Raw genomic sequence first — 60,948 nt, forward strand, 5'->3', positions numbered from 1 at the left:
CTGCTTCGCCGTCGGCTCTTTTCCTCGGCTGCGTTGGCGTAAGACCGATCGGCGGCTTCTCTGCCGCTTCGCTCTCTTTCATGTTGTCTCTTTTCGTCTGGGTATAGCCGTTCTCTTCCTTGCGTTGGCTGCGTTGGCGTAAGAGCGTATCTCTTTCGTGTTGGTTCTCTTCGCCTTCGTATAGCCGTGGTGTGCGTCTCTCTTCGCTGCGTGGCCGTAGTGTGCGTCTCTCTTACGTGTTGGTTCTCTTAGTTCTAATAAGTAAACGAGGGGGAACGTTGTGAGTTGCTGCGGAAACCGCAACTCTACAGTTATACCCGATACTAAGTCAGTATGGCTCTCCTTCGGCAGACGCCGCTAATATTGAACCACACGACAAAGAGAGTGCGTGCGAGAGAGACAGAAAATCAGTCTGAGCGTGACGTCGGGCGCTGCGTAGCCACTGCAAATTGATTTCTTGCTTTTGGCTACAAAAATGATCCGATCTGATCCAGATTCAGCAATCTGATAGATATGGTCGTTATCTATGATTCTGCGTTTTTAGTTTTCTCGAATCTGCAATATTGTGGATGCAACAGATTTTCGTCTTTTGTGTGGGCGGAAGGGGTGGGGCGAAATTCTGAGATGTACGTTTTATAGTGAGATCTAACAGAAGTGCGGATACCAAATTTGGTTACTCTAGCCTTAATAGTCTCTGAGATTTGTGGATGCCCCAGATTTTCGTCCTTTGCGGGGGCGAAAGGGGGTGTGGCGAAATTTGGACACGAAACGGTCAAGGCCCTATATCACAGGAGTGTGGATACCAAATTTGGTTGCTCTGGCTCTTATAGGTTCTGAGATCCTTGAACTCATATTTTGCAATTGGCAAAACCGACCATGAAACCTGTGTGTTAGAGAGAGACAGAGCGAGAAAGTATGAAATTGTTTTCTTGATTCTGGCTATAATAATTATACGATCTGGTTGAGAACATATAGTCATCCTCTACGATTCTGCGTTTTTGGTTTTATCGTATCTTTAAAAATGTGGATGCAACAGATTTTCGTCCTTTGTGGGGGCGGAAGTGGGCGGGGCGAAGTTTTGAAATATTTTTGTAGCAGTGACATATCACAGAAGTCTGGATCCAAAACATCGTTGCTCTAGCTCTTATAGTCTTTGAGCACTAGGCGCTGAAGGGGACGGACGGACGGACGGACGGACGGACGGACGGACAGACGGACAGACAGACAGGGCTCAATCGACTCGGCTATTGATGCTGATCAAGAATCTATATACTTTATGGGGTCGGAAATGATTCCTTCTGGACGTTACACACATCCACTTTTACCACAAATCTAATATACCCCAATACTCATTTTGAGTATCGGGTATAAAAAGGCCTACTGTTTTCGGGTTTCTTAGCCTATTTCTTACTTTAATGGGTGAAAATAAGGATTCATTGTTGCTTGTCTTGGTAATACTAATAATAATAAAAGTAATAAAATCGGATAATAGTGATAATGAACTGAGATAATAATGAAAATAGATAACAAGCCGGTGGGGCGGTCCCTTCAGGGGATGGTGTCGTGGTCAGTGTTGTGGAGGCTTATGCCTTCACACTCCTTTCCTACTTCGGGGTGGGGCGCGGTGAAATGCGCACCAAATTTCCGCTGATGCATACGCGGAAGCGTTGGCCGTGGTGGTGTTCTAGGCTGCGGATCCGGCTGCGCCCGTGACGCGCCGCGTTTGCCTGAGCGCTGGCGCCTTCCAGCCGGCTTTGCGGGATGCGGCGGTCAATCGTGCTTACCCGCCAGGCGTGCTTACCCGCCAGGCGACTGGGGCGATTGGCCATTCCTGCTCCTCCTGCAGCGCGTTTAGCTCGGGCATCCCCTCGAACGCTGTGAGCAGTCCGCCCGCCTCTGCCTCTTCCAAGCCCAATGACAGGTCGCTGTCCTCGTTTGGTTGGCTCGGGTTTCCTGGTTCGGCCTCTCGGGCCGTGCAGCTCGTCGGTTCCGGGTTCGGGGCGTTGTGGTCGGTGGGAACTGGCGATAGCCACTTCATTGGTGCGTGGTTCAGCGGCTTCCAATCGGGATTCTCCCCTCTTTCCGGGGCTGCCGCCTCCTCCTGCGCGTCCCACTCCTGCAGTCTGGCGTGCCACCCGTCGTCCCAGCTGGTGTCCGGGATCGGGCCGTTTGGGTTCTCCTGTTGATGGTCCATGCTGCGTGATGTTTCCCGGTTCTGCTTGCGGGGTCGGGGAGTGGTGCCTTGCTTGTGTCCTTGGGTTGTCCATGTCGGATCTGGTAGGGGGAAGAAACCTTGTTTGGTTAGAACCTGACCTGTGCCACTGATGTGCCCTGTGCCCTGGGTTTCCCTGATCGGTTCATTTTCTAGTTTCTGGCTATTTCTTACTCTAATCCCCTAAGGGGAGTTAAGCTATCTTACTGCGTGTGTACGCGGTTGCCCCTTGTGGGGCGAGGACATTACGGCAGCGCACTACCATAAGTGGCCCTCATGAACTCGCCGTTTTCCTGGTGCTGGGGTCGTCCTCATCGTTGTCTTCGTTGTCTTCTTCGTTTTCGCTGGTGAGGGTGTGCTCGACGTCGTCGCTGGTGAGGGTGTGCTCGTGGTCGTGGTAGGCCTTGGGGTCGGCTAGTCCGTCCTTTCGTCGTTGTCTTCGCGGATGCTTCTGGAGTCGTGCTGTGGTGGGGGAAATAAATTTTACTACTTTGTAAGGCCCCTCATATTTGAGAGCCAGTTTGGCAGCGAAGTTGTCCGCCGCTTTGGACAGGTGATGTTGGCGTAGCATCACGAGCGTCCCGTATGCCTGCTGGGTATTTTCCTGTACGATGGCGAAGATTTCCTTGAGTCGCTTGGCCTTGTCGGTTGGGATCTCTGTCACTTCGCCTAGTCCTGGGGTCGCCTCTTCGTACAAGGCTCCAGGCAACCGAGGTTCCCGGCCGAGTACGATGAATGCTGGGCTGAAGCCTGTGGTGTCCGATGTGCTGCTGTTGATGGCTAGGCTGAATTCGGGCAGCAGCTCGTCCCATGTCCGCTGGTCTCCATCGATGTACTGGGCGATCATGGTTTTGTTGTGGGGTATAGGGCTTGCTGCCACGGCGATAGGTCCTCCAGTTCCAGGGCGGTAATGGTGGCCAAGATCGCGTTCTCGTAGTCATCCGAGTCGGCTGGGCGAAACGGGTTGCGTTCCCGAGCTATCTCGGCGTCGGCTAATGGCTCCAGTTGGTAGTCCGTCGTCCGTGTTGGGTGACTACGTGGTGACTCCCGGTTTGATGAGCTGGCCCTGGATTGATCCCGCGGGGCCGCAGCTATCTTTGCTGGAGTATCCCTGTGATTCCTGGGTCCTGTTGCTGACTCCCGGTTCGACGAGCTGGCCCTAGATTGATCCAGTGGAGCCGTAGCTGTCTCTGCCAAAGTCCCTTGCTTCCTGCTGTGTCCTGTTGGTGACTCCTGGTTCGACAAGCTGGCCCTGGACTGATCCAGTGGAGCCGTAGCTGTCTCTGCCCAATTCCTTTGTTTCCTGCTGTCTCCTGTTGGTGACTCCTGGTTCGACGAGCTGGCCCTGGATTGATCCAGTGGAGCCGTAGCTGTCTCTGCCAAAGTCCCTTGCTTCCTGCTGTGTCCTGTTAGTGACTCCTGGTTCGACGAGCTGGCCCTGGATTGATCCAGTGGAGCCGTAGCTGTCTCTGCCAAAGTCTTCGTTTTGTTGCGTTGTCCTGTTGGTGTCGGGGTTCGTGCTGGGGAACTGGCCATGGTTGGTTCCATCGGTGTCGCAGTTCTTTCCGTCGTAGCTTTCTTAGCGTCCTGTTGTGGTGGCGTAGTCCTGGGGTTGTTGCTTGATCTTGTCTGGTAGGGCATTGTTGTCATTGCGGTTGGATGGTTCGTGGTTGGCTGTGGGTAGTTGGTCTGCGGCTGGTCTCGGATGGCAGTGGAGTCCGCAAACGTGACAGACCGTGGGCGTGGCTGGGCGGTGCATGATGGTATCGTGCCGGCGGGTTTCTGCTGCAACTTCAGCTCTAGATATGCCCGTCCGCAGTGGATCCTTGCGCGGATGCCACAGAGGAAGTCGAGCCCCAAGATGAAGTCGTCTAATACCGTGGGGAGTATAAGAAGAGATACCTGTGTTTCTTGCTGATCCAGGCGCACTGTGACTGCTATCGCTTGGTTGATCTCCTTCCTGGTTCCATCTGCCAGGCGGATCCTGGTCCTCACCTCTCGCCTGTTCTCGGTCGTCCCTATCTCCTTCGCCAGCCGCTCACTGATGAAGGATCGTGTGGGTCCAGTGTCGAGGGTGGCCGCAAATGCTCTCCCATTGATGTCCACCAGGGCAGCGATCCTTCCTCCGGTCATGCTTAATGGGTGGGTTTCTCCAGTTCCGGGGTGCGCGCCTCCGTCCATGTCACAGTTGGGCGGAGACCCGATCCGTTTCCCGAGGCTGGCTTCCGGCAGCAGTTGATGGTCCGGACCCCTCGGTGGCCACATTCCCAACAGAACAGCTTCTGTCGGTTTGTGCACGCACCACTGAAATGGCCGTTTTCCCCGCAGTTCCGGCAGGCTCGTTGTACATCGATCGCTTGCTCTTCCTCCTGGCCGATTCCTCGGTTGGCGATCTCGGTTTTCCCGGGCGTCTCGTGTGTGTTGCCCCGTTGGGGGTTGGTTCCATTGCCGGTAAAGGCGGCACGGGGTCGATGGTTCTGCGTGGTCCCGATGCTGCGGAGTGCGTCTCGGTCCCGCGCGGTTTCGTAGGCCGAGACGAGCTGGGTCAATTCTGTGAGTGATCGGAAATCTTGTCTGCGCGTATACATTTGATACTCCGGACGGAGATTTTCGTAGATCCGCTCGAGTTCCTGTTCCCGAGTATACTGGGCTCGTTGCATCATCAGACGCAACTCGATAAGGTAATCCCGGAAGGATTCCTTTGGCTTCTGTTCCCGACTTCGTATGGTGTCTTCCAGCCGCTGGAAGTATCTGGGGGGCAGGAAGAATTCTAGGAATTCTTTCCGAAAGTCTGTCCAATTCTGTCCCTGCATCTGAAAAGTTCGGAACCATCCTTCGGCCTTACCTGTAAGGAGACCGGAGATGGCTCGCGGCAACTGCTCTGGGCTCCCGCCGTATGATTCCACTCGCTCCTCGAGCCTTTCGATGAACGCTAGTGGGTCCGCGTGGCCGTCGAAATTAAATCCCCATTTCCGGAGTTTGTCCGCCAGTAACGAGTACGAGATCTCACCCCCTTTCGGGGCGTGAGACCCGATGTCCCTGAGGAAGACGTGGATGTTCTCCTTCCGTGGTTGTCTGGTGGCTAGGCGTGGCCAGGGGTCCAGCGGTAGTGGGTACTGGCGCGTGGTTCTTGCTGGACGCCTCTGGTCTGGTTCCTTGGAGTGGTCCTTGGGCAGCTCGTTGTGGTTGCTCGTCCTGGGCGGCCGGTGTCTCGGTTGCTGACTCGCGGTATCCGTGGGTGGATCCTTGGCTCGGGCTGGGCAGCTCGGGTACAATTAATCGCAGTTTTGGTCCCTCCTTTCTGTCTTCCATCTTCGTCCGGCTCTCTGGCCCGGGTGACGTGGCTGGACTCCGGTGGTCCCTGGGGCTCGGTATGTTCCCAAAGTGCGTAGCCAATTCGTCCAGCCTTGCCTGCACGCCTTCGGGGTGCCCAGGGCGTGCGATGAATGCGGTGATCCGGCTCCGTAGGTCCTCTACAGTCCCAGTTTCTCCTAGTCCAAACTCCTCAGCTAGGCTCTGCAGCTCGTCCTTCCTGCGGGACGTTATCCAGCGGATGTTCATCCTGATCCTGGTACACTAATCGGGGCACCGGTACGAGTCCTTATCAGCACGGTACTGGGTCTGGGGCTTCTGTACTAGGCACTGGGTGGAGAGTCCTGTTCGAAGGACACGCGGCACGGTACTGGATCGGTGATCCTATACTAGGATACACGGCACTGGGGTGGGGGATCCTGTTCGAAGGGCACGCGGCACGGTACTAGATCGGTGATCCTGTACTAGGATACACAGCACTGGGTTGGATGATCCTGTCGAAGGATACGTGGCGCGGTACAGGGAAAGGTTCTGTCTGACTGCTCGGTGGTAACTGTGTGACTGCTCGGTAACAACTACCTGACTGCCCGGTAATGACTGTCTGACTGCTCGGTAACAACTGCCTGACTGCTCGGTAATGACTGTCTGACCTGACTGCTCGGTAACAACTGTCCGACTGCTCGGTAATGACTGTCTGACTGCTCGGTAACAACTGTCCGACTGCCCGGTAATGACTGTCTGACTGCTCGGTAACAACTGTCCGACTGGTGTTCCTGCTCCGCCTTATATTGGCCGTGGCGTGGCCATGGCTTTGTGGCCGAGGGCTCCTCTGCCATGTAGCTGCTCCTCTGCGATCGCCCTCTGTCCCCGCTGCTCCGTTGTTCTACCGCTGCTTCGCTGCTTGGCTGCTCTGTCACTGTCTCGCTGCTCTGTCACTGCCTCGCTGCTCGGTCATTGCCTCGCTGCTCGGTCACTGTCTCGCTGCTCTGTCACTGCCTCGCTGCTCGGTCACTGCCTCGCTGCTCTGTCGCTGCGCCTTCTCCGCTTTGCCGCTGCCACGTTGCTCTGTCGCTGATGCTTCTCCGCTCTGCCGCTGCCACGTTGCTCTGTCGCTGCTGCTTCTCCGCTCTGCCGCTGCCACGTTGCTCTGTCGCTGCTGCTTCTCCGCTCTGCCGCTGCGACGCTGCTGCTGCTTTGCTACTCTGTCGTTGGTGCCGCTTTGTCGCCGTGGCGTGCCAAAGTTTTAGGCGCCGTCCGCGGCCATTTTCTCCCGGCGCTGTGTCTTCGGCGTCTCTCCCCGTCTCTTTCTGTCGCGTAGGTGTCTGTCTGCGTGGTTTTTCGCGTCTCTCCCCGTCTCTTTCTGGCGCGTAGCTGGCTGGCTGCGTGGTTTTCGCCGGCGCGTCTGGGACACGTGCCGGCGGCTGTTGCTTGGGGGGTATTAGCGAAACCAGCCTCAGCTGTACATAAGTCGAGGGATCAACGATTGGTGCTGGCTATTTGCCGGGACTCTGATTTTTGGCTGCTGATCACTGATTTTAAGTTTTCCTTTCTTTTCTCCTGCTGCTTTTCCTGATCCGTGGCTCCTAAACATCGTTTGCCGTTTTGCTTTTGTGGGTCTTGCCTTTTAATTGTTGGCTGCTGCTTGGTTCCCTTTTCACATCTAACTGCTTTTCACTCATTCCCTATGCTCACCGACTCTCCCATCGTGTCCCTGCTCGGGCGCCATCTGTAAGGAAGTTCTCAGGCCGAGGTACAGCTTCTGTCCAGGGCCCGGTCCTTCCCCACAGCAAAATTTGTTGTGTGAGGACCTAAGGGGAGAGCCGTTCGCAGCGAAAGCGCACCCGTGGGGTGGATCGAGGCGCGGGTGAACCCGTGCTTGGGGAGCTGCCGAGACGTGTGTTGGGGGTCATGCGAGGCGGGAGGAGGGGGTTTGGGTCAGGGGTCGGAAGGGTAGGGGAGAGGGGAGCCCAGCTTAGCAGATGCCGCATGATCCACGACTCACATCTGCGTCGCCGGGTCCCCAGGGCGAGGGTGTAGGAGAGGGAACCCAGCTTTGCGGATGCCGCGTGAATCCACGACTCACATCCAGCATCGCCGGGTCCCCAGGGGAGACAGGTATGGGGAAGGGAAGCCCAGCTTGGGGGATGCCGCATGATCCACGACTCACATCCCCTTCGCCGGGCCCCCAGAGAAGAGGGAAGAGAGGGGGTGGAGCTGAGGGACTCCTACGGGCGAAAGTTCCGAAACCGGTGGGTTGAGGTGGGTGTCTTTATTGTGGGGGGAATAAATGACAAAAATTTACAACATTTTCGGGAAAACTTCTGGTTCTGTGCGTACACCCTGCCTACTGCACCGATCTATCCCCCCCAGAGCTCACATACGTGAGGTGGCTCACCCTTGCTTTCCCTTCCTTGGGTCCGGCGGCCGGTCCTCGTCACGTCGGTGGCTTCCTTTGCACACCGCGGTCACAGCTGGTTTTTATTCACCGCGTCCGGCTTATTGCGTACACGGCTAGTTTTTAAATCTATTTTCGCTTCCGCCGCACAACCGGTCTGGCTCAGCCCTCCGAGATCACTCCCGAGCTTGGCTCGCGCTGGACCGTGCCAGGCCTCGGCTTTTCTTTTTCGCAGCTTCTCTGCCGCTTCGCTGCTGCGCCGCCTTCGGCTGCCGGCCTCGGCAGCGTGGGTGTATGGCTGCGTGGGTGTATTGCCTGCTTCGCCGTCGGCTCTTTTCCTCGGCTGCGTGGGCGTAAGACCGATCGGCGGCTTCTCTGCCGCTTCGCTCTCTTTCATGTTGTCTCTGCGTGGGCGTAAGAGCGTATCTCTTTCGTGTTGGTTCTCTTCGCCTTCGTATAGCCGTGGTGTGCGTCTCTCTCTTTGCTTCGTGGCCGTAGTGTGCGTCTCTCTTACGTGTTGGTTCTCTTAGTTATAATAAGTAAATAATAAAAAAGGCCTACTGTTTTCGGGTTTCTTAGCCTATTTCTTACTTTAATGGGTGAAAATAAGGATTCATTGTTGCTTGTCTTGGTAATACTAATAATAATAGAAGTAATAAAATCGGATAATAGTGATAATGAACTGAGATAATAATGAAATTAGATAACAAGCCGTCGGGGCGGTCCCTTCAGGGGATGGTGTCGTGGCCAGTGTTGTGGAGGCTTATGCCTTCACAACGGACAGACAGACATGGCTCAATCGACTCGGCTATTGATGCTGATCAAGAATATATATACTTTATGGGGTCGGAAACGATTCCTTCTGGACGTTACACACATCCACTTTTACCACAAATCAAATATACCCCAATACTCATTTTGAGTATCGGGTATAAAAAAACGACAGTTGTTGCCGCCGGCTTCACATCTGGGCACTCCTCGGCACTTCGTATGGGGAAACGAAAATAGGTCGAGACCCAGATCTATATTTCGGGTAGAAATTGGCTGACCGTTTACATAGCCTTAATAATTTCCGCAGAATTGGACGGCCTCCAATATATCGCGGGTCCGTGACACATAAGTGGCTCGCGCCCGCAAAGCGACTGATGAGCCGATCTTTTACGCCTCCCGCTTTGTGCTGCTCGGCCTAGCGCTGGGAATTTTTGGTACGGAGCTGTAGTTGGGCGAGGAGCATAAGTCCCTTGCCGCGGGCGGAGGCCCTTATATCGGGGAAATTGTTGTTGCGAGCTTTCGTATTGGGGTTCAGACAGGTACCCAAACGATTGCCCGAAGTTTAAGCCGGTACTAACCGCCAATCTGAAAAATTAATTTCCTACAATAAAAAAAAGCACTACCCTACGCCACGAGTGTATGTGGTGTATATTAGCGACGCTGAAATACATACCAATTGAGATTGGCACTTAACACACTTTTACTTTATAAACGCACAATATTTCTTTCTTTTTGCTGTATTCAGCTGTTAAGATCTTTTCCCGGTTTTTATTCCTCTTTTTTTTTCTTTATACTTGGACTGGACAAAAATAGCACGTCTGTCTTCGCCAGCAGTTTTTCTTCCAAGAGACCGAGGCTAGATCTGCACAGTCTGAGACCCCCCAGTACAGCGTTAAACTTGAGAATCCTCCATTTTCGAATTGACGCCGTAATTATTTTACAAATTTCAACTCAAAAAACAGAAAAAAAAACCGCTCTCCTTCGTTTACCCTTTAACTTGAATTGAGGCGGCAAAGTTGAGTAACATAGGGAGACCAATATCCCTTCTTGGTACTTTTCCAAATGTTCCCTTTTGTGGATCCCAGTATTTATACCATTTTTTTTTATACGTTACTCTTTCAAACCACTTCAAATCCCCCTACCAAAATCACACTTTGGGGAAGAAGGACCAAAAGGGTGATTACCACTTAGAGCGACTTTTAACCATGGTGCTACTGTTTGATATATTTGGCATGGAATTTGCCGATCAGACGTCCTTGCAGATCCTCTAGCTCGTAATAGGCTTGACCCAACTGTCGCCTTACCCGGGACTTCACAAAAACGGAAGCCAACTTGGCATTAAATCCTTTCACGAAATTACTTTGCTGGAAATTTCGACGGTAAACCTCCTGTCCCACTCTGAATGATACCTCCTTACTTCGAAGGTTATACGTGTTTTCATTTCGTTCGTGCTGAGCCCTCATTGCCTCCTTTGCCGTGCCACGCATCAGGTCAAATGAGTCGTCCCTAGAAAAATGCACCCAACGATCTTCTAACATCTCTAGCTGCCTCAACAACTGATACGTGGTACCATTCGTGATCATCTGTTGCCCAAACGCCAACTGGTATGGACTCGCCTTTACGGCACTGTGCACAGCCGATCTTAACGCACAGGCTACCCTGCTGAGCTGCTCATCCCAGTTACCTTGGTCAGTATTTATGTAGGCTTTGATTGCTGCCAAGATAGATCTGTTAACTCGCTCGGACGCGTTAGCCTGCGGAGCGTAAACGGCGGTGTAAGCGTGCTCTATGCCATACTTCTGAAGCAAGGAGTTGAATGCATGGGACTTAAATTGGACGCCGTTGTCCGAGACTAGCTTTTCCGGCACTCCAAAGCAGTGAAATAATTGTTCCTCAATGTATGGTACGATGGCGTCGGCGGTAAATTTTCTTACGGGTTTAATAAACGGAAATTTGGAAAAATGATCTAACACCACAAATATCCCGACATTCCCACTACGACTTCTAGGATACGGTCCCAGAAAATCTACGTAGAGCTTCTGGAAGAACCGTTCTGTTTCCCCCGTTTTTGCTAGTGGCGGTCTTAAAGGTCTATTTGGATGCTTAGTACACTTACAAATTTCACAACGGTTTATGAACTCTTTGACATCTTTTAACAACGTCGGCCAATAATAGTAGCGCCGAACCTTTTCGAGCGTTTTATTTATGCCTCCGTATGCAGATAGGGCGTGCTCGTGGGCCATTTTCAGGACCGAATCTATGAGCCCCTTGGGAATCCAAATTTTCCAACAGAGTTCATCCGGTACCCTTTCGCCTGTTGCGTGCTCGGTGCGACGATATATATGCCTGCCTACCACCTTTACATCTGGCATCTGAGCCTGACTACTCGCTACTTTAGCCCTAAGGGAAACGTAATCCGTCGAACTAAACTGCTCCGACTCCAAATCGATCCTTTCTTCTGGTTCGATCTCTGACAAATCTGGGGAAAAGACCCGAGACAAGGCGTCTGGAACGATGTTTCGAGACCCTTTTCGGTGGCTAATATTAAAGGAATACCCCTGAAGCTTCAAAGCCCATCTGGCCAGTCTGCTACTCAGATCTGATTGGGACATCAGCCACTTCAAGGAGGCATGGTCGGTTATCACCGTAAATTGATGTCCCTCTACATAAGCGCGAAATTTCTTGATGCTCAGAATGGCAGCTTAGCATTCCTTTTCCGTCACCGAGTAAGCACGTTGGCACTTATTCAATTTTCGTGACATAAACGCAATTGGTACTTCATCGCCCTCTTCGTTTATCCGCATCAGTACCCCTCCTACTCCTGAGTGACTAGCGTCGCAGTGGATAAAGAAAGGCTTTTCAAAATTCGGTGTGTGTAAAACGGGAGCTTCACACATTGAGTTCTTCAGAGCTGTGAATGCAGCTTCTGCTTCTTCGGACCAAATGAACTGGCGTTTCTGCTTCAGGGCGTCCGTCAGAGGCGCCGCAATAGCCGCAAAATTCTTTATAAATTTGAGGTACCATCCCGTCATACCCAAGAATCGACGCAACTGTTTCACCGACTTCGGAACAGGATATTCCTTAATGGCCTCTATTTTGTCCAAGTCCATGCCTATAATACCGTGACCCACTACATGCCCCAGATAGCGGACCTCAGGCACACAGAACTTGCTCTTCTGTATATTAATTGTAAGCCCCGCTGCAGACAGCTTCTCTGCTAATACTTTTAACACACTCAGATGCCTTTCAAAGGTGTCTGACACTATAAGCAGGTCATCCAAGTATATAAACACTTCGTTTCGAAGATTGGCTGGAATAATGCGGTCCATAAGTTTGGACATAGTAGACGGCGCATTGGTAAGCCCAAACGGCATAACTTTAAACTGGTAAAGCGGCCGTCCAGGCACTGTGAATGCTGTTTTATCCCTAGAACCTTCTTCTAGCGGTATTTGCCAGTAGGCACCTTTCAGGTCGAGGCTAGTTATGTATTCTGCCTTTGGTAACCGGCTTAAGATCCCATCTATGAGCTGCATGGGATACGCGTCCTTCCGAGTCACCTCGTTCACCTTGCGGCTGTCTATACAAAGACGAACCTTCTCCGGCTTCCGGACGAGTACTACCGGACAAGACCACGCACTGTTGGATTCTTCGATGACCCCTAGCGCTAACATGCGATCCAACTCCTCATACATTAATTTCTCGATAGCTGGGGACACTGCATAGTGTCGTTGTTTTGTGGGCTTTGCCTCCCCTACATCTATTACATGGGACAACAACGTGGGTTTTCCTAAACCATTATCCGCGAAAGACGGAAGACACTGAATGGTTCTATTCAGTTGTTCTCGTTGCACCTCCGATAAAGGACGTTGGTTTTCTGGCTTCCACACCTCATCGCAATGGTTCACCGTGTCATTAGCACTTCCTTGTGGATACAAATCGGCTGGCAATAAGCCAAATTCGGTCCAAAAGTTAATGCCCAGATACAGAGGCTGCGTTAGGGTTGGAACGATGTATAGGGTAACTGACCTGGTAGCACCTTTATAGCCCACTTCCGCTTTAAGCTTCCCCACCACTCTCTGAGACTGCCCACCCGCTGTCTGAACTGTGGATGTCATGGGCTTAAATTGAAATTGGCTTTCAAGCATTAATCCAACAAGCTTTCTGTCTAATAATTTGACCTCTGCATATGGCCTGAGATCTTCTGATATTATTAACGATACCAGAGCTTTTTTCTATAACCTTAGATTTCTGACAAATTCTTCCCGACGTACTTTAGCTCGTGCCTTCCGTTTAGACTCCCTATCCTCTTTTTCTTCCTGTGTTATTTTCTTATTAACTATGGTAAAATTATTGTTTACTATTGGGATTGGGAATTGCGTAGCAGCTTCTATCGCTACTCGGTGTTCGTCGCTTTGGACGCTGATGGTCTGCGTGCACTTTTCAAGGGTGCACGCACTTAGGTGTTTTTTGTTGCTTGGCATTTTTGGCACGACGGCTTGTAAGTGTCAGGCTGGCCACACCCATAGCAAAAAACTACTCGCTCTGCTACGCAATCCTGGTAGCGATGACCATTACCACGGCAGTTCCAACAGACTAAGTTGAACGCTGCTATCTCCCCATCACTTTCGTCTGACTCCTCTTGCCCTGGGCTTTCTACCGCGAGAACCAACCGTCTTGGTGCTGGTCGTGGTCTAGCCACCGGATCTTTACCAACAGTTTGCATGAACAGTTCCCGAGTCTTCACCAAGTGTCTTAACTGTGCAATGCTAAAGATCTTTTCATTTAGCAGTTCATGCTGTGTCTCCGGCAATAAATTGGATCGGAGTGACTCCATCAGGGAACCTTCTGACAAGGGCGTTGTCAGGGTATCTGCCAGTCGGACAATCGCTTCGTAGGACTCATCAAATGATTCGTTCTCCTTCTGCTTCCTTCGGTCTATTGCAGCTCGAATGTTGACGTCTGTCCTCGCATCCTTGAATCGTACTAACAATGAAGATTTAAGGTCGGCCCAAACGACCGTCCTAACACTCTTATGGTAGCGCCAATACCAGTCACTGGCACTTCCCTCAAAGAGATTGCTCACGTATCTCGAAAGCAACTCGAAATTCCCGTCCAATGTTTGGATCGTGAGCGCTTCTACCCGAGAAATGAAATCGTCGACGGAAATTCCAGTCCGCCCAGAGAACCTAAGCTTCCAATTGACTAAAATTTGACTAACACGCTCTGGTCGAATATCCACACTCATGGGGGAATTCCTGCTGGCTGTTTCGAAACCCTGAAACCCTGGCAAAGGTGTCGGCCGTCGTGCCGATCCTTCTCCAGCTTGGTTATCCCTCGAAGGAACATCCGCTGTATTTGCCAATTGGCCCATGAGAGAGCTGAGAATACCTTGAAAACCATTAGCGATCGCATTGCTTAGCATCTCGGTTTGTGTCAACGAGGCTTCAGCCATGGCTTCGGCTATCATTCGCTGAAGCTCGTTACTAGGCGAAGGGGCTACCACCACTTCCGGACCAGCTTCCCTAGTTTGCGGCTGATTGGCCGAAGCAGACGTCGGAGCTCCATGTGGAGCCCCCACATGGTCTTTACTCCATCGTATCCTCCCATCGCCCGCAGTGTCATCAGGTGCCGGGTGCTGCGTTCGCCCAAGGTGTTGCGCACCTTCAGGCAGCTCTTCTGCGACAGGGTTCTTTTTTTTCGCCCGTACCCAGGGCAAGGACGCGGCGCTGGCACTCGCCGAATGCCACGGCATGGCTGCTGGTGGGCCCGTCGTCCTCATTGCCGGGCCGTTCAAAAATCGTCTCGAGACCGGTGGGCCTCGACTTTGCGATGGTCTGCGATGGCGCCTGAGAACCGGTGGTCGGCGTCAGGCTGGGCTTCTTGGCCAGGCGGCTGGGACTAAGACTGGGATTGGCGGTGCTCTGGCTCTTGCTCTTGCAGGCGCGCGGCGGCATTTGGCGCCGAACCATAGTCGCGGTTGCCACAGATCCTGTATCCCCCGGTATACTCCCGGCTGAAATGAGACGAAATGAGAAATGAGTTACGACTGTCCGATGGCCGCAGACCCGAGTACTTCCTTTACCTTTAGCTTTGCCTTCAAGTTTTTTCTTTGCAGGCATTTCTCGTATCTTTTTCCGGCTTTTCCGTCTCCTGGGTAAACCTTTCGACTTCTCAAACGAGCAACGAGCAACGAGCCTCTTTGGGTTGAGGGCTCTCAGTGCTCCACAGGGGAGGGGCTGAGAGGCTGGGGTGTGAGCCGCCAGCAACCAAGCGCGTTGCTTTATTAATATTTGTGGGCAGTATATGTCTTAATTTAATTTATGTACATTTTTGTGTTTGTTTTACAATTCAACTTTAAACGACACTCAAACACACACTAGTACATTTGATGGCACATTAATTTACAAACATATAATCTGCAGTAACGAAACACTTGTAACCTCGACTAGGCCCGCAGCCAGCAGGGGGGGGGGGAAAGGGAAAAAGAAAAAGAGAGCGACAAAATATTCGGCACTTTGACGGAGGGACTAAACCTCAGACACGTCTCGACTCCACAACGTTCACGACACGACTTTCCATTTGCAAGTGTGTATGTGTGTGTGTGGTGTGAGTCAAGAAAGTGAAGTGGGGCCACGCTCAAAAGTATGCTGTCTCTTCTTTGTAATTCTCCCTAACTTAAAATTTGATTTGCAATCCCCTGTGAGTTCGTCAACTTGATGTTTTGTTGGCTGTAATGCGGTATGTGGTCTTCAGTCCCCTCTACTACCCTTGCCGCCTGCTGAGGGCAGACGACTAGGAATGTAGCATGTACATGTGGGCGTGCAGTTTATAGGGGGCGTAGTTGTTTTATGCGAAGACTAGCATTTTTGGCTCAATTTAGGCCGTAGTGGTGGTGTGGCGGCAACTGATGCTGATTTGAAAGTCGATTTGAAACCGATAATCAATTGTCAGCACCGTTGCCGCCGAAGATTTATCACAGATTGTAATAATTTTGTAGTGGGGTGTCGGAGAACCGCACTAATTACGAAAATAACAATGGGGGGGGGGGAAGAAGGGGTTAAAGAAATGAGATCGAAAATTCAGAAAGTGCAGTGTTGCAACACGTAGTCAATTGAGGAATAGATAAAGAGAAAAGGTAAGCAATGCAGGTGTTCTGCGTGGAAAATAAGAGGAAATATACTAAATAAAAAGAGACAAGCACTTGCAGAAATAACAATACAGATAAGTAGTAGACTGGAGTGAAGACGACGGAAAAACAGGTAATAAAAGAGATACTACACTGGAACAAAGACGAGACAAAACAGGTACAATTGATTTACGTTTACAATATAACAATAAACATAACAATTTAAAATAATTTCTATATCTTTTTCTATAATTACAGGGAAGACAAGAAACAGCAGAGCATCGGCCGGCATAGCAAAACACAATGCTTGTAAAGACATTGCGTTGCATACCGGCCGACCCCGTCGTCCCCCCTGGTCGTCGAAATTGGCGTGGTCCGAAGTCGTCAGAAGTAGGTGCAATTAGCACCTCGTCGTCGTTGTGGCTGTGGCTGCCCTCTTGGAGAACCAGTGGCACTGGTCCGGCCACCAGCTGGGAGCCAGGAGTAGACGGCACACATATTACTGTGGCGACACGGGTCCGGCCGCCAAAGTGAAATGGATGTGAGTGTGTGTGTGCGTCGGCAATTGTGGCCCTAATGTAGAGCGAGTGGCACTAATCCGGCCACCAACTAAGGACGATGGCGGACACGACACACATAACTCGAACGGCACAGGTCCGGCCGCCCAAGTGTAATGGGTGTTTGTGTGTGTGTGTCTGTTTTTGGCTATTCTAGCAATCACCAACGCACTGCATTCGATTTGAATTTGTCAGGCCGTATGATTTTGCAAGTGTGTATGGCAGCATTTTTATTCGTTTATGTTTTATTTAATGGCTTTGATGGCGGCAGCGTCCGTTGTTCATTTTTGTTGTGGCATGCGAGTGATATGTATACCTGCCCCGTATGATAAAGATTTTCGCCGTAATGTTTAGCCCGATAGTGTCCCGTGAGTGCTATCCGGCGATTGCCTAAGCGCTCTCGGCGATACGCGTCGGTACCCCCGACCCCCGTAGTAATTCTTAGTTCGACAGCGTCCCGTAAGTGCTATCCGGCGATTGCCTAGGCATTCTCGGCGATGCCTGTCGATATCCCCGACCCCCGTAGTAATTCTTAGTTCGGCGGCGTCCCGTAAGTGCTATCCGGCGATTGCCTAGGCATTCTCGGCGATACTTGTCGGTATTTCCGCATAGCAAAGTTCCCCTTTCCGCGTCGTAGTAAATCTTAGGCCGACAGGGTCCCGTAAGTACCGGCCGGCGGTAGCCTAGGAACTCTCGGCGATACTTGTCGGTATTCCCGCATAGCATAGTCCCCCTTTCCGCTTCGTAGTAACTCTCAGGCCGGCGGGGTCCCGTAAGTACTGTCCGGCGATAGCCTAGGTACTCTCGGCGACACCTGTCGGTATTATCGCATAGTAAAGACCTCCGTATTGATTCTGAGTTCGGTGGGGCCCTGAAGGCGCTATTCGGCGATAACCGGAGTGTTCTCGGTGAAACCAGCTGCCCTGTCCCACGCTACGATCGCCCCCGTCCGCGGGACTGCGGCCCCGTCCCCCATCGTCGGTCCGAAATACGGAGTCCCGGCAAATTATAAATATTGCTGTAATTTCGACCCTGGAGTAGACTGAGATATGTACCCCAGCCCAGGATCGCTTCCTTACAAAAGTTAAGGTAACACTAGACTTAACATTAACATGTGTTTTCTTTTACAATGGATTGCGTCTTTTCAGACCGTTCCCGTCCTCGGAGCGGGCTTCATATAAGTGGCGGCGCAAGGCTGATCCTCATATCAGCATCAGCATAGGCCCTGTAGTTGGCTGGGTGCGTACCGCCGCAACTTTGGCATTTAGCTGGGTGCGGTGGACGAAACCACCGCACTTTACACAGACGAAGCCGCGTTGACAGAAGTTGTTAAACCGCCGCAACTTTGGCATTTAGCTGGGTGCGGTGGACGAAACCACCGCACTTTACACAGACGAAGCCGCGTTGACAGAAGTTGTTAAACCGCCGCAATTTTCGCATTTAGCTGGGTGCGGTGGACGAAACCACCGCACTTTACACAGGCGAAGCCGCGTTGACAGTAGTTGTGTGTGGTTTAAGAAATCTTTGTGTTTTATGATTCTCTTTGTGGTTTGTGATTTGAATATATGTTTAGTGGCGCACAGAATTTTAATTTACATTGGCGAGAAAGAGGAAATAAAGCTTGTCGGTAGTGGTTGGGAAGGGGAATGTGAATGTGTGTGGGGCGAGTTGGGAAAATGGCTGCTTGGCTTGGCGTCGGCATTTTAATGTATTCCTTATTGGCGTTAATTAAGAATTTTTAACAGTTTAGTTGGGCGGCAAACAAGTTAAGGGGCTCGTTAGTCGCCCGACGTGTCACACCGCTTCATCTGCCTGGTCGATCATCGGTAACTGTATCTGTATCTGTACAAAGGAGCCTAGAATTTCTTAGATCTGTGTTCTTCTACCATCCTCTACATGGATTGGTTTCACATTAATCCTAAAGATGCACAAATTTTATAGCTTGAAAAAAAAAAAAAACACATACAATAATCGCATATCACATATTATGTTTTTTGTGGAGAGGGGGAGGGTTCCAAAGTATTTACACGGTCCAATGTTTGCACGGGTAATATAATGGAGATTCTCTTGGTAAAGATTTTATTCGTAATTTATTCGCCCAACTATCGAGAAAGACTCGCGTGTGCCGTACGATACGATCCATTACGATACGATATCGTCTGTGGGCTATATATGTATGTATATTGATGTGTGCATATGTATGTACAATCCGAAGAGAGGATTACTCTTGTTTTGTTCTCTTTCCTAGATGATAATATCGTATCAGTGGTTCTGGAAGGGGGTGCTTAAACCTACGACGAAAGCTATAATCCAGTGGATGGGTCGGAATAGGTGTCCTGTTCCTCCGCTCAGACATAGACCTCTCCTGTCTTGGCCTCGGGACTGTGTTTGGCGAGGGTTGAGGTAGCACTCGTGGCCGTTGCCGTTGCCGTGGCGCCGCTCTGGGGCAGGGCGATCGTGCCACCGGATGAAGAGTTGTCCACTGTATCCACTGTGGGGGCTCCTGCCGAACGCACCGAGGAGCGCACTGTGGGGTCCTGCAGGTTGAAGCTCAGACTGAAGCTGTTGTTCCGCGAAATGTTGCCGTTGCCGCTGCCGTTCAGGGGCTTCACGGACAGGAGGGCCGTGGTGGTGATGCCGCCGCCCGCACCCGGCCCCACGGTCATGCCGTTGCTGGAGCCACTGTTGCTGTAGCCGTCCTGCTCCTGGGCCAGGTCCACTATGGACAGGGACGAGGGGAAGCGCTGAATGGAGAGCGAGACGGGGATCGTGGTGGTGATGTCATTGTGCTCGATGCCACTGGCCGTTGTCGTGATGGTCGGCAGCTGGGCGTTCGCCGCGATGGGAAGGATGCTCAGGGTCCCCGTGGGAATGGTGTACCCGCCGCCGCTGCTGTTGGCCATCGTGAAGGGAAACGACAGCGTGGTGATATTCGTGGCAGCGGAGAGGGCTACGGAATCGAGAATCGAAGGGAGAGAGATTGTGGTTGGAGTATCTGAATCTGCATCTGCGGGAGTATCTGTGCCCGGTACTCACTGCTGTGAACTCGCTGTAAATGATGACCACTGCGGGCAGGGTCAACGCCTTGACGCAGCACATGAGGAACCCAAAGAAGAGCCACGCGATCTCCCCGCAGGTGGAGAAGCGTAAGAGCTGCAGGAAGCCGATCGGCTGTGTGGGCTCCAGTCCTGCGGCCACCGGCGCCTCATCCAGGGACTTGCCATCGGTTGTCGCCGTGCCAGAAGCCTCGTCCATCTATCGGTACGACGAAGGACGGAGGAATAGTGTTACTCGAGCCAAGACCCGCGATTTATTCACAGACACGGACAGAGACAGACGGCACGCAAAGGTTATTTCAATTACTGCCACACTCTCAGAGGCATGTATCTGTATCTGTGGCTGTGGCAAGGGTACAGCAGCTACTTTGTATCTTTTGTCATAGTTCTCTCTCATTGCCCCGCGGGGTTAACGAGTAATAGAATCTACCGTTTATTATTGGACATTCCAACGCCAATTTGGAGCGATTCGATTCGATTCCCTTTCAGAGGCCCGTACAGAAATCTGTGTGGCGCCATTCGCCCCCTGCCCCCTCTCCTTGTCGTGGGATGGATGATCACCTTTTAATTGATTTTCAACACTTTTTGATCCTATAGATACTGTATCTATGCACTGATTTCTGCAGAAGATCCGTTACTGCTCATTCGGACCGCCCAAGCGCGACTGCTGGAACACCGTCCGCGGAGCCACCCATTTATGTTGATTCCCCGATGTGGATGCTGGACAGAGTACTCGGGCTTGGGCATGAGTACTCGTGAGTGTATCGTATCAATCGCTCGCTTTGGGGTTCACAATTCTAATTCATCTCCGCTTTCCGCTCTTGGGGTAGGTTCCGCCGAAAGAGGCGCTTCAATTTACAATGAGAGCAAAAGAGACATTCTGTAGAGGGTTTTTCTTTTCTTTGCTTTTCTTTTCTTTATTCTTTTTCTATCATTTGGAGGGTGGAAGGTGCAACAATCTAAAACGGAGGCAGACTCTTGAGCCTCCTGCTGGTGCGCAGCATGAATGGTGCCGGCTGATTTGTACCGGCATTTCCTCCAGCGGGAACGACTTCGGGAGCAGCTACGGGAGCGACTGCGGGAGCGACTCCGACCGACTCGCCTTCATCGTCCGAGCCCCCGAGCATTACGCTGTCCAAAGTAGTGCGGGACGCCCGCAGTGTCATCATGTGCCGGGTGCTGCGTTCGCCCAAGTTGTTGCGCACCTTCAGGCAGCTCTTCTGCGACAGGGTTCTTTTTTTTCGCCCGTACCCAGGGCGAGGACGCGGCGCTGGCACTCGCCGAATGCCACGGCATGGCTGCTGGTGGGCCCGTCGTCCTCATTGCCGGGCCGTTCAAAAATCGTCTCGAGACCGGTGGGCCTCGACTTTGCGATGGTCTGCGATGGCGCCTGAGAACCGGTGGTCGGCGTCAGGCTGGGCTTCTTGGCCAGGCGGCTGGGACTAAGACTGGGATTGGCGGCGCTCTAGCTCTTGCTCTTGCAGGCTCGCGGCGGCATTCGGCGCCGAACCATTGTCGCGGTTGCCACAGATCCTGTATCCCCCGGTATACTCCCGGCTGAAAAAAGAAGGCTGAAGGGAAAAAGAAAAAGAGAGGGACAAAATATTCGGCACTTTGACGGAGGGACTAAACCTCAGACACGTCTCGACTCCACAACGTTCACGACACGACTCTCCATTTGCAAGTGTGTGTGTGTGCGTGGTGTGAGTCAAGAAAGTGAAGTGGGGCCACGCTCAAAAGTATGCTGTCTCTTCTTTGTAATTCTCCCTAACTTAAAATTTGATTTGCAATCCCCTGTGAGTTCGTCAACTTGATGTTTTGTTGGCTGTAATGCGGTATGTGGTCTTCAGTCCCCTCTACTACCCTTGCCGCCAGCTGAGGGCAGACGACTAGGAATGTAGCATGTACATGTGGGCGGGCAGTTTATAGGGGGCGTAGTTGTTTTATGCGAAGACTAGCATTTTTGGCTCAATTTAGGCCGTAGTGGTGGTGTGGCGGCAACTGATGCTGATTTGAAAGTCGATTTGAAACCGATAATCAATTGTCAGCACCGTTGCCGCCGAAGATTTATCACAGATTGTAATAATTTTGTAGTGGGGTGTCGGAGAACCGCACTAATTACGAAAATAACAATGGGGGGGGGGGGGGGGGAAGAAGGGGTTAAAGAAATGAGATCGAAAATTCAGAAAGTGCAGTGTTGCAACACGTAGTCAATTGAGGAATAGATAAAGAGAAAAGGTAAACAATGCAGGTGTTCTGCGTGGAAAATAAGAGGAAATATACTAAATAAAAAGAGACAAGCACTTGCAGAAATAACAATACAGATAAGTAGTAGACTGGAGTGAAGACGACGGAAAAACAGGTAATAAAAGAGATACTACACTGGAACAAAGACGAGACAAAACAGGTACAATTGATTTACGTTTACAATATAACAATAAACATAACAATTTAAAATAATTTCTATATCTTTTTCTATAATTACAGGGAAGACAAGAAACAGCAGAGCATCGGCCGGCATAGCAAAACACAATGCTTGTAAAGACATTGCGTTGCATACCGGCCGACCCCGTCGTCCCCCCTGGTCGACGAAATTGGCGTGGTCCGAAGTCGTCAGAAGTAGGTGCAATTAGCACCTCGTCGTCGTTGTGGCTGTATCTGTACAAAGGAGCCTAGAATTTCTTAGATCTGTGTTCTTCTACCATCCTCTACATGGATTGGTTCCACATTAATCCTAAAGATGCACAAATTTTATAGCTTGATCAAAAAAAAAAACACATACAATAATCGCATATCACATATTATGTTTTTTGTGGAGAGGGGGAGGGGGAGGGTTCCAAAGTATTTACACGGTCCAATGTTTGCACGGGTAATATAATGGAGATTCTCTTGGTAAAGATTTTATTCGTAATTTATTCGCCCAACTATCGAGAAAGACTCGCGTGTGCCGTACGATACGATCCATTACGATACGATATCGTCTGTGGGCTATATATGTATGTATATTGATGTGTGCATATGTATGTACAATCCGAAGAGAGGATTACTCTTGTTTTGTTCTCTTTCCTAGATGATAATATCGTATCAGTGGTTCTGGAAGGGGGTGCTTAAACCTACGACGAAAGCTATAATCCAGTGGATGGGTCGGAATAGGTGTCCTGTTCCTCCGCTCAGACATAGACCTCTCCTGTCTTGGCCTCGGGACTGTGTTTGGCGAGGGTTGAGGTAGCACTCGTGGCCGTTGCCGTTGCCGTGGCGCCGCTCTGGGGCAGGGCGATCGTGCCACCGGATGAAGAGTTGTCCACTGTATCCACTGTGGGGGCTCCTGCCGAACGCACCGAGGAGCGCACTGTGGGGTCCTGCAGGTTGAAGCTCAGACTGAAGCTGCTGTTCCGCGAAATGTTGCCGTTGCCGCTGCCGTTCAGGGGCTTCACGGACAGGAGGGTGATGCCGCCGCCGCCGCCCGCCCCCGGCCCCACGGTCATGCCGTTGCTGGAGCCACTGTTGCTGTAGCCGTCCTGCTCCTGGGCCAGGTCCACTATGGACAGGGACGAGGGGAAGCGCTGAATGGAGAGCGAGACGGGGATCGTGGTGATGATGTCATTGGGCTCGTAGCCACTGGCCGTTGTCGTGATGGTCGGCAGCTGGGCGTTCGCCGCGATGGGAAGGATGCTCAGGGTCCCCGTGGGAATGGTGTACCCGCCGCCGCTGCTGTTGGCCATCGTGAAGGGAAACGACAGCGTGGTGATGTTCGTGGCAGCGGAGAGGGCTACGGAATCGAGAATCGAAGGGAGAGAGATTGTGGTTGAAGTATCTGAATCTGCATCTGCGGGAGTATCTGTGCCCGGTACTCACTGCTGTGAACTCGCTGTAAATGATGACCACTGCGGGCAGGGTCAACGCCTTGACGCAGCACATGAGGAACCCAAAGAAGAGCCACGCGATCTCCCCGCAGGTGGAGAAGCGTAAGAGCTGCAGGAAGCCGATCGGCTGTGTGGGCTCCAGTCCTGCGGCCACCGGCGCCTCATCCAGGGACTTGCCATCGGTTGTCGTCGTGACAGAAGCCTCGTCCATCTATCGGTACGACGAAGGACGGAGGAATAGTGTTACTCGAGCCAAGACCCGCGATTTATTCACAGACACGGACAGAGACAGACGGCACGCAAAGGTTAATTCAATTACTGCCACACTCTCAGAGGCATGTATCTGTATCTGTGGCTGTGGCAAGGGTACAGCAGCTACTTTGTATCTTTTGCCATAGTTCTCTCTCATTGACCCGCGGGGTTAACGAGTAATAGAATCTACCGTTTATTATTGGACATTCCAACGCCAATTTGGAGCGATTCGATTCCCTTTCAGAGGCCCGTACAGAAATCTGTGTGGCGCCATTCGCCCCCTGCCCCCTCTCCTTGTCGTGGGATGGATGATCACCTTTTAATTGATTTTCAACACTTTTTGATCCTATAGATACTGTATCTATGCACTGATTTCTGCAGAAGATCCGTTACTGCTCACTCGGACCGCCCAAGCGCGACTGCTGGAACACCGTCCGCGGAGCCACCCATTTATGTTGATTCCCCGATGTGGATGCTGGACAGAGTACTCGGGCTTGGGCATGAGTACTCGGGAGTGTATCGTATCAATCGCTCGCTTGGGGGTTCACAATTCTAATTGATCTCCGCTTTCCGCTCTTGGGGTAGGTTCCGCCGAAAGAGGCGCTTCAATTTACAATGAGAGCAAAAGAGACATTCTGTAGAGGGTTTTTCTTTTCTTTGCTTTTCTTTTCTTTATTCTTTTTCTATCATTTGGAGGGTGGAAGGTGCAACAATCTAAAACGGAGGCAGACTCTTGAGCCTCCTGCTGGTGCGCAGCACGAATGGTGCCGGCTGATTTGTACCGGCATTTCCTCCAGCGGGAACGACTTCGGGAGCAGCTACGGGAGCGACTGCGGGAGCGACTCCGACCGACTCGCCTTCATCGTCCGAGCCCCCGAGCATTACGCTGTCCAAAGTAGTGCGGGACGCCCGCAGTGTCATCATGTGCCGGGTGCTGCGTTCGCCCAAGGTGTTGCGCACCTTCAGGCAGCTCTCCTGCGACAGGGTTCTTTTTTTTCGCCCGTACCCAGGGCGAGGACGCGGCGCTGGCACTCGCCGAATGCCACGGCATGGCTGCTGGTGGGCCCGTCGTCCTCATTGCCGGGCCGTTCAAAAATCGTCTCGAGACCGGTGGGCCTCGACTTTGCGATGGTCTGCGATGGCGCCTGAGAACCGGTGGTCGGCGTCAGGCTGGGCTTCTTGGCCAGGCGGCTGGGACTAAGACTGGGATTGGCGGCGCTCTAGCTCTTGCTCTTGCAGGCTCGCGGCGGCATTCGGCGCCGAACCATTGTCGCGGTTGCCACAGATCCTGTATCCCCCGGTATACTCCCGGCTGAAAAAAGAAGGCTGAAGGGAAAAAGAAAAAGAGAGGGACAAAATATTCGGCACTTTGACGGAGGGACTAAACCTCAGACACGTCTCGACTCCACAACGTTCACGACACGACTTTCCATTTGCAAGTGTGTGTGTGTGCGTGGTGTGAGTCAAGAAAGTGAAGTGGGGCCACGCTCAAAAGTATGCTGTCTCTTCTTTGTAATTCTCCCTAACTAAAAATTTGATTTGCAATCCCCTGTGAGTTCGTCAACTTGATGTTTTGTTGGCTGTAATGCGGTATGTGGTCTTCAGTCCCCTCTACTACCCTTGCCGCCTGCTGAGGGCAGACGACTAGGAATGTAGCATGTACATGTGGGCGGGCAGTTTATAGGGGGCGTAGTTGTTTTATGCGAAGACTAGCATTTTTGGCTCAATTTAGGCCGTAGTGGTGGTGTGGCGGCAACTGATGCTGATTTGAAAGTCGATTTGAAACCGATAATCAATTGTCAGCAGAGCATCGGCCGGCATAGCAAAACACAATGCTTGTAAAGACATTGCGTTGCATACCGGCCGACCCCGTCGTCCCCCCTGGTCGTCGAAATTGGCGTGGTCCGAAGTCGTCAGAAGTAGGTGCAATTAGCACCTCGTCGTCGTTGTGGCTGTGGCTGCCCTCTTGGAGAACCAGTGGCACTGGTCCGGCCACCAGCTGGGATCCAGGAGTAGACGGCACACATATTACTGTGGCGACACGGGTCCGGCCGCCAAAGTGAAATGGATGTGAGTGTGTGTGTGCGTCGGCAATTCTGGCCCTAATGTAGAGCGAGTGGCACTGGTCCGGCCACCAACTAAGGACGATGGCGGACACGACACACATAACTCGAACGGCACAGGTCCAGCCGCCCAAGTGTAATGGGTGTTTGTGTGTGTGTGTCTGTTTTTGGCTATTCTAGCAATCACCAACGCACTGCATTCGATTTGAATTTGTCAGGCCGTATGATTTTGCAAGTGTGTATGGCAGCATTTTTATTCGTTTATGTTTTATTTAATGGCTTTGATGGCGGCAGCGTCCGTTGTTCATTTTTGTTGTGGCATGCGAGTGATATGTATACCTGCCCCGTATGATAAAGATTTTCGCCGTAATGTTTAGCCCGATAGTGTCCCGTGAGTGCTATCCGGCGATTGCCTAAGCGCTCTCGGCGATACGCGTCGGTACCCCCGACCCCGTAGTAATTCTTAGTTCGACAGCGTCCCGTAAGTGCTATCCGGCGATTGCCTAGGCATTCTCGGCGATGCCTGTCGATATCCCGACCCCCGTAGTAATTCTTAGTTCGGCGGCGTCCCGTAAGTGCTATCCGGCGATTGCCTAGGCATTCTCGGCGATACTTGTCGGTATTTCCGCATAGCAAAGTTCCCCTTTCCGCGTCGTAGTAAATCTTAGGCCGACAGGGTCCCGTAAGTACCGTCCGGCGATAGCCTAGGTACTCTCGGCGATACTTGTCGGTATTCCCGCATAGCATAGTCCCCCTTTCCGCTTCGTAGTAACTCTCAGGCCGGCGGGGTCCCGTAAGTACTGTCCGGCGATAGCCTAGGTACTCTCGGCGACACCTGTCGGTATTATCGCATAGTAAAGACCTCCGTATTGATTCTGAGTTCGGTGGGGCCCTGAAGGCGCTATTCGGCGATAACCGGAGTGTTCTCGGTGAAACCAGCTGCCCCGTCCCACGCTACGATCGCCCCCGTCCGCGGGACTGCGGCCCCGTCCCCATCGTCGGTCCGAAATACGGAGTCCCGGCAAATTATAAATATTGCTGTAATTTCGACCCTGGAGTAGACTGAGATATGTACCCCAGCCCAGGATCGCTTCCTTACAAAAGTTAAGGTAACACTAGACTTAACATTAACATGTGCCCCGAGCATTACGCTGTCCAAAGTAGTGCGGGACGCCCGCAGTGTCATCATGTGCCGGGTGCTGCGTTCGCCCAAGGTGTTGCGCACCTTCAGGCAGCTCTCCTGCGACAGGGTTCTTTTTTTTCGCCCGTACCCAGGGCGAGGACGCGGCGCTGGCACTCGCCGAATGCCACGGCATGGCTGCTGGTGGGCCCGTCGTCCTCATTGCCGGGCCGTTCAAAAATCGTCTCGAGACCGGTGGGCCTCGACTTTGCGATGGTCTGCGATGGCGCCTGAGAACCGGTGGTCGGCGTCAGGCTGGGCTTCTTGGCCAGGCGGCTGGGACTAAGACTGGGATTGGCGGCGCTCTAGCTCTTGCTCTTGCAGGCTCGCGGCGGCATTCGGCGCCGAACCATTGTCGCGGTTGCCACAGATCCTGTATCCCCCGGTATACTCCCGGCTGAAAAAAGAAGGCTGAAGGGAAAAAGAAAAAGAGAGGGACAAAATATTCGGCACTTTGACGGAGGGACTAAACCTCAGACACGTCTCGACTCCACAACGTTCACGACACGACTTTCCATTTGCAAGTGTGTGTGTGTGCGTGGTGTGAGTCAAGAAAGTGAAGTGGGGCCACGCTCAAAAGTATGCTGTCTCTTCTTTGTAATTCTCCCTAACTAAAAATTTGATTTGCAATCCCCTGTGAGTTCGTCAACTTGATGTTTTGTTGGCTGTAATGCGGTATGTGGTCTTCAGTCCCCTCTACTACCCTTGCCGCCTGCTGAGGGCAGACGACTAGGAATGTAGCATGTACATGTGGGCGGGCAGTTTATAGGGGCGTAGTTGTTTTATGCGAAGACTAGCATTTTTGGCTCAATTTAGGCCGTAGTGGTGGTGTGGCGGCAACTGATGCTGATTTGAAAGTCGATTTGAAACCGATAATCAATTGTCAGCAGAGCATCGGCCGGCATAGCAAAACACAATGCTTGTAAAGACATTGCGTTGCATACCGGCCGACCCCGTCGTCCCCCCTGGTCGTCGAAATTGGCGTGGTCCGAAGTCGTCAGAAGTAGGTGCAATTAGCACCTCGTCGTCGTTGTGGCTGTGGCTGCCCTCTTGGAGAACCAGTGGCACTGGTCCGGCCACCAGCTGGGATCCAGGAGGAGACGGCACACATATTACTGTGGCGACACGGGTCCGGCCGCCAAAGTGAAATGGATGTGAGTGTGTGTGTGCGTCGGCAATTGTGGCCCTAATGTAGAGCGAGTGGCACTGGTCCGGCCACCAACTAAGGACGATGGCGGACACGACACACATAACTCGAACGGCACAGGTCCAGCCGCCCAAGTGTAATGGGTGTTTGTGTGTGTGTGTCTGTTTTTGGCTATTCTAGCAATCACCAACGCACTGCATTCGATTTGAATTTGTCAGGCCGTATGATTTTGCAAGTGTGTATGGCAGCATTTTTATTCGTTTATGTTTTATTTAATGGCTTTGATGGCGGCAGCGTCCGTTGTTCATTTTTGTTGTGGCATGCGAGTGATATGTATACCTGCCCCGGATGATAAAGATTTTCGCCGTAATGTTTAGCCCGATAGTGTCCCGTGAGTGCTATCCGGCGATTGCCTAAGCGCTCTCGGCGATACGCGTCGGTACCCCCGACCCCCGTAGTAATTCTTAGTTCGACAGCGTCCCGTAAGTGCTATCCGGCGATTGCCTAGGCATTCTCGGCGATGCCTGTCGATATCCCCGACCCCCGTAGTAATTCTTAGTTCGGCGGCGTCCCGTAAGTGCTATCCGGCGATTGCCTAGGCATTCTCGGCGATACTTGTCGGTATTTCCGCATAGCAAAGTTCCCCTTTCCGCGTCGTAGTAAATCTTAGGCCGACAGGGTCCCGTAAGTACCGTCCGGCGATAGCCTAGGTACTCTCGGCGATACTTGTCGGTATTCCCGCATAGCATAGTCCCCCTTTCCGCTTCGTAGTAACTCTCAGGCCGGCGGGGTCCCGTAAGTACTGTCCGGCGATAGCCTAGGTACTCTCGGCGACACCTGTCGGTATTATCGCATAGTAAAGACCTCCGTATTGATTCTGAGTTCGGTGGGGCCCTGAAGGCGCTATTCGGCGATAACCGGAGTGTTCTCGGTGAAACCAGCTGCCCCGTCCCACGCTACGATCGCCCCCGTCCGCGGGACTGCGGCCCCGTCCCCCATCGTCGGTCCGAAATACGGAGTCCCGGCAAATTATAAATATTGCTGTAATTTCGACCCTGGAGTAGACTGAGATATGTACCCCAGCCCAGGATCGCTTCCTTACAAAAGTTAAGGTAACACTAGACTTAACATTAACATGTGTTTTCTTTTACAATGGATTGCGTCTTTTCAGTCCGTTCCCGTCCTCGGAGCGGGCTTCATATAAGTGGCGGCGCAAGGCTGATCCTCATATCAGCATCAGCATAGGCCCTGAAGTTGGATGGGTCCGTACCGCCGCAACTTTGGCATTTAGCTGGGTGCGGTGGACAAAACCACCGCACTTTACACAGACGAAGCCGCGTTGACAGAAGTTGTTAAACCGCCGCAACTTTGGCATTTAGCTGGGTGCGGTGAGCGAAACCACCGCACTTTACACAGACGAAGCCGCGTTGACGGAAGTTGTTAAACCGCCGCAATTTTCGCATTTAGCTGGGTGCGGTGGACGAAACCACCGCACTTTACACAGGCGAAGCCGCGTTTACAGTAGTTGTGTGTGGTTTAAGAAATCTTTGTGTTTTATGATTCTCTTTGTGGTTTGTGATTTGAATATATGTTTAGTGGCGCACAGAATTTTAATTTACATTGGCGAGAAAGAGGAAATAAAGCTTGTCGGTAGTGGTTGGGAAGGGGAATTTGAATGTGTGTGGGGCGAGTTGGGAAAATGGCTGCTTGGCTTGGCGTCGGCATTTTAATGTATTCCTTATTGGCGTTAATTAAGAATTTTTAACAGTTTAGTTGGGCGGCAAACAAGTTAAGGGGCTCGTTAGTCGCCCGACGTGTCACACCGCTTCATCTGCCTCGTCGATCATCTGTAACTGTATCTGTATCTGTACAAAGGAGCCTAGAATTTCTTAGATCTGTGTTCTTCTACCATCCTCTTCATGGATTGGTTCCACATAAATCCTAAAGATGCACAAATTTTATAGCTTGAACAAAAAAAAAAAAAAAACACATACAATAATAAAGCTATAATCCAGTGGATGGGTCGGAATAGGTGTCCTGTTCCTCCGCTCAGACATAGACCTCTCCTGTCTTGGCCTCGGGACTGTGTTTGGCGAGGGTTGAGGTAGCACTCGTGGCCGTTGCCGTTGCCGTGGCGCTGCTCTGGGGCAGGGCGATCGTGCCACCGGATGAAGAGTTGTCCACTGTATCCACTGTGGGGGCTCCTGCCGAACGCACCGAGGAGCGCACTGTGGGGTCCTGCAGGTTGAAGCTCAGACTGAAGCTGTTGTTCCGCGAAATGTTGCCGTTGCCGCTTCCGTTCAGGGGCTTCACGGACAGGAGGGCCGTGGTGGTGATGCCGCCGCCGCCGCCCGCACCCGGCCCCACGGTCATGCCGTTGCTGGAGCCACTGTTGCTGTAGCCGTCCTGCTCCTGGGCCAGGTCCACTATGGACAGGGACGAGGGGAAGCGCTGAATGGAGAGCGAGACGGGGATCGTGGTGATGATGTCATTGGGCTCGTAGCCACTGGCCGTTGTCGTGATGGTCGGCAGCGATGGGAAGGATGCTCAGGGTCCCCGTGGGAATGGTGTACCCGCCGCCGCTGCTGTTGGCCATCGTGAAGGGAAACGACAGCGTGGTGATGTTCGTGGCAGCGGAGAGGGCTACGGAATCGAGAATCGAAGGGAGAGAGATTGTGGTTGGAGTATCTGAATCTGCATCTGCGGGAGTATCTGTGCCCGGTACTCACTGCTGTGAACTCGCTGTAAATGATGACCACTGCGGGCAGGGTCAACGCCTTGACGCAGCACATGAGGAACCCAAAGAAGAGCCACGCGATCTCCCCGCAGGTGGAGAAGCGTAAGAGCTGCAGGAAGCCGATCGGCTGTGTGGGCTCCAGTCCTGCGGCCAACGGCGCATCATCCAGGGACTTGCCATCGGTTGTCGTCGTGCCAGAAGCCTCGTCCATCTATCGGTACGACGAAGGACGGAGGAATAGTGTTACTCGAGCCAAGACCCGCGATTTATTCACAGACACGGACAGAGACAGACGGCACGCAAAGGTTAATTCAATTACTGCCACACTCTCAGAGGCATGTATCTGTATCTGTGGCTGTGGCAAGGGTACAGCAGCTACTTTGTATCTTTTGCCATAGTTCTCTCTCATTGCCCCGCGGGGTTAACGAGTAATAGAATCTACCGTTTATTATTGGACATTCCAACGCCAATTTGGAGCGATTCGATTCGATTCCCTTTCAGAGGCCCGTACGGAAATCTGTGTGGCGCCATTCGCCCCCTGCCCCCTCTCCTTGTCGTGGGATGGATGATCACCTTTTAATTGATTTTCAACACTTTTTGATCCTATAGATACTGTATCTATGCACTGATTTCTGCAGAAGATCCGTTACTGCTCACTCGGACCGCCCAAGCGCGACTGCTGGAACACCGTCCGCGGAGCCACCCATTTATGTTGATTCCCCGATGTGGATGCTGGACAGAGTACTCGGGCTTGGGCATGAGTACTCGTGAGTGTATCGTATCAATCGCTCGCTTTGGGGTTCACAATTCTAATTGATCTCCGCTTTCCGCTCTTGGGGTAGGTTCCGCCGAAAGAGGCGCTTCAATTTACAATGAGAGCAAAAGAGACATTCTGTAGAGGGTTTTTCTTTTCTTTGCTTTTCTTTTCTTTATTCTTTTTCTATCATTTGGAGGGTGGAAGGTGCAACAATCTAAAACGGAGGCAGACTCTTGAGCCTCCTGCTGGTGCGCAGCACGAATGGTGCCGGCTGATTTGTACCGGCATTTCCTCCAGCGGGAACGACTTCGGGAGCAGCTACGGGAGCGACTGCGGGAGCGACTCCGACCGACTCGCCTTCATCGTCCGAGCCCCCGAGCATTACGCTGTCCAAAGTAGTGCGGGACGCCCGCAGTGTCATCATGTGCCGGGAGCTGCGTTCGCCCAAGGTGTTGCGCACCTTCAGGCAGCTCTTCTGCGACAGGGTTCTTTTTTTTCGCCCGTACCCAGGGCGAGGACGCGGCGCTGGCACTCGCCGAATGCCACGGCATGGCTGCTGGTGGGCCCGTCGTCCTCATTGCCGGGCCGTTCAAAAATCGTCTCGAGACCGGTGGGCCTCGACTTTGCGATGGTCTGCGATGGCGCCTGAGAACCGGTGGTCGGCGTCAGGCTGGGCTTCTTGGCCAGGCGGCTGGGACTAAGACTGGGATTGGCGGCGCTCTGGCTCTTGCTCTTGCAGGCGCGCGGCGGCATTTGGCGCCGAACCATAGTCGCGGTTGCCACAGATCCTGTATCCCCCGGTATACTCCCGGCTGAAATGAGACGAAATGAGAAATGAGTTACGACTGTCCGATGGCCGCAGAACCGAGTACTTCCTTTACCTTTAGCTTTGCCTTCAAGTTTTTTCTTTGCAGGCATTTCTCGTATCTTTTTCCGGCTTTTCCGTCTCCTGGGTAAACCTTTCGACTTCTCAAACGAGCAACGAGCAACGAGCCTCTTTGGGTTGAGGGCTCTCAGTGCTCCACAGGGGAGGGGCTGAGAGGCTGGGGTGTGAGCCGCCAGCAACCAAGCGCGTTGCTTTATTAATATTTGTGGGCAGTATATGTTTTAATTTAATTTATGTACATTTTTGTGTTTGTTTTACAATTCAACTTTAAACGACACTCAAACACACACTAGTACATTTGATGGCACATTAATTTACAAACATATAATCTGCAGCAACGAAACACTTGTAACCTCGACTAGGCCCGCAGCCAGCAGGGGGGGGAAGGAAAAAAGAAAAAGAGAGGGAAAAAATATTCGGCACTTTGACGGAGGGACTAAACCTCAGACACGTCTCGACTCCACAACGTTCACGACACGACTTTCCATTTGCAAGTGTGTGTGTGTGCGTGGTGTGAGTCAAGAAAGTGAAGTGGGGCCACGCTCAAAAGTATGCTGTCTCTTCTTTGTAATTCTCCCTAACTTAAAATTTGATTTGCAATCCCCTGTGAGTTCGTCAACTTGATGTTTTGTTGGCTGTAATGCGGTATGTGGTCTTCAGTCCCCTCTACTACCCTTGCCGCCTGCTGAGGGCAGACGACTAGGAATGTAGCATGTACATGTGGGCGGGCAGTTTATAGGGGGCGTAGTTGTTTTATGCGAAGACTAGCATTTTTGGCTCAATTTAGGCCGTAGTGGTGGTGTGGCGGCAACTGATGCTGATTTGAAAGTCGATTTGAAACCGATAATCAATTGTCAGCACCGTTGCCGCCGAAGATTTATCACAGATTGTAATAATTTTGTAGTGGGGTGTCGGAGAACCGCACTAATTACGAAAATAACAATGGGGGGGGGAGGGGGGAAGAAGGGGTTAAAGAAATGAGATCGAAAATTCAGAAAGTGCAGTGTTGCAACACGTAGTCAATTGAGGAATAGATAAAGAGAAAAGGTAAACAATGCAGGTGTTCTGCGTGAAAAATAAGAGGAAATATACTAAATAAAAAGAGACAAGCACTTGCAGAAATAACAATACAGATAAGTAGTAGACTGGAGTGAAGACGACGGAAAAACAGGTAATAAAAGAGATACTACACTGGAACAAAGACGAGACAAAACAGGTACAATTGATTTACGTTTACAATATAACAATAAACATAACAATTTAAAATAATTTCTATATCTTTTTCTATAATTACAGGGAAGACAAGAAACAGCAGAGCATCGGCCGGCATAGCAAAACACAATGCTTGTAAAGACATTGCGTTGCATACCGGCCGACCCCGTCGTCCCCCCTGGTCGTCGAAATTGGCGTGGTCCGAAGTCGTCAGAAGTAGGTGCAATTAGCACCTCGTCGTCGTTGTGGCTGTGGCTGCCCTCTTGGAGAACCAGTGGCACTGGTCCGGCCACCAGCTGGGAGCCAGGAGTAGACGGCACACATATTACTGTGGCGACACGGGTCCGGCCGCCAAAGTGAAATGGATGTGAGTGTGTGTGTGCGTCGGCAATTCTGGCCCTAATGTAGAGCGAGTGGCACTGGTCCGGCCACCAACTAAGGACGATGGCGGACACGACACACATAACTCGAACGGCACAGGTCCGGCCGCCCAAGTGTAATGGGTGTTGTGTGTGTGTGTCTGTTTTTGGCTATTCTAGCAATCACCAACGCACTGCATTCGATTTGAATTTGTCAGGCCGTATGATTTTGCAAGTGTGTATGGCAGCATTTTTATTCGTTTATGTTTTATTTAATGGCTTTGATGGCGGCAGCGTCCGTTGTTCATTTTTGTTGTGGCATGCGAGTGATATGTATACCTGCCCCGTATGATAAAGATTTTCGCCGTAATGTTTAGCCCGATAGTGTCCCGTGAGTGCTATCCGGCGATTGCCTAAGCGCTCTCGGCGATACGCGTCGGTACCCCCGACCCCCGTAGTAATTCTTAGTTCGACAGCGTCCCGTAAGTGCTATCCGGCGATTGCCTAGGCATTCTCGGCGATGCCTGTCGATATCCCCGACCCCCGTAGTAATTCTTAGTTCGGCGGCGTCCCGTAAGTGCTATCCGGCGATTGCCTAGGCATTCTCGGCGATACTTGTCGGTATTTCCGCATAGCAAAGTTCCCCTTTCCGCGTCGTAGTAATTCTTAGGCCGCCAGGGTCCCGTAAGTACCGTCCGGCGATAGCCTAGGTACTCTCGGCGATACTTGTCGGTATTCCCGCATAGCATAGTCCCCCTTTCCGCTTCGTAGTAACTCTCAGGCCGGCGGGGTCCCGTAAGTACTGTCCGGCGATAGCCTAGGTACTCTCGGCGACACCTGTCGGTATTATCGCATAGTAAAGACCTCCGTATTGATTCTGAGTTCGGTGGGGCCCTGAAGGCGCTATTCGGCGATAGCCGGAGTGTTCTCGGTGAAACCAGCTGCCCCGTCCTACGCTACGATCGCCCCCGTCCGCGGGACTGCGGCCCCGTCCCCCATCGTCGGTCCGAAATACGGAGTCCCGGCAAATTATAAATATTGCTGTAATTTCGACCCTGGAGTAGACTGAGATATGTACCCCAGCCCAGGATCGCTTCCTTACAAAAGTTAAGGTAACACTAGACTTAACATTAACATGTGTTTTCTTTTACAATGGATTGCGTCTTTTCAGTCCGTTCCCGTCCTCGGAGCGGGCTTCATATAAGTGGCGGCGCAAGGCTGATCCTCATATCAGCATCAGCATAGGCCCTGTAGTTGGCTGGGTGCGTACCGCCGCAACTTTGGCATTTAGCTGGGTGCGGTGGACGAAACCACCGCACTTTACACAGACGAAGCCGCGTTGACAGAAGTTGTTAAACCGCCGCAACTTTGGCATTTAGCTGGGTGCGGTGGACGAAACCACCGCACTTTACACAGACGAAGCCGCGTTGACAGAAGTTGTTAAGCCGCCGCAACTTTGGCATTTAGCTGGGTGCGGTGAGCGAAACCACCGCACTTTACACAGACGAAGCCGCGTTGACAGAAGTTGTTAAACCGCCGCAACTTTGGCATTTAGCTGGGTGCGGTGGACGAAACCACCGCACTTTACACAGGCGAAGCCGCGTTGACAGTAGTTGTGTGTGGTTTAAGAAATCTTTGTGTTTTATGATTCTCTTTGTGGTTTGTGATTTGAATATATGTTTAGTGGCGCACAGAATTTTAATTTACATTGGCGAGAAAGAGGAAATAAAGCTTGTCGGTAGTGGTTGGGAAGGGGAATGTGAATGTGTGTGGGGCGAGTTGGGAAAATGGCTGCTTGGCTTGGCGTCGGCATTTTAATGTATTCCTTATTGGCGTTAATTAAGAATTTTTAACAGTTTAGTTGGGCGGCAAACAAGTTAAGGGGCTCGTTAGTCGCCCGACGTGTCACACCGCTTCATCTGCCTGGTCGATCATCTGTAACTGTATCTGTATCTGTACAAAGGAGCCTAGAATTTCTTAGATCTGTGTTCTTCTACCATCCTCTACATGGATTGGTTTCACATTAATCCTAAAGATGCACAAATTTTATAGCTTGAAAAAAAAAAAAAAAAAACACATACAATAATCGCATATCACATATTATGTTTTTTGTGGAGAGGGGGAGGGGGAGGGCTCCAAAGTATTTACACGGTCCAATGTTTGCACGGGTAATATAATGGAGATTCTCTTGGTAAAGATTTTATTCGTAATTTATTCGCCCAACTATCGAGAAAGCCTCGCGTGTGCCGTACGATACGATCCATTACGATACGATATCGTCTGTGGGCTATATATGTATGTATATTGATGTGTGCATATGTATGTACAATCCGAAGAGAGGATTACTCTTGTTTTGTTCTCTTTCCTAGATGATAATATCGTATCAGTGGTTCTGGAAGGGGGTGCTTAAACCTACGACGAAAGCTATAATCCAGTGGATGGGTCGGAATAGGTGTCCTGTTCCTCCGCTCAGACATAGACCTCTCCTGTCTTGGCCTCGGGACTGTGTTTGGCGAGGGTTGAGGTAGCACTCGTGGCCGTTGCCGTTGCCGTGGCGCCGCTCTGGGGCAGGGCGATCGTGCCACCGGATGAAGAGTTGTCCACTGTATCCACTGTGGGGGCTCCTGCCGAACGCACCGAGGAGCGCACTGTGGGATCCTGCAGGTTGAAGCTCAGACTGAAGCTGTTGTGCCGCGAAATGTTGCCGTTGCCGCTGCCGTTCAGGGGCTTCACGGACAGGAGGGCCGTGGTGGTGATGCCGCCGCCCGCACCCGGCCCCACGGTCATGCCGTTGCTGGAGCCACTGTTGCTGTAGCCGTCCTGCTCCTGGGCCAGGTCCACTATGGACAGGGACGAGGGGAAGCGCTGAATGGAGAGCGAGACGGGGATCGTGGTGATGACGTCATTGGGCTCGTAGCCACTGGCCGTTGTCGTGATGGTCGGCAGCTGGGCGTTCGCCGCGATGAGAAGGATGCTCAGGGTCCCCGTGGGAATGGTGTACCCGCCGCCGCTGCTGTTGGCCATCGTGAAGGGAAACGACAGCGTGGTGATGTTCGTGGCAGCGGAGAGGGCTACGGAATCGAGAATCGAAGGGAGAGAGATTGTGGTTGGAGTAGCTGAATCTGCATCTGCGGGAGTATCTGTGCCCGGTACTCACTGCTGTGAACTCGCTGTAAATGATGACCACTGCGGGCAGGGTCAACGCCTTGACGCAGCACATGAGGAACCCAAAGAAGAGCCACGCGATCTCCCCGCAGGTGGAGAAGCGGAAGAGCTGCAGGAAGCCGATCGGCTGTGTGGGCTCCAGTCCTGCGGCCACCGGCGCCTCATCCAGGGACTTGCCATCGGTTGTCGTCGTGCCAGAAGCCTCGTCCATCTATCGGTACGACGAAGGACGGAGGAATAGTGTTACTCGAGCCAAGTCCCGCGATTTATTCACAGACACGGACAGAGACAGACGGCACGCAAAGGTTAATTCAATTACTGCCACACTCTCAGAGGCATGTATCTGTATCTGTGGCTGTGGCAAGGGTACAGCAGCTACTTTGTATCTTTTGCCATAGTTCTCTCTCATTGACCCGCGGGGTTAACGAGTAATAGAATCTACCGTTTATTATTGGACATTCCAACGCCAATTTGGAGCGATTCGATTCCCTTTCAGAGGCCCGTACAGAAATCTGTGTGGCGCCATTCGCCCCCTGCCCCCTCTCCTTGTCGTGGGATGGATGATCACCTTTTAATTGATTTTCAACACTTTGATCCTTCAGATACTGTATCTATGCACTTTTTTATTTGCAAAAAAAAGCAAAATTTGTCTGGAACTGTCTGAAAAATAAGAGAACTTTCGTAACCTGTCGCGAGGGACTGTCACTATCATTAAGCGATGAAGTCTGTACGCTTGATGCACGCCCTGTGCAGGCGTGTCCAGCACACATTCCTGGCCAGACGCAGAGATGTGGAACAGCGACGGCACTACGCCGAGAAATGCGACTCGGTGATCAAAGGCGTTGTGGTGGGCGTGTACGCCAAGGAGGGCGACCGCCAGCCCAAGATGACACCATCCGGCGAGAAGTTTGACGATCGCGTCCAGGGTAAGATCACTGATCTCATACGCGAGACGGGCCTGAGTGGCCAACTGGGAAAAGGCCGTGTCTTCATGAACGTGGATGCGGAGTTCCGTGCGGTGGCCGTGGTCGGCGTGGGACAGGAGGGGGCCGGCTTCAACGACCTGGAGATGATCGACGAGGGAATGGAGAACGCTCGCGTCGCTGCCGGCGTGGGGGCTCGTTCCCTTCAACTGCAGGGCTGCACAGATGTCTTCGTGGAGTCGATGGAGTATGCGGAGCAGGCGGCCGAAGGGAGCGCCTTGGCCGTCTGGCGCTACAACACCAACAAGCGCCGTCGGGACCGCACACTCATTCCCAAACTGGAGCTGTACGACTCTCCCGACTCGGATGCCTGGATGCGGGGCCTGTTCAAGGCCGAATCGCAGAACCTGGCCCGTCGCCTGGCCGATACGCCGGCCAATCAGCTGACGCCCACAATCTTCGCCCAGTCAACGGTGGATGCCCTGTGCCCCTGCGGGGTATCCGTGGAGGTACGCAGCATGGACTGGATCGAGTCCAAGAGCTTGAACAGCTTCTTGATGGTGGCCAAGGGCAGCTGCGAGCCGCCGATCATCTTGGAAATCGCCTACTGCGGCACCGCACCCGAGGACAAGCCCATCCTCCTGCTGGGCAAGGGCATCACATTCAACAGCGGGGGCCTCTGCCTCCGTCCCAAGGACTGCTTGTCCATGTACCGCGGCTGCATGTCCGGTGCAGCCGCCTGCGTGGGCGTCATCCGAGCCGCCGCCGCCCTATCGCTGCCCCTAAACATAACGGCACTGCTGCCGCTGTGCGAGAACATGCCCTCCGGAATGGCTGCCAAGCTTGGCGACGTGGTGTCCCTCCTCAATGGCAAAACTCTCGGCTTCGTGGACGTCAGCAAGGCTGGTGTGATGGCCATGGCCGATCCCTTGCTCTACGCCCAGACGATCTACAAGCCGCGCATGGTCGTGGACATTGCTACAGTGGGCTACGCCGTCTGCCCAGCGCTGGGCGGAGCAGCAGCCGGGATTTTCAGCAATTCGAACTTCGTCTACAAGCAGTTCGAGAAGGCCGGTGCCCTTACGGGGGATCGCGTTTGGCGTCTGCCCCTGTGGCGCTACTTCAAGGAGCTGATCATGCCGAACGACACCTTTGACATCAGCAACCGCGGACGTGGCCCCGCCTCCAGCTGCATCGCTGCCGCCGTTCTGCACGAGCTGGTGCCGTGCGTCGACTGGGCCCACCTGGACATCCGCAACGTGGGCATGCTGACGCGCTACAATCCGCTCCCATATTTGCTGAAGGACCGCATGACTGGCCGTCCCACTCGCACCATCGTTCAGTTTCTGTTTCAGATGGCTTGCCCCGACGGCAAGTAATCTGATTATGTTCGTTACACAATTCCTTTGTTAATGTTCCGCGTTCCACCCATAAGCTTCCATGCTGATTGAAGGATGAAAAGAACCACATAAAATATGCAAAAAGGTCGCCATTTTATTGTTGAGATTCATTATAAATCGAGAATATACATGACATATAGGGCAAATCTGGCCTAGGTGAGGTCTTTACAAATCGGGCTCGTTAAAAACCTCGAAAAACATTTTTGCAATACAAATGGTGGAGAAATTTCCCGCTTATTTTACTTTTCCTCTCTTCTGTTCATCATTTCACTTCAACGCTCAAGCATCTATAATTATGCTCATTATTGCGTTGCTATTGCTTACAGAGGCTTTACATAGAGCTCTCCCATGCACAGCCAAAAACCGCAACTGCACACACATGCGCACGCATACAGCGATGCGTTCGGTTTTCGCATTGGGAGCGACGCATCGCGTGATCTTCTAATTCTCTTTCGCTCGCTTTCTTTTCGTTGAGTGGAGTTGCTTGGAAATTCCAGTTGCTGTACCGTTGCCTCTTAGCCGCGCCTTCCACTAACTTAAACCACTAATTTAAATTTAATTAAATTTAATTTAAAGAATTACATATATTTACATTAATATGTCAACGTGTCCCGTTTTTTTTTGGTGATCTGTTGTTATTCGACCAAAAATTGCTGCCTTCTCGTTTCATTTGTTGTACCGCTGTAGCTGAGCGTCTTTGGTGCTAAGTGCGTCTTGCGGGAAAAATTAGTGGATTATTCGCGCACAAAAAGAACCGAAAATGTTTGTTTTTCTTTGCTGAACGATTATAGGCGATGAACTAAAAAGATATAAAACAAAATACTAAAATACTAAAAATACTAAAGGCAAACAGGACTATAAAAATAACGAAAAATACCGAAAAAGTCAACTTCGGCTTATCTTAAAAGGTTTTCAGTTCAAAGCTAATGAAAATATATGCCTGTTGTTTTCTTTCAATTTAGAGAATAATATCGGGAGAAACGTTTATAAAAATGGGTTTAATTATTTATTCTCGTATATTGTTTTTTGACAGTGTATGCCTCGCCCTGACTCCCTTTATAATTGTGATTTTTATACCCGATACTCAAAATGAGTATTGGTACTCAAAATGAGTATATTAGATTTGTGGTAAAAGTGGATGTGTGTAACGTCCAGAAGGAATCGTTTCCGACCCCATAAAGTATAGATATTCTTGATCAGCATCAATAGCCGAGTCGATTGAGCCATGTCTGTCTGTCCGTCTGTCCGTCCGTCCGTCTGTCCGTCTGTCCGTCCGTCCGTCTGTCCGTCCCCGTCCCCGCCTAGTGCTCAAAGACTATAAGAGCGAGAGCAACGATGTTTTGGATCCAGACTTCTGTGATAAGTCACTGCTACAAGAAAATTTCAAAACTTTGCGAAAATCTGTGGCATCCACAATCCACATCCACAGCCATGCGGCTGCTCGGGGAGAAGCCCCCCCAGGCGGCGGCCGAGGCCAAGCAGAAGCCCGCCGAGAAGGCTGCCTCCAATATCATGTTTGTGCGCGGCGAGACCCAGGGCGGGGCCAAGGGCAAGGAAAATACAGTCGTCAATCCGGATGAGATTGGTATTGGCGACAGCGAGGACGACGACGACGATGAGGAGGAGGACCCGCAGCAGCCGAGTGGAGACCAGGCCGAGGCAGGCCAGGCCACAACCAAAACCGATGACGAGGCCCTCATGAAGAAACTGCGCTTCGAACAAAAGGCCATACCGGCCAAGGTCTTTGGCAGCCTCAAGCCGACAAATCAATCCGATTCCGATGACGGATAAATCTTTTGTTTCTTTTGATTACGCGAAATATAAATGTATGTCTGTGGAATACTTCCCTCGATTTGAGACCTATTCTTCGGAGACCTATTCTTCGTTTTGTTCGGAAATTCATAAATTCCTCGAATCTCAGCAGGCGTTGGCAATGTTTCCCTGCCAGAGTTTGAGCCTTGGGATATCTCATTCCTTTCGAATCAGCTGTTGGAAGCACATCTATTCTCTCTATTTTTTAGATTTACATTTTTTTTGTTCGCAAAAAAAAGCAAAATTTGTCTGGAACTGTCTGAAAAATAAGAGAACTTTCGTAACCTGTCGCGAGGGACTGTCACTATCATTAAGCGATGAAGTCTGTACGCTTGATGCACGCCCTGTGCAGGCGTGTCCAGCACACATTCCTGGCCAGACGCAGAGATGTGGAACAGCGACGGCACTACGCCGAGAAATGTGACTAGGTGATCAAAGGCGTTGTGGTGGGCGTGTACGCCAAGGAGGGCGACCGCCAGCCCAAGATGACACCATCCGGCGAGAAGTTTGACGATCGCGTCCAGGGTAAGATCACTGATCTCATACGCGAGACGGGCCTGAGTGGCCAGCTGGGAAAAGGCCGTGTCTTCATGAACGTGGATGCGGAGTTCCGTGCGGTGGCCGTGGTCGGCGTGGGACAGGAGGGGGCCGGCTTCAACGACCTGGAGATGATCGACGAGGGAATGGAGAACGCTCGCGTCGCTGCCGGCGTGGGGGCTCGTTCCCTTCAACTGCAGGGCTGCACAGATGTCTTCGTGGAGTCGATGGAGTATGTGGAGCAGGCGGCCGAGGGGAGCGCCTTGGCCGTCTGGCGCCGTAACACCAACAAGCGCCGTCGGGACCGCACACTCATTCCCAAACTGGAGCTGTACGACTCTCCCGACTCGGATGCCTGGATGCGGGGCCTGTTCAAGGCCGAATCGCAGAACCTGGCCCGTCGCCTGGCCGATACGCCGGCCAATCAGATGACGCCCACAATCTTCGCCCAGTCAACGGTGGATGCCCTGTGCCCCTGCGGGGTATCCGTGGAGGTACGCAGCATGGACTGGATCGAGTCCAAGAGCTTGAACAGCTTCTTGATGGTGGCCAAGGGCAGCTGCGAGCCGCCGATCATCTTGGAAATCGCCTACTGCGGCACCGCACCCGAGGACAAGCCCATCCTCCTGCTGGGCAAGGGCATCACATTCAACAGCGGGGGCCTCTGCCTCCGTCCCAAGGACTGCTTGTCCATGTACCGCGGCTGCATGTCCGGTGCAGCCGCCTGCGTGGGCGTCATCCGAGCCGCCGCCGCCCTATCGCTGCCCCTAAACATAACGGCACTGCTGCCGCTGTGCGAGAACATGCCCTCCGGAATGGCTGCCAAGCCTGGCGACGTGGTGTCTCTCCTCAATGGCAAAACTCTCGGCTTCGTGGACGTCGGCAAGGATGGTGTGATGGCCATGGCCGATCCCTTGCTCTACGCCCAGACGATCTACAAGCCGCGCATGGTCGTGGACATTGCTACAGTGGGCTACGCCGTCTGCCCAGCGCTGGGCGGAGCAGCAGCCGGGATTTTCAGCAATTCGAACTTCGTCTACAAGCAGTTCGAGAAGGCCGGTGCCCTTACGGGGGATCGCGTTTGGCGTCTGCCCCTGTGGCGCTACTTCAAGGAGCTGATCATGCCGAACGACACCTTTGACATCAGCAACCGCGGACGTGGCCCCGCCTCCAGCTGCATCGCTGCCGCCGTTCTGCACGAGCTGGTGCCGTGCGTCGACTGGGCCCACCTGGACATCCGCAACGTGGGCATGCTGACGCGCTACAATCCGCTCCCATATTTGCTGAAGGACCGCATGACTGGCCGTCCCACTCGCACCATCGTTCAGTTTCTGTTTCAGATGGCTTGCCCCGACGGCAAGTAATCTGATTATGTTCGTTACACAATTCCTTTGTTAATGTTCCGCGTTCCACCCATGAGCTTCCATGCTGATTGAAGGATGAAAAGAACCACATAAAATATGCAAAAAGGTCGCCATTGTATTGTTGAGATTCATTATAAATCGAGAATATTCATGACATATAGGGCAAATCTGGCCTAGGTGAGGTCTTTACAAATCGGGCTCGTTAAAAACCTCGAAAAACATTTTTGCAATACAAATGGTGGAGAAATTTCCCGCTTATTTTACTTTTCCTCTCTTCTGTTCATCATTTCACTTCAACGCTCAAGCATCTATAATTATGCTCATTATTGCGTTGCTATTGCTTACAGAGGCTTTACATAGAGCTCTCCCATGCACAGCCAAAAACCGCAACTGCACACACATGCGCACGCATACAGCGATGCGTTCGGTTTTCGCATTGGGAGCGACGCATCGCGTGATCTTCTAATTCTCTTTCGCTCGCTTTCTTTTCGTTGAGTGGAGTTGCTTGGAAATTCCAGTTGCTGTACCGTTGCCTCTTAGCCGCGCCTTCCACTAACTTAAACCACTAATTTAAATTTAATTAAATTTAATTTAAAGAATTACATATATTTACATTAATATGTCAACGTGTCCCGTTTTTTTTTGGTGATCTGTTGTTATTCGACCAAAAATTGCTGCCTTCTCGTTTCATTTGTTGTACCGCTGTAGCTGAGCGTCTTTGGTGCTAAGTGCGTCTTGCGGGAAAAATTAGTGGATTATTCGCGCACAAAAAGAACCGAAAATGTTTGTTTTTCTTTGCTGAACGATTATAGGCGATGAACTAAAAAGATATAAAACAAAATACTAAAATACTAAAAATACTAAAGGCAAACAGGACTATAAAAATAACGAAAAATACCGAAAAAGTCAACTTCGGCTTATCTTAAAAGGTTTTCAGTTCAAAGCTAATGAAAATATATGCCTGTTGTTTTCTTTCAATTTAGAGAATAATATCGGGAGAAACGTATATAAAAATGGGTTTAATTATTTATTCTCGTATATTGTTTTTTGACAGTGTATGCCTCGCCCTGACTACCTTTATAATTGTGATTTTTATACCCGATACTCAAAAGGAGTATTGGGGTATATTAGATTTGTGGTAAAAGTGGATTTGTGTAACGTCCAGAAGGAATCGTTTCCGACCCCATAAAGTATATATATTCTTGATCAGCATCAATAGCCAAGTCGATTGAGCCATGTCTGTCTGTCCGTCCGTCCGTCTGTCCGTCCCCTTCAGCGCCTAGTGCTCAAAGACTATAAGAGCTAGAGCAACGATGTTTTGGATCCGGACTTCTGTGATAAGTCACTGCTACAAGAAAATTTCAAAACTTTGCCCCGCCCACTTCCGCCCCCACAAAGGGCGAAAATCTGTGGCATCCACAATTTCGACGATACGAGAAAACCAAAAACGCAGAATCGTAGAAGATGACTATATCTTCTAGAGTGCAAAATCTGAACCAGATCGTATAATTATTATAGTCAGAATCACGTATATACGTGATCTCAAAATTTCGCCCCACCTCCTTCCGCTCACACAAAGGTCGAAAATCTGTTGCATCCACAATATTGCAGATTCGAGAAAAATAAAAACGCAGAATCATAGATAATGACCATATCTATCAGATTGCTGAATCTGGATCAGATCAGATCATTTTTATAGCCAATAGGAACAAATCAATTTGCAGTGGCTACGCAGCGCCCGACGTCACGCTCAGATTGATTTTCTGTCTCTCTCGCACGCACTCTTTGTCGTGTCGTTCAATATTAGCGGCGTCTGCCGGAGGAGAGCCATACTGACTTAGTATCGGGTATAACTGTAGAGTTGCGGTGTCCGCAGCAACTTGCTGTTGTTTCTGGTCAAGTGCTGTGAAGAGGTGGGGAATGAATGTTTATGTTTCCGACTAAAGTGCTTCTTTTGTAAATCACTTTCGAGCTCCAGAGCCATGCAAAGGCTGAGGTTGAAGGTTGAATTAAAATTCCTGCACTTATAATTATCTCCTGCTGTTGTCCTTTACGGACCCACATGTACATACATGTGTACATATGTACTTCCTTTCACCGCATGTATTTTCAAATGTCAATTAGTTGAGTTAATTGAGCGAAAGTGCAAAATGTGAACCGCAATATCGTTTATATAAATTTACGGAATTCACTCGCCTCTGTCAATCTTTTGGCTTCTATTGTCCCCTTGCCTCCCCTGGTCCACAGTCTTTTGGCCTTTGTTGGGGCAGCAGAGCCCTTTTGCGAGGCCAGCTTTGCGCAGTTCGAGGAGCTGTCGTTGAACAAGCGCATGAACAGGTGAACAGGTGGCCAAGAACGAGGAGGCCACCGAGGAGGACGACATCGATGTGGAGCTGCGCCTGTCGCGCTTCGAATAAGTGGCCGAATGTGTACGACATCTGGACCTCGTATCTAAGCAAGTTCCTCGCGCGCTACGGGGGCACAAAGCTGGAGCGGGCCCGCGACCTCTTCGAACAGTGCCTGGATCAGTGACCCGCTGAGCAATCCAAGTACTTTTACCAGCTCTACGCGAAGCTGGAGGAGGAGCACGGCCTGGCCCGGCATGCCATGTCCGTCTACGATCGCGCCACGTCCGCCGTCAAGGAAGAGAAGATGTTCGACATGTACAACATATTCGTGAAGAAGGCCGCCGAGATCTACGGCCTGCCACGCACCAGGGAGATCTACGAGAAGGCCATCGAGGCTCTGCACGAGCAGCATATGCGCCACATGTGCGTCAAATTCGCCGAGCTGGAGACGAAGCTGGGCTAGGTGGATCGAGCCAGGGCCATCTACGCTCACAGGTGAGTCGACATTTAACCGTTGGATCGTCAATATTCTAAGCTCTCTTCTGCTTTGTCCCAACAGGTGTGCGATCCCCGCATCACGGCGGACTTCTGACAGACCTGGAAGGAGTTCGAGGTGCGTCATGGCAACGAGGATACGATGCGTGAAATGCTGCGGATCAAGCGTTCCATTCAGGCCACCTACAACACTCAGGTCAACATGATGGCTGCCCAGTTTGTCAACACGAACACGAATGGTGTGGCTGCCGATGCTGGTGCTGGCTCCGGACCGGATGCCATGCGGCTGCTCGAGGAGAAGGCCCGCCAGGCGGCGGCCGAGGCCAAGCAGAAGCCCGCCGAGAAGGCTGTTTGTGCGCGGCGAGACCCAGGACGGGGCCAAGGGCAAGGAAAACACAGTCGTCAATCCGGATGAGATTGATATTGGCGACAGCGAGGACGACGACGACGATGAGGAGGAGGACCCGCAGCAGCCGAGTGGAGACCAGGCCGAGGCAGGCCAGGCCACAGCCAAAACCGATGACGAGGGCCTCATGAAGAAACTGCGCTTCGAACAAAAGGCCATACCGGCCAAGGTCTTTGGCAGCCTCAAGCCGACAAATCAATCCGATTCCGATGAGGGATAAATCTTTTGTTTCTTTTGATTACGCGAAATATAAATGTATGTCTGTGGAATACTTCCCTCGATTTGAGACCTATTCTTCGGAGACCTATTCTTCGTTTTGTTCGGAAATTCATAAATTCCTCGAATCTCAGCAGGCGTTGGCAATGTTTCCCTGCCAGAGTTTGAGCCTTGGGATATCTCATTCCTTTCGAATCAGCTGTTGGAAGCACATCTATTCTCTCTATTTTTTAGATTTACATTTTTTTTATTCGCAAAAAAAAGCAAAATTTGTCTGGAACTGTCTGAAAAATAAGAGAACTTTCGTAACCTGTCGCGAGGGACTGTCACTATCATTAAGCGATGAAGTCTGTACGCTTGATGCACGCCCTGTGCAGGCGTGTCCAGCACACATTCCTGGCCAGACGCAGAGATGTGGAACAGCGACGGCACTACGCCGAGAAATGTGACTCGGTGATCAAAGGCGTTGTGGTGGGCGTGTACGCCAAGGAGGGCGACCGCCAGCCCAAGATGACACCATCCGGCGAGAAGTTTGACGATCGCGTCCAGGGTAAGATCACTGATCTCATACGCGAGACGGGCCTGAGTGGCCAACTGGGAAAAGGCCGTGTCTTCATGAACGTGGATGCGGAGTTCCGTGCGGTGGCCGTGGTCGGCGTGGGACAGGAGGGGGCCGGCTTCAACGACCTGGAGATGATCGACGAGGGAATGGAGAACGCTCGAGTCGCTGCCGGCGTGGGGGCTCGTTCCCTTCAACTGCAGGGCTGCACAGATGTCTTCGTGGAGTCGATGGAGTATGCGGAGCAGGCGGCCGAGGGGAGCGCCTTGGCCGTCTGGCGCTACAACACCAACAAGCGCCGTCGGGACCGCACACTCATTCCCAAACTGGAGCTGTACGACTCTCCCGACTCGGATGCCTGGATGCGGGGCCTGTTCAAGGCCGAATCGCAGAACCTGGCCCGTCGCCTGGCCGATACGCCGGCCAATCAGATGACGCCCACAATCTTCGCCCAGTCAACGGTGGATGCCCTGTGCCCCTGCGGGGTATCCGTGGAGGTACGCAGCATGGACTGGATCGAGTCCAAGAGCTTGAACAGCTTCTTGATGGTGGCCAAGGGCAGCTGCGAGCCGCCGATCATCTTGGAAATCGCCTACTGTGGCACCGCACCCGAGGACAAGCCCATCCTCCTGCTGGGCAAGGGCATCACATTCAACAGCGGGGGCCTCTGCCTCCGTCCCAAGGACTGCTTGTCCATGTACCGCGGCTGCATGTCCGGTGCAGCCGCCTGCGTGGGCGTCATCCGAGCCGCCGCCGCCCTATCGCTGCCCCTAAATATAACGGCACTGCTGCCGCTGTGCGAGAACATGCCCTCCGGAATGGCTGCCAAGCCTGGCGACGTGGTGTCCCTCCTCAATGGCAAAACTCTCGGCTTCGTGGACGTCAGCAAGGCTGGTGTGATGGCCATGGCCGATCCCTTGCTCTACGCCCAGACGATCTACAAGCCGCGCATGGTCGTGGACATTGCTACAGTGGGCTACGCCGTCTGCCCAGCGCTGGGCGGAGCAGCAGCCGGGATTTTCAGCAATTCGAACTTCGTCTACAAGCAGTTCGAGAAGGCCGGTGCCCTTACGGGGGATCGCGTTTGGCGTCTGCCCCTGTGGCGCTACTTCAAGGAGCTGATCATGCCGAACGACACCTTTGACATCAGCAACCGCGGACGTGGCCCCGCCTCCAGCTGCATCGCTGCCGCCGTTCTGCACGAGCTGGTGCCGTGCGTCGAATGGGCCCACCTGGACATCCGCAACGTGGACATGCTGACGCGCTACAATCCGCTCCCATATTTGCTGAAGGACCGCATGACTGGCCGTCCCACTCGCACCATCGTTCAGTTTCTGTTTCAGATGGCTTGCCCCGACGGCAAGTAATCTGATTATGTTCGTTACACAATTCCTTTGTTAATGTTCCGCGTTCCAAATTTGTTGTTAATTGAAGTACCCCCACACCCCACCCATGAGCTTCCATGCTGATTGAAGGATGAAAAGAACCACATAAAATATGCAAAAAGGTCGCCATTTTATTGTTGAGATTCATTATAAATCGGGAATATACATGACATATAGGGCAAATCTGGCCTAGGTGAGGTCTTTACAAATCGGGCTCGTTAAAAACCTCGAAAAACATTTTTGCAATACAAATGGTGGAGAAATTTCCCGCTTATTTTACTTTTCCTCTCTTCTGTTCATCATTTCACTTCAACGCTCAAGCATCTATACTTATGCTCATTATTGCGTTTCTATTGCTTACAGAGGCTTTACATAGAGCTCTCCCATGCACAGCCAAAAACCGCAACTGCACACACATGCACACGCATACAGCGATGCGTTCGGTTTTCGCATTGGGAGCGACGCATCGCGTGATCTTCTAATTCTCTTTCGCTCGCTTTCTTTTCGTTGAGTGGAGTTGCTTGGAAATTCCAGTTGCTGTACCGTTGCCTCTTAGCCGCGCCTTCCACTAACTTAAACCACTAATTTAAATTTAATTAAATTTAATTTAAAGAATTACATATATTTACATTAATATGTCAACGTGTCCCGTTTTTTTTTGGGGATCTGTTGTTATTCGACCAAAAATTGCTGCCTTCTCGTTTCATTTGTTGTACCGCTGTAGCTGTGCGTCTTTGGTGCTAAGTGCGTCTTGCGGGAAAAATTAGTGGATTATTCGCGCACAAAAAGAGCCGAAAATGTTTATGTTTTTCTTTGCTGTACGATTATAGGCGATGAACTAAAAAGATATAAAACAAAATAATAAAATACTAAAAATACTAAAGGCAAACAGGACTATAAAAATAACGAAAAATACCGAAAAAGTCAACTTCGGCTTATCTTAAAAGGTTTTCAGTTCAAAGCTAATGAAAATATATGCCTGTTGTTTTCTTTCAATTTAGAGAATAATATCGGGAGAAACGTATATAAAAATGGGTTTAATTATTTATTCTCGTATATTGTTTTTTGACAGTGTATGCCTCGCCCTGACTACCTTTATAATTGTGATTTTTATACCCGATACTCAAAATGAGTATTGGGGGATACTAGATTTGTGGTAAAAGTGGATTTGTGTAACGTCCAGAAGGAATCGTTTCCGACCCCATAAAGTATATATATTCTTGATCAGCATCAATAGCCAAGTCGATTGAGCCATGTCTGTCTGTCCGTCCGTCCGTCTGTCCGTCCGTCCGTCCGTCTGTCCGTCCGTCCGTCTGTCCGTCCCCTTCAGCGCCTAGTGCTCAAAGACTATAAGAGCGAGAGCAACGATGTTTTGGATCCGGACTTCTGTGATAAGTCACTGCTACAAGAAAATTTCAAAACTTTGCCCCGCCCACTTCCGCCCCCACAAAGGGCGAAAATCTGTGGCATCCACAATTTCGACGATACGAGAAAACCAAAAACGCAGAATCGTAGAAGATGACTATATCTTCTAGAGTGCAAAATCTGAACCAGATCGTATAATTATTATAGTCAGAATCAAGAAAACAATTTCATTCTTTCTCGCTCTGTCTCTCTCTAACACAGGTTTCATGGTCGGTTTTGCCAATTGCAAAATATGAGTTCAAGGATCTCAGAACCTATAAGAGCCAGAGCAACCAAATTTGGTATCCACACTCCTGTGATATCGGACCTTGACCGTTTTGTGTCAAAATTTGGCCACACCCCCTTCCGCCCCCGCAAAGGACGAAAATATGGGGCATCCCCAAATCTCAGAGACTATTAACGCTAGAGTAACCAAATTTAGTATCCGCACTCCTGTTAGATCTCACTATAAAACGTATATCTCAAAATTTCGCCCCACCTCCTTCCGCCCACACAAAGGTCGAAAATCTGTTGCATCCACAATATTGCAGATTCGAGAAAACTAAAAACGCAGAATCATAGATAATGACCATATCTATCAGATTGCTGAATCTGGATCAGATCAGATCATTTTTATAGCCAATAGGAACAAATCAATTTGCAGTGGCTACGCAGCGCCCGACGTCACGCTCAGACTGATTATCTGTCTCTCTCGCACGCACTCTTTGTCGTGTCGTTCAATATAAGCGGCGTCTGCCGGAGGAGAGCCATACTGACTTAGTATCGGGTATAACTGTAGAGTTGCGGTGTCCGCAGCAACTTGCTGTTGTTTCTGGTCAATTGCTGTGAAGAGGTGGGGAATGAATGTTTATGTTTCCGACTAAAGTGCTTCTTTCGAGCTCCAGAGCCATGCAAAGGCTGAGGTTGAAGGTTGAATTAAAATTCCTGCACTTATAATTATCTCCTGCTGTTGTCCTTTACGGACCCACATGTACATACATGTGTACATACATATGTACTTCCTTTCACCGCATGTATTTTCAAATGTCAATTAGTTGAGTTAATTGAGCGAAAGTGCAAAATGTGAACCGCAATATCGTTTATATAAATTTACGGAATTCACTCGCCTCTGTCAATCTTTTGGCTTCTATTGTCCCCTTGCCCCCCTGGTCCACAGTCTTTTGGCCTTTGTTGGGGCAGCAGAGCCCTTTTGCGAGGCCAGCTTTGCGCAGTTCGAGGAGCTGTCGTTGAACAAGCGCATGAACAGGTGAACAGGTGGCCAAGAACGAGGAGGCCACCGAGGAGGACGACATCGATGTGGAGCTGCGCCTGTCGCGCTTCGAATAAGTGGCCGAATGTGTACGACATCTGGAACTCGTATCTAAGCAAGTTCCTCGCGCGCTACGGGGCACAAAGCTGGAGCGGGCCCGCGACCTCTTCGAACAGTGCCTGGATCAGTGACCCGCTGAGCAATCCAAGTACTTTTACCAGCTCTACGCGAAGCTGGAGGAGGAGCACGGCCTGGCCCGGCATGCCATGTCCGTCTACGATCGCGCCACGTCCGCCGTCAAGGAAGAGAAGATGTTCGACATGTACAACATATTCGTGAAGAAGGCCGCCGAGATCTACGGCCTGCCACGCACCAGGGAGATCTACGAGAAGGCCATCGAGGCTCTGCACGAGCAGCATATGCGCCACATGTGCGTCAAATTCGCCGAGCTGGAGACGAAGCTGGGCTAGGTGGATCGAGCCAGGGCCATCTACGCTCACAGGTGAGTCGACATTTAACCGTTGGATCGTCAATATTCTAAGCTCTCTTCTGCTTTGTCCCAACAGGTGTGCGATCCCCGCATCACGGCGGACTTCTGACAGACCTGGAAGGAGTTCGAGGTGCGTCATGGCAACGAGGATACGATGCGTGAAATGCTGCGGATCAAGCGTTCCATTCAGGCCACCTACAACACTCAGGTCAACATGATGGCTGCCCAGTTTGTCAACACGAACACGAATGGTGTGGCTGCCGATGCTGGTGCTGGCTCCGGACCGGATGCCATGCGGCTGCTCGAGGAGAAGGCCCGCCAGGCGGCGGCCGAGGCCAAGCAGAAGCCCGCCGAGAAGGCTGCCTCCAATATCATGTTTGTGCGCGGCGAGACCCAGGGCGGGGCCAAGGGCAAGGAAAATAAAGTCGTCAATCCGGATGAGATTGGTATTGGCGACAGCGAGGACGACGACGACGATGAGGAGGAGGACCCGCAGCAGCCGAGTGGAGACCAGGCCGAGGCAGGCCAGGCCACAACCAAAACCGATGACGAGGGCCTCATGAAGAAACTGCGCTTCGATTATAAGGCCATACCGGCCAAGTCTTTGGCAGCCTCAAGCCGACAAATCAATCCGATTCCGATGAGGGATAAATCTTTTGTTTCTTTTGATTACGCGAAATATAAATGTATGTCTGTGGAATACTTCCCTCGATTTGAGACCTATTCTTCGGAGACCTATTCTTCGTTTTGTTCGGAAATTCATAAATTCCTCGAATCTCAGCAGGCGTTGGCAATGTTTCCCTGCCAGAGTTTGAGCCTTGGGATATCTCATTCCTTTCGAATCAGCTGTTGGAAGCACATCTATTCTCTCTATTTTTTAGATTTACATTTTTTTTATTCGCAAAAAAAAGCAAAATTTGTCTGGAACTGTCTGAAAAATAAGAGAACTTTCGTAACCTGTCGCGAGGGACTGTCACTATCATTAAGCGATGAAGTCTGTACGCTTGATGCACGCCCTGTGCAGGCGTGTCCAGCACACATTCCTGGCCAGACGCAGAGATGTGGAACAGCGACGGCACTACGCCGAGAAATGTGACTCGGTGATCAAAGGCGTTGTGGTGGGCGTGTACGCCAAGGAGGGCGACCGCCAGCCCAAGATGACACCATCCGGCGAGAAGTTTGACGATCGCGTCCAGGGTAAGATCACTGATCTCATACGCGAGACGGGCCTGAGTGGCCAACTGGGAAAAGGCCGTGTCTTCATGAACGTGGATGCGGAGTTCCGTGCGGTGGCCGTGGTCGGCGTGGGACAGGAGGGGCCGGCTTCAACGACCTGGAGATGATCGACGAGGGAATGGAGAACGCTCGAGTCGCTGCCGGCGTGGGGGCTCGTTCCCTTCAACTGCAGGGCTGCACATATGTCTTCGTGGAGTCGATGTAGTATGCGGAGCAGGCGGCCGAGGGGAGCGCCTTGGCCGTCTGGCGCTACAACACCAACAAGCGCCGTCGGGACCGCACACTCATTCCCAAACTGGAGCTGTACGACTCTCCCGACTCGGATGCCTGGATGCGGGGCCTGTTCAAGGCCGAATCGCAGAACCTGGCCCGTCGCCTGGCCGATACGCCGGCCAATCAGATGACGCCCACAATCTTCGCCCAGTCAACGGTGGATGCCCTGTGCCCCTGCGGGGTATCCGTGGAGGTACGCAGCATGGACTGGATCGAGTCCAAGAGCTTGAACAGCTTCTTGATGGTGGCCAAGGGCAGCTGCGAGCCGCCGATCATCATGGAAATCGCCTACTGTGGCACCGCACCCGAGGACAAGCCCATCCTCCTGCTGGGCAAGGGCATCACATTCAACAGCGGGGGCCTCTGCCTCCGTCCCAAGGACTGCTTGTCCATGTACCGCGGCTGCATGTCCGGTGCAGCCGCCTGCGTGGGCGTCATCCGAGCCGCCGCCGCCCTATCGCTGCCCCTAAATATAACGGCACTGCTGCCGCTGTGCGAGAACATGCCCTCCGGAATGGCTGCCAAGCCTGGCGACGTGGTGTCCCTCCTCAATGGCAAAACTCTCGGCTTCGTGGACGTCAGCAAGGCTGGTGTGATGGCCATGGCCGATCCTTTGCTCTACGCCCAGACGATCTACAAGCCGCGCATGGTCGTGGACATTGCTACAGTGGGCTACGCCGTCTGCCCAGCGCTGGGCGGAGCAGCAGCCGGGATTTTCAGCAATTCGAACTTCGTCTACAAGCAGTAGATCTGCCAAATCCCCCTTACGGGGGATCGCGTTTGGCGTCTGCCCCTGTGGCGCTACTTCAAGGAGCTGATCATGCCGAACGACACCTTTGACATCAGCAACCGCGGACGTGGCCCCGCCTCCAGCTGCATCGCTGCCGCCGTTCTGCACGAGCTGGTGCCGTGCGTCGACTGGGCCCACCTGGACATCCGCAACGTTGGCATGCTGACGCGCTACAATCCGCTCCCATATTTGCTGAAGGACCGCATGACTGGCCGTCCCACTCGCACCATCGTTCAGTTTCTGTTTCAGATGGCTTGCCCCGACGGCAAGTAATCTGATTATGTTCGTTACACAATTCCTTTGTTAATGTTCCGCGTTCCAAATTTGTTGTTAATTGAAGTACCCCCACACCCCACCCATGAGCTTCCATGCTGATTGAAGGATGAAAAGAACCACATAAAATATGCGAAAAGGTCGCCATTTTATTGTTGAGATTCATTATAAATCGAGAATATACATGACATATAGGGCAAATCTGGCCTAGGTGAGGTCCTTACAAATCGGGCTCGTTAAAAACCTCGAAAAACATTTTTGCAATACAAATGGTGGAGAAATTTCCCGCTTATTTTACTTTTCCTCTCTTCTGTTCATCATTTCACTTCAACGCTCAAGCATCTATACTTATGCTCATTATTGCGTTTCTATTGCTTACAGAGGCTTTACATAGAGCTCTCCCATGCACAGCCAAAAACCGCAACTGCACACACATGCACACGCATACAGCGATGCGTTCGGTTTTCGCATTGGGAGCGACGCATCGCGTGATCTTCTAATTCTCTTTCGCTCGCTTTCTTTTCGTTGAGTGGAGTTGCTTGGAAATTCCAGTTGCTGTACCGTTGCCTCTTAGCCGCGCCTTCCACTAACTTAAACCACTAATTTAAATTTAATTAAATTTAATTTAAAGAATTACATATATTTACATTATAATGTCAACGTGTCCCGTTTTTTTTTGGTGATCTGTTGTTATTCGACCAAAAATTGCTGCCTTCTCGTTTCATTTGTTGTACCGCTGTAGCTGAGCGTCTTTGGTGCTAAGTGCGTCTTGCGGAAAAAATTAGTGGATTATTCGCGCACAAAAAGATCCGAAAATGTTTATGTTTTTCTTTGCTGAACGATTATAGGCGATGAACTAAAAAGATATAAAACAAAATAATAAAATACTAAAAATACTAAAGGCAAACAGGACTATAAAAATAACGAAAAATACCGAAAAAGTCAACTTCGGCTTATCTTAAAAGGTTTTCAGTTCAAAGCTAATGAAAATATATGCCTGTTGTTTTCTTTCAATTTAGAGAATAATATCGGGAGAAACGTATATAAAAATGGGTTTAATTATTTATTCTCGTATATTGTTTTTTGACAGTGTATGCCTCGCCCTGACTACCTTTATAATTGTGATTTTTATACCCGATACTCAAAATGAGTATTGGGGTATATTAGATTTGTGGTAAAAGTGGATTTGTGTAACGTCCAGAAGGAATCGTTTCCGACACCATAAAGTATATATATTCTTGATCAGCATCAATAGCCAAGTCGATTGAGCCATGTCTGTCTGTCCGTCCGTCCGTCTGTCCGTCTGTCCGTCTGTCCGTCCGTCCGTCTGTCCGTCCCATTCAGCGCCTAGTGCTCAAAGACTATAAGAGCTAGAGCAACGATGTTTTGGATCCGGACTTCTGTGCTAAGTCACTGCTACAAGAAAATTTCAAAACTTTGCCCCGCCCACTTCCGCCCCCACAAAGGGCGAAAATCTGTGGCATCCACAATTTCGACGATACGAGAAAACCAAAAACGCAGAATCGTAGAAGATGACTATATCTTCTAGAGTGCAAAATCTGAACCAGATCGTATAATTATTATAGTCAGAATCAAGAAAACAATTTCATTCTTTCTCGCTCTGTCTCTCTCTAACACAGGTTTCATGGTCGGTTTTGCCAATTGCAAAATATGAGTTCAAGGATCTCAGAACCTATAAGAGCCAGAGCAACCAAATTTGGTATCCACACTCCTGTGATATCGGACCTTGACCGTTTTGTGTCAAAATTTCGCCACACCCCCTTCCGCCCCCGCAAAGGACGAAAATCTGGGGCATCCCCAAATCTCAGAGACTATTAACGCTAGAGTAACCAAATTTAGTATCCGCACTCCTGTTAGATCTCACTATAAAACGTATATCTCAAAATTTCGCCCCACCTCCTTCCGCTCACACAAAGGACGAAAATCTGTTGCATCCACAATATTGCAGATTCGAGAAAACTAAAAACGCAGAATCATAGATAATGACCATATCTATCAGATTGCTGAATCTGGATCAGATCAGATCATTTTTATAGCCAATAGGAACAAATCAATTTGCAGTGGCTACGCAGCGCCCGACGTCACGCTCAGACTGATTTTTTGTCTCTCTCGCACGCACTCTTTGTCGTGTCGTTCAATATTAGCGGCGTCTGCCGGAGGAGAGCCATACTGACTTAGTATCGGGTATAACTGTAGAGTTGCGGTGTCCGCAGCAACTCACAACGTTCCCCCTCGTTGTTGTTGCTGTTGTTTCTGGTCAAGTGCTGTGAAGATGTGGGGAATGAATGTTTATGTTTCCGACTAAAGTGCTTCTTTTGTAAATCACTTTCGAGCTCCAGAGCCATGCAAAGGCTGAGGTTGAAGGTTGAATTAAAATTCCTGCACTTATAATTATCTCCTGCTGTTGTCCTTTACGGACCCACATGTACATACATGTGTACATACATATGTACTTCCTTTCACCGCATGTATTTTCAAATGTCAATTAGTTGAGTTAATTGAGCGAAAGTGCAAAATGTGAACCGCAATATCGTTTATATAAATTTACGGAATTCACTCGCCTCTGTCAATCTTTTGGCTTCTATTGTCCCCTTGCCCCCCCTGGTCCACAGTCTTTTGGCCTTTGTTGGGGCAGCAGAGCCCTTTTGCGAGGCCAGCTTTGCGCAGTTCGAGGAGCTGTCGTTGAACAAGCGCATGAACAGGTGAACAGGTGGCCAAGAACGAGGAGTCCACCGAGGAGGACGACATCGATGTGGAGCTGCGCCTGTCGCGCTTCGAATAAGTGGCCGAATGTGTACGACATCTGGAACTCGTATCTAAGCAAGTTCCTCGCGCGCTACGGGGGCACAAAGCTGGAGCGGGCCCGCGACCTCTTCGAACAGTGCCTGGATCAGTGACCCGCTGAGCAATCCAAGTACTTTTACCAGCTCTACGCGAAGCTGGAGGAGGAGCACGGCCTGGCCCGGCATGCCATGTCCGTCTACGATCGCGCCACGTCCGCCGTCAAGGAAGAGAAGATGTTCGACATGTACAACATATTCGTGAAGAAGGCCGCCGAGATCTACGGCCTGCCACGCACCAGGGAGATCTACGAGAAGGCCATCGAGGCTCTGCACGAGCAGCATATGCGCCACATGTGCGTCAAATTCGCCGAGCTGGAGACGAAGCTGGGCTAGGTGAGTCGACATTTAACCGTTGGATCGTCAATATTCTAAGCTCTCTTCTGCTTTGTCCCAACAGGTGTGCGATCCCCGCATCACGGCGGACTTCTGACAGACCTGGAAGGAGTTCGAGGTGCGTCATGGCAACGAGGATACGATGCGTGAAATGCTGCGGATCAAGCGTTTCATTCAGGCCACCTACAACACTCAGGTCAACATGATGGCTGCCCAGTTTGTCAACACGAACACGAATGGTGTGGCTGCCGATGCTGGTGCTGGCTCCGGACCGGATGCCATGCGGCTGCTCGAGGAGAAGGCCTGCCAGGCGGCGGCCGAGGCCAAGCAGAAGCCCGCCGAGAAGGCTGCCTCCAATATCATGTTTGTGCGCGGCGAGACCCAGGGCGGGGCCAAGGGCAAGGAAAATAAAGTCGTCAATCCGGATGAGATTGGTATTGGCGACAGCGAGGACGACGACGACGATGAGGAGGAGGACCCGCAGCAGCCGAGTGGAGACCAGGCCGAGGCAGGCCAGGCCACAACCAAAACCGATGACGAGGGCCTCATCATGAAGAAACTGCGCTTCGAACAAAAGGCCATACCGGCCAAGGTCTTTGACAGCCTCAAGCCGACAAATCAATCCGATTCCGATGAGGGATAAATCTTTCGTTTCTTTTGATTACGCGAAATATAAATGTATGTCTGTGGAATACTTCCCTCGATTTGAGACCTATTCTTCGGAGACCTATTCTTCGTTTTGTTCGGAAATTCATAAATTCCTCGAATCTCAGCAGGCGTTGGCAATGTTTCCCTGCCAGAGTTTGAGCCTTGGGATATCTCATTCCTTTCGAATCAGCTGTTGGAAGCACATCTATTCTCTCTATTTTTTAGATTTACATTTTTTTTATTCGCAAAAAAAAGCAAAATTTGTCTGGAACTGTCTGAAAAATAAGAGAACTTTCGTAACCTGTCGCGAGGGACTGTCACTATCATTAAGCGATGAAGTCTGTACGCTTGATGCACGCCCTGTGCAGGCGTGTCCAGCACACATTCCTGGCCAGACGCAGAGATGTGGAACAGCGACGGCACTACGCCGAGAAATGTGACTCGGTGATCAAAGGCGTTGTGGTGGGCGTGTACGCCAAGGAGGGCGACCGCCAGCCCAAGATGACACCATCCGGCGAGAAGTTTGACGATCGCGTCCAGGGTAAGATCACTGATCTCATACGCGAGACGGGCCTGAGTGGCCAGCTGTGAAAAGGCCGTGTCTTCATGAACGTGGATGCGGAGTTCCGTGCGGTGGCCGTGGTCGGCGTGGGACAGGAGGGGGCCGGCTTCAACGACCTGGAGATGATCGACGAGGGAATGGAGAACGCTCGCGTCGCTGCCGGCGTGGGGGCTCGTTCCCTTCAACTGCAGGGCTGCACAGATGTCTTCGTGGAGTCGATGGAGTATGCGGAGCAGGCGGCCGAGGGGAGCGCCTTGGCCGTCTGGCGCTACAACACCAACAAGCGCCGTCGGGACCGCACACTCATTCCCAAACTGGAGCTGTACGACTCTCCCGACTCGGATGCCTGGATGCGGGGCCTGTTCAAGGCCGAATCGCAGAACCTGGCCCGTCGCCTGGCCGATACGCCGGCCAATCAGATGACGCCCACAATCTTCGCCCAGTCAACGGTGGATGCCCTGTGCCCCTGCGGGGTATCCGTGGAGGTACGCAGCATGGACTGGATCGAGTCCAAGAGCTTGAACAGCTTCTTGATGGTGGCCAAGGGCAGCTGCGAGCCGCCGATCATCTTGAAAATCGCCTACTGCGGCACCGCACCCGAGGACAAGCCCATCCTCCTGCTGGGCAAGGGCATCACATTCAACAGCGGGGGCCTCTGCCTCCGTCCCAAGGACTGCTTGTCCATGTACCGCGGCTGCATGTCCGGTGCAGCCGCCTGCGTGGGCGTCATCCGAGCCGCCGCCGCCCTATCGCTGCCCCTAAATATAACGGCACTGCTGCCGCTGTGCGAGAACATGCCCTCCGGAATGGCTGCCAAGCCTGGCGACGTGGTGTCCCTCCTCAATGGCAAAACTCTCGGCTTCGTGGACGTCAGCAAGGCTGGTGTGATGGCCATGGCCGATCCCTTGCTCTACGCCCAGACGATCTACAGTGGGCTACGCCGTCTGCCCAGCGCTGGGCGGAGCAGCAGCCGGGATTTTCAGCAATTCGAACTTCGTCTACAAGCAGTTCGAGAAGGCCGGTGCCCTTACGGGGGATCGCGTTTGGCGTCTGCCCCTGTGGCGCTACTTCAAGGAGCTGATCATGCCGAACGACAACTTTGACATCAGCAACCGCGGTCGTGGCCCCGCCTCCAGCTGCATCGCTGCCGCCGTTCTGCACGAGCTGGTGCCGTGCGTCGACTGGGCCCACCTGGACATCCGCAACGTGGGCATGCTGACGCGCTACAATCCGCTGCCATATTTGCTGAAGAACCGCATGACTGGCCGTCCCACTCGCACCATCGTTCAGTTTCTGTTTCAGATGGCTTGCCCCGACGGCAAGTAATCTGATTATGTTCGTTACACAATTCCTTTGTTAATGTTCCGCGTTCCAAATTTGTTGTTAATTGAAGTACCCCCACACCCCACCCATGAGCTTCCATGCTGATTGAAGGATGAAAAGAACCACATAAAATATGCAAAAAGGTCGCCATTTTATTGTTGAGATTCATTATAAATCGAGAATATACATGACATATAGGGCAAATCTGGCCTAGGTGAGGTCTTTACAAATCGGGCTCGTTAAAAACCTCGAAAAACATTTTTGCAATACAAATGGAGAAATTTCCCGCTTATTTTACTTTTCCTCTCTTCTGTTCATCATTTCACTTCAACGCTCAAGCATCTATACTTATGCTCATTATTGCGTTGCTATTGCTTACAGAGGCTTTACATTGAGCTCTCCCATGCACAGCCAAAAACCGCAACTGCACACGCATGCACACGCATACAGCGATGCGTTCGGTTTTCGCATTGGGAGCGACGCATCGCGTGATCTTCTAATTCTCTTTCGCTCGCTTTCTTTTCGTTGAGTGGAGTTGCTTGGAAATTGCAGTTGCTGTACCGTTGCCTCTTAGCTGCGCCTTCCACTAACTTAAACCACTAATTTAATAGGATTATCAATACAATCAATGACCGGAAAGAATTACATATATTTACATTAATATGTCAACGTGTCCCGGTTTTTTTTGGTGATCTGTTGTTGTTATTCGACCAAAAATTGCTACCTTCTCGTTTCATTTGTTGTACCGCTGTAGCTGAGCGTCTTTGGTGCTAAGTGCGTCTTGCGGGAAAAATTAGTGGACTATTCGCGCACAAAAAGAACCGAAAATGTTTATGTTTTTCTTTGCTGTACGATTATAAGCGATGAACTAAAAAGATATAAAACAAAATAATAAAATACTAAAAATACTAAAGGCAAACAGGACTATAAAAATAACGAAAAATACCGAAAAAGTCAACTTCGGCTTATCTTAAAAGGTTTTCAGTT

At 51.3% G+C, this 60,948-nt stretch overlaps 10 protein-coding genes, 3 long non-coding RNA genes and 3 pseudogenes across 16 annotated transcripts; 8 read left to right on the forward strand and 8 right to left on the reverse strand.

The window, feature by feature from the left end:
- Positions 1-19,174: 19,174 nt before the first annotated feature.
- LOC117189911 (multidrug resistance protein homolog 65-like) lies at positions 19,175-20,064 on the reverse strand. Its single transcript, XM_033394984.1, has 2 exons — positions 19,410-20,064; positions 19,175-19,323 (listed from the first exon to the last, which is right to left on the reverse strand). The coding sequence occupies exons 1-2, from the start codon at positions 19,626-19,628 to the stop codon at positions 19,228-19,230; spliced, it is 315 nt and encodes a 104-aa protein (XP_033250875.1). The 5' UTR covers positions 19,629-20,064; the 3' UTR covers positions 19,175-19,227.
- A 2,174-nt stretch (positions 20,065-22,238) lies between these two features.
- Positions 22,239-23,446, reverse strand: LOC117189915. Its single transcript, XM_033394989.1, has 2 exons — positions 23,285-23,446; positions 22,239-23,198 (listed from the first exon to the last, which is right to left on the reverse strand). Exon 2 carries the CDS (start codon positions 23,149-23,151, stop codon positions 22,600-22,602), a length of 552 nt encoding a protein of 183 aa, XP_033250880.1. The 5' UTR covers positions 23,152-23,198; positions 23,285-23,446; the 3' UTR covers positions 22,239-22,599.
- A 6,189-nt stretch (positions 23,447-29,635) lies between these two features.
- On the reverse strand, positions 29,636-37,211 carry LOC117189914. Its single transcript, XM_033394988.1, has 4 exons — positions 37,043-37,211; positions 36,657-36,956; positions 29,929-30,291; positions 29,636-29,875 (listed from the first exon to the last, which is right to left on the reverse strand). Exons 2-3 carry the CDS (start codon positions 36,907-36,909, stop codon positions 29,984-29,986), a joined length of 561 nt encoding a protein of 186 aa, XP_033250879.1. The 5' UTR covers positions 36,910-36,956; positions 37,043-37,211; the 3' UTR covers positions 29,636-29,875; positions 29,929-29,983.
- LOC117189908 (multidrug resistance protein homolog 65-like) lies at positions 30,305-31,598 on the reverse strand. Of its 2 annotated transcripts, none has more exons than XM_033394979.1 (2): positions 31,245-31,598; positions 30,305-30,882 (listed from the first exon to the last, which is right to left on the reverse strand). In XM_033394979.1, exon 2 carries the CDS (start codon positions 30,880-30,882, stop codon positions 30,361-30,363), a length of 522 nt encoding a protein of 173 aa, XP_033250870.1. In that variant the 5' UTR covers positions 31,245-31,598; the 3' UTR covers positions 30,305-30,360. The 2 variants fall into 2 exon arrangements, with proteins under 2 accessions (XP_033250870.1, XP_033250871.1); XM_033394980.1 differs by lacking the exon at positions 31,245-31,598 and having other exon boundaries at positions 30,305-30,577; positions 30,664-31,047.
- Positions 31,623-32,376, reverse strand: LOC117189910. The gene is made up of 2 exons (XM_033394983.1): positions 32,310-32,376; positions 31,623-32,240 (listed from the first exon to the last, which is right to left on the reverse strand). The coding sequence occupies exons 1-2, from the start codon at positions 32,344-32,346 to the stop codon at positions 31,891-31,893; spliced, it is 387 nt and encodes a 128-aa protein (XP_033250874.1). The 5' UTR covers positions 32,347-32,376; the 3' UTR covers positions 31,623-31,890.
- A 457-nt stretch (positions 37,212-37,668) lies between the features above and the next one.
- On the forward strand, positions 37,669-39,400 carry LOC117189892 (cytosol aminopeptidase-like). Its single transcript, XM_033394969.1, has one exon. The coding sequence runs from the start codon at positions 37,769-37,771 to the stop codon at positions 39,350-39,352; it is 1,584 nt and encodes a 527-aa protein (XP_033250860.1). The 5' UTR covers positions 37,669-37,768; the 3' UTR covers positions 39,353-39,400.
- A 47-nt stretch (positions 39,401-39,447) lies between these two features.
- On the reverse strand, positions 39,448-40,453 carry LOC117189916. The gene is made up of 3 exons (XR_004473591.1): positions 40,251-40,453; positions 39,966-40,195; positions 39,448-39,917 (listed from the first exon to the last, which is right to left on the reverse strand). It is a non-coding gene; the product is annotated as an uncharacterized LOC117189916 (long non-coding RNA).
- Positions 40,454-41,394: 941 nt separating this feature from the next.
- LOC117189893 lies at positions 41,395-48,588 on the forward strand (annotated as a pseudogene).
- On the reverse strand, positions 43,218-44,101 carry LOC117189920. Of its 2 annotated transcripts, none has more exons than XR_004473597.1 (3): positions 43,985-44,101; positions 43,700-43,929; positions 43,218-43,651 (listed from the first exon to the last, which is right to left on the reverse strand). It is a non-coding gene; the product is annotated as an uncharacterized LOC117189920 (long non-coding RNA). The 2 variants fall into 2 exon arrangements; XR_004473596.1 differs by having other exon boundaries at positions 43,700-43,906; positions 43,985-44,100.
- Positions 44,956-46,274, forward strand: LOC117189912 (pre-mRNA-splicing factor syf1 homolog). 2 transcript variants are annotated; one of them, XM_033394986.1, is made up of 2 exons: positions 44,956-45,897; positions 45,994-46,274. In XM_033394986.1, the coding sequence occupies exon 1, from the start codon at positions 45,694-45,696 to the stop codon at positions 45,895-45,897; it is 204 nt and encodes a 67-aa protein (XP_033250877.1). In that variant the 5' UTR covers positions 44,956-45,693; the 3' UTR covers positions 45,994-46,274. The 2 variants fall into 2 exon arrangements, with proteins under 2 accessions (XP_033250877.1, XP_033250876.1); XM_033394985.1 differs by having other exon boundaries at positions 44,959-45,929.
- On the forward strand, positions 46,738-48,593 carry LOC117189891 (cytosol aminopeptidase-like). The gene has a single exon (XM_033394968.1). The coding sequence runs from the start codon at positions 46,894-46,896 to the stop codon at positions 48,475-48,477; it is 1,584 nt and encodes a 527-aa protein (XP_033250859.1). The 5' UTR covers positions 46,738-46,893; the 3' UTR covers positions 48,478-48,593.
- A 2,717-nt stretch (positions 48,594-51,310) lies between these two features.
- On the forward strand, positions 51,311-51,828 carry LOC117189913 (pre-mRNA-splicing factor syf1 homolog). The gene is made up of 2 exons (XM_033394987.1): positions 51,311-51,639; positions 51,736-51,828. Exon 1 carries the CDS (start codon positions 51,436-51,438, stop codon positions 51,637-51,639), a length of 204 nt encoding a protein of 67 aa, XP_033250878.1. The 5' UTR covers positions 51,311-51,435; the 3' UTR covers positions 51,736-51,828.
- A 651-nt stretch (positions 51,829-52,479) lies between these two features.
- On the forward strand, positions 52,480-54,365 carry LOC117189894 (annotated as a pseudogene).
- A 2-nt stretch (positions 54,366-54,367) lies between these two features.
- On the reverse strand, positions 54,368-55,285 carry LOC117189921. Its single transcript, XR_004473598.1, has 3 exons — positions 55,166-55,285; positions 54,879-55,087; positions 54,368-54,830 (listed from the first exon to the last, which is right to left on the reverse strand). It is a non-coding gene; the product is annotated as an uncharacterized LOC117189921 (long non-coding RNA).
- A 1,201-nt stretch (positions 55,286-56,486) lies between these two features.
- LOC117189909 (pre-mRNA-splicing factor syf1 homolog) lies at positions 56,487-60,075 on the forward strand. Its single transcript, XM_033394981.1, has 2 exons — positions 56,487-57,428; positions 57,493-60,075. Exon 2 carries the CDS (start codon positions 57,571-57,573, stop codon positions 58,069-58,071), a length of 501 nt encoding a protein of 166 aa, XP_033250872.1. The 5' UTR covers positions 56,487-57,428; positions 57,493-57,570; the 3' UTR covers positions 58,072-60,075.
- On the forward strand, positions 58,254-60,080 carry LOC117189904 (annotated as a pseudogene).
- The last annotated feature ends 868 nt before the right edge of the window (positions 60,081-60,948 follow it).

Source organism: Drosophila miranda, assembly GCF_003369915.1.
Source record: "Drosophila miranda strain MSH22 chromosome Y unlocalized genomic scaffold, D.miranda_PacBio2.1 Contig_Y1_pilon, whole genome shotgun sequence".
NCBI classification, from domain to species: Eukaryota; Metazoa; Arthropoda; class Insecta; order Diptera; family Drosophilidae; genus Drosophila; species Drosophila miranda.

Bases quoted from the DNA above. Each gene is read 5' to 3' on its own strand.
- LOC117189911 (XM_033394984.1), bottom strand. From the start codon at position 19,628: ATGGACGAGGCTTCTGGCACGGCGACAACCGATGGCAAGTCCCTGGAT. The intron at 19,324-19,409 runs GTGAGTACCGGG...TCGATTCCGTAG, and splicing joins TTTACAGCGAGTTCACAGCA to CCCTCTCCGCTGCCACGAAT.
- LOC117189915 (XM_033394989.1), bottom strand. From the start codon at position 23,151: ATGGCCAACAGCAGCGGCGGCGGGTACACCATTCCCACGGGGACCCTG.
- LOC117189908 (XM_033394979.1), bottom strand. From the start codon at position 30,882: ATGGACGAGGCTTCTGGCACGACGACAACCGATGGCAAGTCCCTGGAT.
- LOC117189910 (XM_033394983.1), bottom strand. From the start codon at position 32,346: ATGCCTGCAAAGAAAAAACTTGAAGGCAAAGCTAAAG. The intron at 32,241-32,309 runs GTAAAGGAAGTA...GTCTCATTTCAG, and splicing joins ACTTGAAGGCAAAGCTAAAG to CCGGGAGTATACCGGGGGAT.
- LOC117189914 (XM_033394988.1), bottom strand. From the start codon at position 36,909: ATGGCCAACAGCAGCGGCGGCGGGTACACCATTCCCACGGGGACCCTG. The intron at 30,292-36,656 runs GTGCGGGCGGCG...CCGTGGGGCCGG, and splicing joins CGGCATGACCGTGGGGCCGG to GTGCGGGCGGCGGCGGCGGC.
- LOC117189892 (XM_033394969.1), top strand. From the start codon at position 37,769: ATGAAGTCTGTACGCTTGATGCACGCCCTGTGCAGGCGTGTCCAGCAC.
- LOC117189912 (XM_033394986.1), top strand. From the start codon at position 45,694: ATGTCCGTCTACGATCGCGCCACGTCCGCCGTCAAGGAAGAGAAGATG.
- LOC117189891 (XM_033394968.1), top strand. From the start codon at position 46,894: ATGAAGTCTGTACGCTTGATGCACGCCCTGTGCAGGCGTGTCCAGCAC.
- LOC117189913 (XM_033394987.1), top strand. From the start codon at position 51,436: ATGTCCGTCTACGATCGCGCCACGTCCGCCGTCAAGGAAGAGAAGATG.
- LOC117189909 (XM_033394981.1), top strand. From the start codon at position 57,571: ATGCGTGAAATGCTGCGGATCAAGCGTTTCATTCAGGCCACCTACAAC.